This window comes from Dipodomys spectabilis, unplaced genomic scaffold (assembly GCF_019054845.1).
Source record: "Dipodomys spectabilis isolate Male_0828 unplaced genomic scaffold, ASM1905484v1 ptg000055l, whole genome shotgun sequence".
Lineage (NCBI taxonomy): Eukaryota > Metazoa > Chordata > Mammalia > Rodentia > Heteromyidae > Dipodomys > Dipodomys spectabilis.
The window spans coordinates 591,529-663,617 of record NW_024870732.1 but is presented as its reverse complement, the minus strand read 5'-3'; positions in this window follow the sequence as shown (position 1 = coordinate 663,617).

Below are 72,089 nucleotides of genomic sequence, written 5' to 3'. Positions count from 1 at the left end.
ATTCATACCAACCAAGCTGTGTAACCAACCTAGATGCACCAGAAAGAGGGAATAAAGAAAATGTGCTATTCATAGCTTAAATATGTTCTGGTATATTAGAGAAGTGAATCTTTCTACTGTATCATTGGTAAATATTTATGGATATATACCTAATCCTAATTTCACTGGCATTTTTTTGGCATTGTGTTTTTGCTTTAATGAGGGACCTCCCTATTTATTTTCAGAGCAGTTACAATAGGTTGAAGATACCGTATAATATGTGGATATTAGATCAAAAATAAATATATTAATTCACACATACAGGACCATGATATATAGTTTATAAATTGCAATTTTAAGAAGGCAACACATGGGGGAAAAGACAATGTTAGAAGCTTAATAACAAATACACAGAAAAGGAAAAATACAAAAGAAATGTGCAAATAATTAGTGCTAATATTAACAAAACATTTTCCTCAAGTTTTAAAAATGAAACTATTAAAATAATACTTAATATCATCAAATAAATATGCCATGGAAGAAAATTTACCATAGACAGATATTTGCAAATAATATGTTTTATTTGATAACAAATGGATTAGAAGAAATTGTAATTACATGTCTGAAGATGATAACACTTTCAAGTGTCATTGACTGAATCCAGCAAAGGAAAGTAACAGATGTAGAGAGTAAGAACAACCTGGGGTATGGATGAAGATACTCTGTAGAACTTTGTGAGGAAAGAATGTGCTCCGTTTTTCTCATCAAAATAGAATTAGGACAGCTACCTTTTGACTCAACAGTTGTAATGTAGAGTAGTCGAGTTACTAATTTAGGTAGTAATTTATTACTTTTTTTCCCCTAATCTTATGATGTAATTCCCAAATGATGTGAGTGACCCTAGATTTTCTGAGCCCTTCTTTCCCCCAACGTTTCTAATTCATCCCCCTACCGATAATTCTTCTGATACTCTCATTTCTCCTTGTTTCTGAACTCAACTCCTGTAACCTTTTGGTTCATGAGAAAGGCTGGAGAAATATGAGGATGGCCTGGAGTCTGAGCTAACATCCACTCCAGCTTCGAGGATCTGGTGAAAAACTTCCACCTGGACCTTAGAATCAGATATTAATTGACCTCTTTGGAATTGGAGAAACTCACTCCCTCAGGCAGAATCTGTCATTCCTTGACTTTCTCTCAAAAGATTTGGTACTAGGGCACAATTCAAAGAATGAGCTTTCCCAATGTCAGAAGGAACAGGTTCAAAACTAAAAGTGGCCTCAGTTCCCACAGGGCCAGTCAGAAGCCAAGAGATCACACTTTCACACTTTCCTCTTCATCAGGGAACTTCTGGTAGGAATAGACTATGAGCAAAGATTAATATGGAGATTAAGTGAGACTGGGCCAAGGAGGACACAAAAGTATTACCCTCTCTTTGACTACAATTAAGTTGTGTAGTGAAACATGACAACTTCCTTCATATATGAAAACTCACTAAGTGAGTTATTTCACTGCCACTTTGCAGGAGGTCAGTTTCTCCAAAGGACAGTTATTAAATGTTGTGACTGTCAGTTTGCTCTCTAGGCTGTTGTCTCTATCACCCCTTCCCTTGCCAGGAATGCATTGCTTCTTTCAGGCACTCAACTACATGTCCTGACTCTTAGGCAGGAATACTATAAGCTATTCTCTTGCTAACCTCTTGCATTTGAGATTGAATAGTCCCAGGCTCTGCTCATGCCAAGAGGTAGATGCAAGAGGTGAGTATAAGCTCAGATTTGTACTGAAGAACAATCAAATTGAAAAAAATTTAAATGAAATTTATAGTTGAGTGATTTAGGGTTTATAGCCACAAAATTTAGGTAATTATTAGTAACACATCTAGAAACATGGATTATGAAGAGAACAGTGAAGTTGGTTCAGGATACAATGGAAAAGACACACCACAGCTATAACAGGAGTTGCAGGTTTGAAAGAACTATTGGAGCTATATGCATAGGTGCATTTACTACCTTAAGAGCGACATTGGATAGGAGGCTTTTAGAATAATATCTAAAAGAGAGGGACTTGCTAGGCACTGGTGGCTCACACCTGTAATCCTAGCCACCCAGGAGACTGAGATCTGAGTATTATGCTTCAAAGCAAGCCAAGGCAGAAAAAAACAAAAGTAGTGCTGTGGCGCAAGTGGCAGAGTACTAGCCGTGAGCTCAGTGACACTGCTTAGGACCTGAGTTCAAGCTTCAGGATCAGCCAAACAACAACAACAAAACAATAATGATAAAAGAATAAAAGAAGGACTTAAAGATATGACATGGTATGATGATCATGTGTAACTGTTTATAGAACATAAAAGGAGACAAAATTTGGAGTAAAATGTTGCTTATTCATTACTAATCAAGGATGCAAAGCAAATTCCAAATTCCTCTTCTCAAAAACTTCCAAACTTGGGCTGGGAAGGTGGCTCAGTGGTACAGTGCTTGCCTTGCATGCTTGAGGCCCTGGGTTCGAATCTTCAGCACCACATAAGCAGAAAAGCCAGAAATCTTGTTATGGCTCATTTGGTAGAGCACTATCCTTGAGCAGAAGTGGTGAAGGACATTGCCCAGGCCCAGAGTTCAGGCCCTTTGACCGGCCAAAATAAAAACAAGCAAACAAACAAAAAAACTTCCAAACATCTTTTCTCATAATTGAGGAGAACCTCCTTTTACAGGAATTCTCCTTATGTAGCTCAAGGTCATCAGATCTTCAGTAGATTTTCCTGTTGAGATGTAATGCACCTAACTCTACTGAACCTAATCATGGCTAGGAAAGTATCGACATTGATACGTTTGTTGTATTTTTCCTTATGAATATATAATTCTGTCAGTTATTATATATAATATATATTATAATATACAATATAGTATACATTATATATTAAATATATTATAATATAGTATGTATTATGTATTACCAGACTTCCTAAATTTAGAGTTAGGAACAAGCAACATATTGAAAGAAAAATACTTGAATCTCTGAGTAATTTCTCTACCACAGGACAATACCAGGTTTGATTCTTATTACCCAAAGAGCAACATAGGAAAGCGATGCCCATGGATGTGGTTCTCTGCATTTTGGAAACTGTGATCAGTATATACATACATATATATATATATATATATATGTGTGTGTGTGTGTGTGTGTGTGTGTGTGTGTGTGTGTGTGTGTGTGTGTGTGTGTATACATATATGAAGTATTGTTTTATAATAGCGAATGTGTAAAACTATAGCAACAGATAAATAAGTGAACACCTATGTGCACACACACTCAATCACTTTCAAGTGAAAGAATTTCTATGTTCCCTATCCACCTACACAGAGAGTATATGAGGTGCCCTTGAATTGTCCTGGAAGTTCTTTATCTGGCTCGTGTCCCTTCACTTCCTTTGTTCTCTAAGTAGCCAGATGTTATGTATTCAACAATACTTGCTACAGACTATTGCATCCACCCTGACACACAGAGGAACTTAGATTTCAGAAATGCCACAAATAAGTGGGAGGTACAGCAGTACTTTTCAAAATTGAATAGATAACATATTTATTAGAAAGCTTGTAAGAAAAAACTTCACTGTAGAATAAAATACTTGAAGAAAACTACAGTTTAAATTACACATAGCCAGGTGCTGCAATAGAATATATATAAAAATAAAATAATAAATTACATATAATTTATTACCAAGTCTGTACAAGGAAAATAGGATATGACACATGGCCACATATGACTTCAAGTTACAGAATTCCAGGGCATTTCCCCACTCTTGAGAACTAGGAGTAATCCATATAAAAAAAAAAAAGACTAACATTTTATACCAAATTTCAACACATACAAAGGAAATGCAATAAGCATGCATTTCACAGTTTAGTAACATCATATGGTATAAAGAATGTGATTAACTGATTCATAAAAATCGATACAATGCAGTTAAAACATCCAATATCTCAAGTGTCAACTTAGCAGATTACTTTCAATCTATGATGTCTATTTTGTATATTATCCAGCCTTATCCATCCCAAATGGCAGAAGGATCTTCCTGAGAAATTCCAGAAACCTGTCTACTGTGAGTGCTCAATGTAGACCTGTTCCCATTCTCTATTATTTGGGCATGTAATAGACTGAATATCTGATAACTTGCCAAAGGCAAAATTTGGGACTGGCTTCCAGTAATGATATTTTGGTTCTCAGTAAAAAAGGAAAATTGAAGACAGATTAAATATCTACCAGATCCCTGAAAGATTTCTATCATTGTGCTAAAACTGTACCCTTCTACTGACACTTGAACAAACTGCAGTAATTATCACTCCAAACCACATGTCCAAAAATTGGCTTTCCAAATATTGGCCTGTTTTCACTTTGGTAAATCAAGACACACTATTCTCGCCCCATTTTACTTAAATTATCAGCTATGGTTGGCCCAAGGTATAGTTAACCTTACCAATTTCTTAAATTTTAGGTCTTCGCACAATCACTTCATAGGCCTTAAACATTAAAAATACCTATTCATATAAGTCTGCATTACTTACTTATTACTGTTTTTCTTCATTTGTCATGTTTTACATATTTGTATCCCAGGGTTTAGTTCCATAATATTCCTTCTCATGGTTGTTACCACTGAGTATATGTAATAATTTGTTTTTTTCTCCAGCTCTGTTCTTTCTTTAATTCAAGTCCTTAATAGCATCCTGTCTACTGAAAACTCCTAGCTACTGATTTAAACAAACTCAGAAAAATCCCAAAGTGAGCTTTGATCTTTATCTACAAACCAATCCTTCATTACTATTTGATTATCAAAATACCTCAGAGTCATTTCAGACTTACATACTTTTGCACACCTCATATTTAATCTATGACCAGGTTTCGATTACTTTAGGAACCATATATATATATATATATAAAGGCATGCACTACTAAAACCACCCCTATTATATTTGAATTAAAAATAAATTTAAAGAATGAATATTTGTAGTATTTTCAAATCAGTATGTTTTCATTTACCGTAAAAAAAATTTCCTTAAATGTTTTTCATTATTCCAGCTCACTTGCCAAGAAAGCAAAGCAAAATTTCACAGCCAAAGAACTTCTGAATGTACCAATGTTCAAGCCTGCTAGCCACAATTTCTTTGCTGCGAAATAACAAAGGATGATATCATCGACTGGCTAGGCAGGAGAAAATGTCCTGCACTGAAGTTGCTGAAAGGTTGATGAGGATGAGGACAAGCAACTTTATCCAGAAAGTATCACAAAGTATTTGCAGTGGTAAGCTGACTCTAGTGGATAAGTTTAGCCAATCTAAGAAGATGTTTATAGCGATGAAGATTGTACATGTGCTTTCTTGAAGATATATTTTTATAGCATGTTTTGTCTACCATTGAAAATGAAAAAGTTAAGATAAGGATATTGTCATTCCGTCTATCCTTCACAGGATAATATTAAAACCAGATTTATACATATATTATTTATAGTAATTATAGAATATCACTAATTATGCATATATTATGAATATATCATTTACATGTTATGTAATATATTACATATATTATGAACACTTAATTTAATTTTTCTACTTGTCTGTCCAGGAATTAAACTAGCAATATCTTTGAAAATTGATAGTAAAGTAGGGTCTTTACAATTTTTATTGCAACATATAGTTTTACCCAATAACTAGTTATTTATTCTGAATTGGTTTAGAAATGAAATATCATATCATAATATAATTGAACATTCAAAAATAATTACATAAGAACATGCCAAGGATGGAATTAAAAAAAATAATATGACTCATGTCTGGAATCCCAGCTACTTAGGGGCTGAAATCTGAAGATAGCTATATGAAGCCAGTCTGAGTGAAATGGCTCAGGGACAACATCCAGAACATAGTTCAAACCTCAGTACTGGCACACAAAAAATTATGTGACTAAAGCATACAAATATATTTATTTAAATAAAGTTGTCATTCTTTGTATCCTTCACAGTATAATACTAAAATCAGTTTTATACATATATTATTTATAGTAGTTATAGAATATCAGTAATTATACATATATTATAAATATATCATTTATATGTTATATAATATAATACATTACATATATTATTCATGCATAATTTATACTGATATCACTAATATCCATTAAATTTATATATATTTTAGAATAGGAAATAGATTTTCTTTGGTACAACAAGAAAGTAATTAGTCACAAAAATTATTCCTTTTGGATTATATATCCATAACAAACTATTCCCTGTGTATTCTAGGTACTTAATTATAAAAGCCTGTGCTCATTAGCACAGGTGTCTTTTACATGAATTTGTTCTCCTTAAGTAATCACTCCAGGAATGCTAAACAGTGGAAGCTGAATGATGTTCATTCAGGTATTTCTTTAGACGTTAAACTGATCGTTATTTGGTATAAAGATCAAATAAAATGTCATTACCCACACATTTAAATATATATATATATATATATTGTAGCAATGTTATTGCCGTTATAACCATAATTAGGAAGATAATGTGGGCTCATCTGCTTCATAGGTCTCGAAAGGTAATGAATGTGACACTTACAGAATATTCTCAGATATGCTTGGTGGAAACCGGGATTTGAATTATGGGTCTACAACTGATCAGTATTAGGTACTTGGGAAATTTGTTTGGTCTTGTTGCCTACTTCTGTTTTTAATAAATTACTTAATTTCCTAACTTGAAGAACTGTCAAGAGCACTAAAGTTACCCTAACGCAGGTGCAGTGTTTGGAATGGTGTCTGCACATTGTGAATGTAGGTCCCAGAGAAGTCTGCTTCCATCAACATGGTCACAACATCCTTCCTGAAGGCCTTAAGAAATATATATCCAATTGATATTAATATCTGTGAAAATTTGTCTTTACAAAAAAAAAAGTCAGTAATGTTGGAGCTATTCTGTGGCTTTTACTCTGGAGTAGTTTTATCTAAATTTCATTCTTACTCTATTAGTGGTAGCAGTAGCATTCTTTAGTGCTACTCTTCATGTTTCTAATTATGTGTTCCATTTGGAATACTATTGTAACTTTGTTTATAATCTTTGTTATCAGAATAAATAAACTACAAGTGCTGAAGTTTTCAATAAAGAGAAAATTTTAGGTATGCATTACATTTTATGTGCTTAATAATTTCCTGAAATTATTCATTTTAGGTTATATAACCTTAACAAATATTGTTTATGCTTTCTTATATGATTTATATAGATTTTTATATGATTTTTATGTGATTTCTTAGAGATCCATAAATAAAACAGTTCAGAAGAGGAAAAGAGTAGGTAAGAAGTCATAAAAATTACTATTATGGTGTTTTTAATGGCTAAGTATAAAGAACATGTAACAAAACAGTTGGAAGATTCATTTGCTCTTTTTGCTATTCTCTCCCCCTTCTTGGAGAAAGGTTCTCACTATGAAGTGTCAAGTGGTCTGGACCTTTCAAGCCTTGTCTCAGTGACAGATATGATGGGATTTGGGATATGTGCTCCCATGACAGGCTTTTAGGAAGTTCACAATAAAGCAATACCAGTACATATAAAGAAACTTTTGTGAGTGATGTGTATTCACTTCTTCAATTGCCAAAATTAAATTCATATGTCAAAATTACTTTCATTATATTAGATGCAGTTCAACTGGCATCACTAACACCTCCATAAATCAAAAGCAAACAAAAGTTCTACTTCAAAAACCAACATCTAAGGCAGTGTTGGAAATACAAGAATATACACAATAAATCTAAAGGAGTAAGATCTTTTACACTGGCAATGAGCAATGATTGCTGAATTTTTAACCAGGCTTGAAAAGGTTAGGTGTCCACTATGTGATTAGAGTTGCGGAGTTGACCTTGGTATCAAGATTGGAGGTAAAATTCAAGGGCAGCTAAGGTTGCTGCAGTATTGTAGCTAGACACAGTGTGACTGTCCCTGATAATGGTAAAACACAGAGTAGAAGCTAAGTCAGTTAAATGTATAGGAAAGATTCTCCACTGAGAATAATTGCAGTGGGTGATCATCACACTTGCATTGAAAATGTACAGCCCATCATTTTAGATTAAGCTCTAGCATATTTCTGATCTGAAGACAATTATAACACACCAATGTGCCATGAGTGCTGAGCAGTGTAGGTATATAGTACTCTAATATATGTGAAATCCTTAGAAGTATGGAATGGCCTGACCCTCACACTTCATTCTGTGCTGTTGAGTTTCATGAAGAAATGTTCATAATTAGGCAATTCACACTCATCTAAGTCTGAATCAAGCAACTGAGATAAGACAGGGTCATCACTCCTGTGACGAAGTTTGTGACCTATGAAATAAATAACATTATTTCACAATGTATATTAATTCCTGAAAATTTATGCAATACCAAATAACAAATGTACAAAAGGGACAATTGTCCATCTCTTATATTATTACAAGTAAAAACACTCCTGAATTATACTTTATTGCTAGAGGATCACAGGATGACTGCTGATGTATGGTATCTTTCCAGGTGCTCCTATAAGTTTGTGATTCTTCTCTGAGGAAGTGTTTTTCCATAGTTTGTTTTGAAGTGTTCAGAATATCTGTACTGTCACTAACCTCAACCATGGAACAGCAAAGATGGTGGGATACCTTTCCAAAGAACTGAGAAATCACAGGAAGTGATAAGAAAGAAGACACCAGAGGACCCAAAGCTTCATTGCTAGATTCTGGATCCCCAAATCCTGCTTAACATGCTTTATATTCATTCTACTAGAGTGGTGGAGGGTGAGAGGCTACAGGTATGTCCACAAACTAAGGCATCAATCTAGCTTGTGGTTACAACTATTAACATGTGTTATTGTTTGTATACATATTGATCATTGACTCCCTTATTGTTAGGGAGCAGAAGGGAGCAATAATCATTACAACCATAGCACAGACATCGATCTTGTCTCCAAATTCTTAAACATTTAGTGTCCAACAGTTCTAACATAAATACTCTTGAGGTAATAAATCATACCCCTGTCTTCCCTTGACTGTTTGACCTTTCCAGAGCACAGCTCTCAGCCTTTTGATTGCTGTTTGAGATGGCTTGTCAATCTATCCCTTTCCAAGCGCTAACAGCTTGACTCTAGAATCCCTCACAAGTTCTGTTACAGACGTAATATTTTGAAAAGGATATATTTTCTAGGGTAGACTCACGTGTAAAATTTTTATTTTATTTAAAGGTAATGTACAGAGTGGTTACAGTTACATGAGTAAGGTATATACTTGTTGAATAGTTATCCACTCTATTGTCCTCCTATCCCTTTGACCACACCACCTCCTCTGATCCCAAAGTTGTTAAGTTCATGGCCAATATAGTGTCTTGTGAATATCATTGTTGCAATGGGTCACTCTTGGTACTTCTTTGATTATTATGTTATTTTCCTTTCCTTCTCCAAATCAGATAATGTATATACAAGATGGAAGTTACCAGAATCAAGACAGAAATTACCAGGGATAAGCCAATGGCAAAAGACAAATGTAATAAAATAAGATCTAGATACACTACTTTACCGGCATCAAGGTTGACATCTGCAAAAAAAGACTTGTTGTTTCCATGTCTTGGAGTTCATTTCAATTAGTTCATTTCAAATGTACATAACTCTGGAGCCAGCAATCCCACTCCTGGGCATTTGTCTAAATGATCTCAAGCTAAAACACACTAAAACTACAAGCACAACTATGTTTTTTGCAGCATTACAACCATAGCTAAGATATGGAACCAATCCAGATGCCCCTCAATAGATGAATGTATCAAGTAAATGTGGGGCTGGGAAGGTGTCTCAGTGGTAGAGTGCTTGTCTTGCATGCATGACGCCCTGGGTTCGGTTCCTCAGCACCACATAAGCAAAAAGAAAAAAGCCGGAAGTGGTGCTGTGGCTCAAGTGATAGAGCGCTAGCCCTTTAGCTGAAGAGCTGAGGGACAGCACCCTGGCCCAAAGTTCACGCCCCACGACCGGACCCTCCACCCTCAAAAAACAAAAGAAAATGTGGTATATATCCACAATGGAATTTCATGCTTCTATCAGAAAGAATGACACAGCCCCTTTCTTAAGAAAATGGAAAGCCTTGGAAAAAATCATATTATGTGTAGGAAGCCAGACTCTAAGAAACATAGGCTCAATGGTTTCCCTCATTTTTATTAATTAAAATATGCTTAGGATAGTCCTGCAGATTGGTTCACTTTTTAAGCACTTAACATTCCTTTTCTTCTCACCCTCTTCCTCTCTCATTCCGTGTGTGTGTGTGTGTGTGTGTGTGTGTGTGTGTGTGTTTGTGTGTATGACTGACTGCGTCTGTAATATTTGAACCAAGCTTTCACTCTGTGTTTGCTTGAACATTTGAACATAAATGTCTCGTGGATTGCTACCCCAGTCATCTGTGAATCATGATCTTCCAATATCAGCCTCATTAGATGAGATACTGGCATCCACCTCTACTGCCAAGTGTGATTTTTTTGCTGTTGTTGTTTTTGTGCATCCAAAATCTGTAAGGAAAACAAATATTTTATAATCAGGACTATTCACCTAAAATGTGTGTTGTTTACAGAGTACCTTAATAATGTTTCCCTTTTGCATCCACATTATATGATTTGATTTTTTTGAACTCTATTGTTGCAGTCAAGTCATTTATATATAATTTGAATCGTCTTCGTTTTGTAGTGTGTTAGGTGTTTCAAAATAGAATTTATCAAGGTTTAACTCTGCACTACTGAAGCAAGACCTTTATGATTATTCAATGTCCTGTAAATCATAAGTTTATCACTTCTCATGGCACCATTTGAGCACAAGTAGTTTCTCATAATATCTCCACATATTTTAGACCACAATGACATGCACTCTACTGCCAAATATGCAAGGGCATCCTTTGTAATTATCCTTGGATTTTCACTGTTCTTCTCTCTTCTCTCCAGTGCTAAGTCCAGTGATGGTCATGTTGATTTTCTCAGCTGTTTCATTCATCATTGCATCTTGGGAACTACTGGAATGCACTACTGTACTTCTGTCTATTCTCCTTGTGCTTTGACTTGTACCCCTCTCAACTCGAAGGGCCAGAAACTGGGGATATTTTCTTCAATCTTTATCTCAGACATCTATCTTTACTTTCTAGCAATACATTCATTGAATTCTTCCTGTAAACTCTAATGTCTTGAAAATGATTACTGCATTTTCATGTCTTTGTTATTTGGCATTAGGGAAAAAACATACATCAGTAACTGTAACAGGTAAAAGAAGCTTGTGATCATGCCCCAATAGATGTTGTTCATTGGATAATGTTTACCTCAAGGTTTGCCTGCCTGATTCCTTTTCATTGTTTTGTTTATTTTTCAATGTAGACTTTTCTTCTGGACAATATTTATGGGCCTAGTGAAGATCAATTCCTACTGTAATTAGTCATTAATTTTATTCCAACATCATTTCATAGATCCTGAGTTTCTTCAGGGTCTGTATAGTAGTGCTTCACATTCTTAGATATGTTTTAACATCGATGTATCCAATGATAAAGACACATTGCTTAAGTCACCATTTTGATGACGGAAAGAAAACTATGCTGCAATCTCACTATATGGTAATTTTCTAGTTTTAAATTCTTTTACATTAAAATTGATTACGGAGAACAAACATTCTGCATACAAATTTATATTTTCCCATTATTTTTAGTATACTTGCCAATATTATATAAAGTTAAAACATTACTACTTACTTAGTTTTAGGATTTCTAAAATGATCAGAGTAAAAGTTCTATTCATTCACAGTTTTAAGACAATAGAGTGTCCATTATGACCAAGTGAGTCATTTTAAAATTTTTGTTTGTGGTCCTTAAAGTTTGTGCTTGGGAACCAAGTCCAGTGCTTCCAGTGTCTTAGTCTACTTTGTGCCTCTGAACCTGATGTGATTTTATTTTCACTGAACTGGAATAAAGAAAAATTTCACTAGGAAGGAATTATTGCCTGGTTACTTTCTCCAATATCTCTTGCACACATAAAAGGAATATAATTCTACACTGACAGAAAATGGTGATCCTATTAAGAGTAAATGTTTATTTTTTGTAGCCCCACTCTTCACTCTCTTGCCCCTTTCCTATTCCCCCTTCCCTTAAAAATTGACTGGATCCACTGGAAACCCACTTCTAGTCAGCCTCTTCCTTAAAATCCCATCCTTAACTAACCTATCCCCTAGTAGTCCTGCTATAAACTTTCAAAGGCCTGATTGCAGCCAAACTCCTTCCTGAAAGCCCTACTCTGCTATAGGGAAAGCTTTTTTCTACACCCCTTCCTGGAATCCCTGCTCTGCACCACCAGAAACCAGGCCACATCCATATCTCCTCCTATGTCCCGAATTGCTGCACCAAGCACCCTACCTACATCAGGCTCATCCCTCAAATCCTCACTTCATCCACCAGATACCCCACTCCTAACTACTCTAGTCACTCACAGTCCCATTGCTCCCATATCCTAGTACCTCCATGCTCTTCCCTTCCCTACCCCACCCCAACCAGTGTTCTCCCTCGAGCCTCTCCTGGTTTCATCAGAAACTCTGCCCATAACTAGTCTACTTCTAAGTGGCCTAACCTCTCAAACTCGGCCTTGAAACTACCTCTTCCCACAAAGCCCATCATGCTACACCAAAAACCCTCCACCTCCCTATAACTGTTCTTGAAGCTGCCCCCCTTGCTTGGCTAGAAGCTTCTCACACAGCCCATCTCCTACCTGGAAAGCTAGCCCTGCTTCACCACAAACCTCTCCACCTTCCATATCTACTCTCTCAATGCCCTGTATTGCTCCCCAGATAATCCCGCCCCCTATTGCATCCTCCCGCAGATCCACAGCCTACTCCACCAGATACCTTGCCCATAATTATCCTTCATCTTTGTAGACCTTCCACTCCTTCTCAAAGCCCTCCTCCAATTAGCCCCATGGCTCCAAGCCCTGACCTTCTCTAGAAAACCCTCACTAGAAAATGCCCATCACACTATCTCATCTCTCAACACCCACATTGCTCCACTGTAAACCAATGCAACAGTTGGCCTCCATCTGGAAGCCTCACCAAGCTCAACTGTTAATCCCTGTCCCACTGAAGTCCCTTTATGAAGGTTGCCTTGCCCTACTGGAAATCCTGTCCAAAGTCCTTTTCTTGCCTTGCAACAGTGAAATCCCCACCCAAACTTACTCGTCTTTTCAAAGTGGTGACTGGCTACACCAGAAAGTCCATCCTAACTAGTCTAGTCCACTGGATACTATCCCTGCTCTCACAAAGCCTTGGTCCTGAAAAACTCCTCCATACATTATGACTACTTCCTGTTCTGCCAGAAACCCTACCTCCACCCTCACACACTTTCCAAAGGACTGCCATTCTCCACCAGAATCCCCTTCCCTTACTAGCCTACTTCTTCCTAGCACTGCTCTGCCCCCTCAAACCAGACGCTGAAAATCTTCTCCCTCATAGCTCCACATTCTGGCACCAGAAACCCCACCTTCTGTCAGCCTCTTGTCTCCATGCCCTTCCCTGCCTTATGGGAAACCCCACCCTACATATCCCAAAAGGGCTCACAGTACTCCACCAGAAACTCTCCTCTAAGTAACCTCCTCCCTTGTAGCCTTGTTCTTCCTTCTCAAAGCTTTGCCCCAAAGAACTTCCTCCCTAGTGACCCCACTTTCCTCCACAGAAAACCCATCCATCTGCCAGCCTCCATCCTAAAGGCCCACCTACTCCACAAGTGACCCTGCCCCTAACAATCTAGTCCTTCCTGTCCCCTTCCTGCTGCCTCAAATCCCTACATAGACGCTTTCACCCTCAAAGCCTTGCCCTACTCCACCACAGATGCTCTGCCAGTACCAACTCCTTTTATGAACCAGACAGGGCTCTATCAGAAACACCACACCACCTCATCCATGAATGTCCCACCTAGTAACTTCTATAACAAATGTGATTTTATACTGGTCATAGAATTTATACTAATCAATATGATAAGAAAGCAGTATTGCAAAAAGACAACAAAAATTAGATAGCTATTAGCTGCCTTAGTCTCGCTTGGGGTTCTGTTACAAGGGAGATTCACATTGTGTGAAAAGCGTGAAGATTAATCCTCTAATTGGAAAGCATTTTTGACGTACCAGTAAGGTTTCATAAGTGATCATTTTATTTCTAGAAAATTCGTGCACATTTGTGCCCATTAACATAAAAATATTAGTTATTTTAAATCCTCTGGTTTTGTTGAGGAAAGAGTATTAGTGTGTAAAATGATTAATTTCAACTCATTTCTTCAATGAATAATTTGGGAGTTGCTTGCCTTACTAGTCCATTGGCTCTGAGGTCTGTTCCTGTACCAGTACCAAGCTGTTTTGATTATTATGGCTTTATAGTAGAGTTTGAAATTTGGTATTACTATTCTGCCAGCACTGTTCTTTCTGTTTAGGATCGTTTTTGCAATTCAGGGTCTTTATTATGGATTTTTGGATTGACTCTTCTATTTCCTTGAAGAATAATGTTGGAATATTGATAGGTATCGCATAGAATTTGTAGATAGCCTTTGGCACTTTTGTCATTTTCACGATGCTAATCCTTTCAATCCAGGAGCATGAGAGTTTTTGCCACTTTCTAAGTTCTGTTTTGATTTCCTTTCTCAGGTTTTTAAACTTTTCATCATAGAGTTCCTTCACTTCTATGGTTAAGTTACTTCTTAGGTATTTTATTTTTTGTGGGGCTATTCTGAATGGAGTTGCTTTCCTAATTTCAGCTACACTTATCTCATTTTTGGCATGTAGAGAAGCCATTGGTTTTTGCGCGTTAATTTTATACCCTACTACTTTGACGAAGTTTTGAATCAGCTTGAGTAATTGGGAGTGGAGTCTATGGGATTCTTTAAATACAAGATCCTGTCATCTGCAAAGTGAAAGAGTTTTACTTCTTCTTTCCCTACTCGGATCCCATTTATGTTTGCATCTCTTCTTATTGCTGTAGATAGGCATTCCAATACTAGATTGAAGAGAAGTGGAGAGAGTGGATATCCTTGTCTCCTTCCTGAGTTAAGAGGCAATGGCTTTAGTTTTTCACCATTAAGTATAATGCTCGCTGTAGGTTTGTCATATATAGCCTTTAGTGTATTGAGGAATGTCACATGGATTACTAATTTTTCCAGAACCTTCATCATAAAGGAGTGTTGGATCTTGTCAAGTGCTTTTTCTGCAGTATTGAGATAACCATGGGGTTCTTATCCTTGCTCCTGTTGATGTGATGAATTATATTGATTCCTTTGTGTATATTGAACCAGCTTTGCATCGCTGAAATGAATCCAGTTTGATCTTGGTGTATGATTTTTTGGATGAATTGTTGAAGTCGATTGGACAAAATTTTGTTGAGAAGTTTTGCATCAATGTTCATAAAAAAAATGGGTCTAAAGTTCTCTTTCTTTGATGAGTCCCTGCCTGGTTTTGGGATGAGGGTTATGATGTCTTCATAGAATGAGTTCGGTAGTGAACTTTCTCTTTTAATTTCATTGAAAAGTTGGAGGAGTATGGGTGTGACCTCTGCTTTGAAGGCCTTGTAGAATTCCACTGTAAAACCATCTGGTCCTGGGCTTTTCTTAGGTGGGAGGTCTCTTATTGCTGTTTCTATTTCAATTCTTGATATGGGCCTGTTAAAATGGTTTAACTCATCTTGGTTTAATTTTGGCATTTCGATATTTGCTAGGAAAAGGCCCATTTCTGTCAAGTTCTCAAAATGATTAAGATAAAGTTTTGAGAAGTATTCCCTTATAATGTTCTGCATCTTGGTTGTTTCTCTGGTGATGTTTCCATTCTCATCTCTGAGTTTATTTATTTGGGTGTGTTCTCTTCTTTTTCTGATAAGGATTTGCTAAGTGTCTGTCAATTTTGTTAATTTATTCGAAGTCAATTTATTCGAACTGTTAATTTATTCTTGTGGTTTTCATTGTCACCGCTGAGACATCTGAGGTGATTCTATTTGGTTTTGCTTAAAGGCTATGGATCTTTTCTTCTTGACAGCTTTAAGGATGTTTTCCTTGGTCTGAATTGATCCTGTGAGGATTATAATGTGATGGTGGGATGTGCTATTCTTGTCTGGTCTATTTGGAGTTCTAAAAGCTTCTTGTATATGAATAGGCTTATCTTTTTGCATGTTTGGGAAGTTCTCTGCTAGGATCTTGTGAAACAAATTTGCTAGACCATTATCTTCTGCCTTTAGGTGCTCCTCTATATCCATTATTCTCAGATTAGGACTTCTGATGGTGTCTTCCAAGTGTTGAATAGATCTATAATATTTCTTGGATTGTTGTATGTTCTTTCTCTACAATATCTAGGCTGTGTTCAATCCCCGAAATTTGATCTTCTGCATAGTCTAACCCTATGATCAAGACTTTCTACTTTGTTTTTTCTTTTCCTTCGAGTTGTTCAGCTTTGATGGCTTCAAATTTTTTGTTGGAGCTTTGTTTTAGATCTTGTATGAACTTCTTTACCTCTTTAACTTGGTGTTCAGTGTTTTTTCACAAATCACTTAGTTGATTGGTTATGGTTTCTTTGAACTCCCATTCCTTCTGTTTGGTTCCATTCAGCGTTCCCTTTGTGGTCTCCCTGACTTCTTTCAGCTCTCTGTTTATGGATTCTATGAATGCCTTTAGTGATTTTTGTGTATTCTCTTCCTGCTCTCTCAATTTCTGCATTATTCTTTGATTAGCCTCTTCATGTTCACGCAATTCCTGTAGTTCTCTTTGAGTATTCTCAGCCTACTCATGCCATTCCTGACTTTCTCTTTGAATGTTCTCAGCCTGCTCATGCCATTACCTTATCAATCTTTGAGTAGCTTCCTCATGCTCATGATATTCCTGTATTGACCTTTGTTTGACCTCCTCTCTCCCTATCATGCTCATACAGAGTCCTTTGCAGGTTTTCAATCTTTTCATTTATCACGTTTACCAGTAGTGTTTGTTGAGCTTTTTGGGAACTCTCCAATGGATTATTCACTATCTCTTCTGTCCCCTGATTATTATGAGTGGGAGTTGAGATAACCGGACTTGCCATTTTTCTTGTGTTTTTCCGGCTTACTCTGCCCATTTAGGATGAAAGTAAAACCAGTTTTGTGCTAGCACACTATTTTAAGGCAAGCATCAACCAAAGCCTGTAGTTGCACAGTCAAAAGTCTACAGATACAATCTATCTAAAGAGCTATAGCTGTTCAACATCAATCAACTATGTATTAATGGGCTACGAAGAGCAAAGAAGAATTTGGCAAACAGAAATTATTAGGTTTAGGGAGAAATGTGGTTAAAAATAAGAATAGAGGGATGTGGAAAATCTGAGGGAGAGTTAACTTAACTAAGTCCTAGACTCAAAGCGGGAAATAGGTTCAATAGAATGATAATAGAGAGAGAGAGAGGAAAAGAAGAAAGAGAAAGAAAAAAGACAAGAAAAAATAGAAAAATAAAAATTAAAAAGTGCAACATTTACAAATCATGCAAAATGAAAATGTAATATTCAGAGAAGACTTTGGATAGAATAAGAGAAGGGGAGGGATAGAAAGGAGACCTGTAAAACTCAAAAATAAAAATGCTTGAAATATTATATAGGTATAAAGAGTTAGTACTGCTATTAAGGAATTTAAGTCTAAGAGGTTTTAAATTGAGTAATAAATTTCTGGATTAAATGTATACACAAAAGGGAGTTTATTTGAAGATGAGCAGAACAGCAATTAAGTCATGGAAAGAAGAATGAAAGAGAAGAAAAAGTGAAAAGAATGAGAAGGAAAGAAAACAAGGGTCAAAAGGTCAGTAGACCTAAACAAAAACAAATTTTTATAAAGAAAAACAAGTACACACACACATATACCCCTAAAATAAATGTTATAAGAGGAAGAAAAAAAAGTTAATAGAAAACAAAAATTTTTAATATTAAAAATTAAAAAAAATAGAATTTTTTTAATTAAAGGTACAAAAAATGCTCTTTGATTTTTTTGGGGGGGGATGGGAATATCCTGTATCTCCCTTGTGTACGTAACTAGTCTCTTGTTGGAGTCTCTGGTATGCTTGTGGTGTTTGATTTTCCTGTGGCTTAGATGGTTTCTTAAGTCAGTTTGTTTGAGCAAGCAGAAAATTCTCTGCTTTACCCAGGATTTTATGATCCCCTCCCAAGTTAGTTCAATGGGAGGGAGATCTGTTTTGAGTATGTCAAAAGAGGGAGATGGCTGTTTCCTCTAGTTTGGAGATGCTGTGATGAGGCTAGGTTCTGGGTAGAGTTGAGGCCTTTCAGCAAACAGCAACTTTTCCCTGAGGAGTTAGCTCCTTTCAACCATGTATGGCATGGGCAGCAGTTCAGTAAATAAACTACTTTACCAGACTGAATTCCGTGTGGTGTTCTATTCATTGACTATCTTATGAAACTCACCTAATTAATATACTTAACACTTCAGAATTTCTAATTATAAATCCATGGATATTTTTGTGACACATGTAAGTTTAGTATCGACAAAACATATGTACTAACTCATTGTTTAACAGTATAATTCTGCCTGGAATCTTTAATAGCAGCTTAATTAACCATAAAGTCTGTTTTGTTTGCATTCCTTTGTTTTGTTTTTTGCTTAAAGTTATAGAAGAGTGGGTGGGATAATCTGAAAGGATCTCTAGCTTCATATTTTCTCATTATCCTGGCCTTCAACCCTTGTGCTACCAGCTCAGATGATGGGACTTTGAAATTCTGGGAAGTAGATACACATCATAAGTACCCATGGCTTCAGGATTTGTCAGATTTTTTAAATGTAATTGTTACTAAGGAGTGTACAGTGAGGTTACAATTTCACAATTCATGTAATGTGTACATTTGTCTTGTAGACAATGCCATCCTTTCCTGAGCTTTCTCCTAGTTTCTGTTTTTTGTTGTTGTTGATTTTTTGTGTGTTTGTGCCTGACCTTCAGCTCAGCACTAGGTGCTGCCCCCGACTGTTTGTAATCAAGGCTACTCTATCTCTGAAGCCCCAGCTTCCTTTATGGCTGTTTAGTAGTTAATTGGAGAGAAGAGTCACAAATTTTCTCACTCCAGCTGGTTTTGAACTCTGATCATCAGCCTCCTGAGTAGATAGGGTTATAGGCCTGAGTCTCCAGTGTCCAGCTACAAACGTGTTGGTTTCTTTCTTCCCTGGTTGTGTTACAATTTTCCTCAACTATTGGCAATAATACTACATATCGCCTGGCTCAAATCTGAATTGGTGGAACATGCTTGTATTTTGAGGATTGCAGGAGTAGGCCATAGAGACATATAAGCTAAACAAATCATTTGGAACATGGCATAAAGAAAAGAAAATTTATTGCCAGTTGACTGTGTCCTGTCTTCTCTGTTAATTTTGCATGGCCTGTGAATGATGTTAGACATATCCGAATGACCATGGGCGGAAATAAGGTTTCTCATCCTGTTATAAAAACAGAACAAAAAGCAACCAAAAAATACTATGTATGAGTCCAGCAATTTCCTTTAATTAAACACCAATCAGCCCTAGTTTATGAAAAAAAATTCTTTATTCAAGTGTTGCTACTTTTTCTAACCACAAATATAATGATATCTGTGGTAGACTGTTTAATGTTATACCACCGCTGTCATTTTAATTCACAAGCAATTCAGACATTTAAATGTTTATTTATGTCAGTTGTGGTGCTTGAATTCAGGGCCTGGACACTGTCCCTGAGACTCTGTACTCAAGTTAGTCAGCACTCTAAGAATTGAGCCAGGGAGCCACTTCTTGAACTACGATCCTTACATCTAAGCCTCATGAGTAACTGGGATTACAAACATGAGCCACTGGTACCTGGCTTCAAATCATCTTTTATTATTATTATTGTTGTTGTTGTTGTTGTTGTTATTGTGAAAATACCGTACAGAGGGGTGACAATTACATGGGTAAGGTAATAGATCTTATCAAGCATTGTTGCCCCTTCTTTGTTTCCCATTCCCATCACTTCTTATCTCCCACCCCACACATCCCCACTTCCCACTCCCCACTCCCCACCACCCCTGGTTAAAGTTGTAAAATTCGTTTTTTGACAAAATGTCTTGTACATCAATCTCATTGTTGTAATGGGTCCACCTGTACCTTATTTAACAATTATTTTTCCCTTCCCCCCAGAAATTATACAAACATCAAATAAAGTGAAAGCAAAGGTTATACCGTGCAGGAAGGACATAAAAAGCAACAAAGAAATAATCTTAGAAATATGTTACAAACTATCGCAAGGGAAAAAAAGCATATGAATCCTTATCTTGGGGTACATTTCACCTAATATCAACTTATCTAATCATTTCTGCTTGTCTCAGACATATACCAGTTATAGCAAATAAGGGAAATCATGGAACTTATGTTTCTTTGGGCCTGGCTTACTTCACTTAATATAATTTTTTTCCAAGGCTTTCCATTTCCTAACAAATGGGGCAATATCATCCCTTCTGGTGGAGGCATAGAATTCCATTGTGTATATATACCACAATTTCTTGATCCATTCAAATACTGAGGGGCATCTGGGTTGGTTCCATACCTTAGCTATGGTAAATAAGACTGCAATACACATAGTCGTGATGGTAGCTATAATGTGGTCTTGTTTGTTATCATTTGGGTAAATGTCCAAAAGTGGGAATGCTTGGTCATAGGGGAGCTCTATGTGGAGTCTTTTGAGGAACCTCCATACTGCTTTCCATAGTAGTTTAACAAATTTACCCTCCCACCAACAATGCAGTAAGATTCCCTTCTGTCCACATCCCTTCCAGCATCTGTTGTTAGTAGAGTTCTTGATTATAGCCATTTTCACTGGGGTGAGGTATTATCTCAATGTTGTTTTGATTTGCATTTCTTTTATGGCTAGGGAGGTTGAGCATTGCTTCATGTGTCTATTGGCCATCCTTCTTTCCTTTCAGAGAAATTTCTCTTTAAGTCTTTAGCCCACTTATTTATTGGACAGTTGTTTCTTTGAGAACTTGTTGTTGGGGGATTTAATTTTTTGAGTTCCAGGTATATTTTAGATATGAGACCCTTGTCCATTGTATGGCTAGTGAAGATCTTCTCCCAATCCATGGGCTTTCTGTTAATCTTGCTAGCTATGCTCTTTGCCATGCAGAATCTCTGCAATTTTATGCAACCCATTTGTCCAACCTTTCTTTGATTTGTTGTGTTTCTGGGTCTCTATTAAGAAAATTTCAGCGTGTGCCAAGGAGACCTATAGTTTCTCCTATTCACGGACTCCAATCCAAAATTACTCAGCTGATTCAAAACTTTGACAAAGTGGCAGGGTATAAAACTAACCCTCAAATTCAATGGCTTTTCTGTATGCCAACAATGAGAAAAGCATGACTGAAATCAGGAAAGCAACTCCATTCATAACATCCCACCGAAAACAATATTCCTAGGAATTAACCAACAAAGTGAAGGACCTCGATGATGAAAACTTTAAAAACCTGAAAAAGGAAATCAAAACAGAACTTAGAAAGTGGCAAAACTTCCCATGCTCCTGGAGTAGAAGGTTCAACATCGTGAAAATGTCAATACTTCCCAAGACTATCTAAAAATTCAATGCGATAACTATCAATATTCCAAACTTACTCTTCAAGGGAATAGAAGAAGCAGTCCAAAAATTCATATGGAACAATAAGACACCGAATAGCAAAAATGATCCTTAATAGAATGAATGGTGCTAGAGGAATATCAATACCAAATTTCAAACTCTACTACAAAGCCATAGTAATCAAAACAGCTTTGTTCTGGCACAAGAACAGACCTCAGTTCTAATGGAATAGAATTGATATCCCAGAAATGAACCTACAGACCTATAGCTATCTAATTTTCTATAATAGGGCTACAAAAATAGAATGGAAGAAAGACATCCTTTTCAGTAAATGGTGCTGGCAAAATTGGTTATCTACTTGTAGAAGACTAAAGCTAGATCCCTGCACCAGAATCAACTCCAAATGGATCAAAGACCTCGGAGTCAAAGCAGACACTCAAATAGTAATTTTTAAAATAATGAACTGCCTAGTGCCTCTGGCTCACATATATAATCCTAGCTATAGTTAAGATTACAGGTATGAGAAACAAACACTAGGTGCGTGTTGTTCATGATGGTTTGTATTGGCATGTTTTAATATTGTTTGTTTCTTATACTACAATGCTCTTATTTTTATTTTCACTTAGGTGGGTGAGTGTTGAACCTTCTTTGGTTGAGATGGAGCCATGTGGAAGTTCTTGCCCAGTATGGCAAAGAATTGAAATCCTCCTGCTCTAAGCTCCCCATGGACTTGGGATGATAGACTTATTCCATCACACAGAGCCAGGGGTTGTGGAGCATTGCAGGTAAAACTACACTGGTCTTGAAGTGATGCCCCAAATAGCTAGCTTTACAGGCATATGCCTTCAAAACCTTGTTGTATTTCGTTTCACTTTGAAATAGTGTTTGTACATACTTAGAGATATAATGATAACAGACTACATGTTTAATATATAAAATAGTCAATATAATTATCAAGTTTATCTCCTAACACTTTGAAGCTAATATATTTTGGTCTCTCCTGCCTCTGATAGTTATTTTTTGGAATATACCATAAACATGAATGCATTGATAATGTGCACTTGGAGACTGGAAGTTGATAGAGATAGACAAGTTAAACTATGAGCAGTAAATATATATTTATCTATTGCTGTTCTGAAGAACATTACCATATATTCACCATAACAGTACCACCATATATTAACCATGACAATAATTTTCCTGCAGTGTAGAAGTTCCTATTTCATAATCTGCCATCTTTTATCATTTTTACATTCTCCTTATGAGTATGAATGTTTTCTTGTTCCCTCTTATTAAGATGGAATTAAAAAATTTGTAGAATCTACTGAAATTATCTAATTTATTTGGTTTTGTGTTGTTAAATCATTACAACCAAGGTTTCATGAAAGTTATGCTAGCAGACTATATCACTAAATTTTATTCTAATTACATCTTATTATTGTATTTTGATATTGGGTTTTGCTGTTGTTGTTTTATGATATTGAGTGTTGTGAAGCTGGACTGAAACATGCAACCCCACTACCTCCAGTAACAATGTTTTATCACCAGGTTTTGGAGGCTGTCTCCTCTCCAGCTCACTACAAAAAACTTGCAGTGGAACTTTGGCACAATTGGTAGAGCACTACATTGAAGGGAAAGATCCTAGGGATTGTCATATAGTCCTTGTTCAAATCTTAAAATACCTTTATGCACAGACACACGTTCACCCACATACACACACACACACACACACACACACACACACACACACACACACACACACGTACACGCACAAAATGGCAGGCAATGTTGTCTCTTAAATTCTTATCCAGATATTGGACAACATCCCACTCATTTGTGAAGGGTTTTACTTGATTATTTTGAAGGAGGAGGATAGTTCATGGGACACAATGACAAGACTTTAGTGAGGAATGCTTTATAAACGACTAGCTTATAAAAAGAACAGGAGTACAGTTCTTTAAATATTACATTCCTTCAAATATAGTATTTTAAAATAATAACCATTGAATTATGAGAAGACAACGCAGCACCTCTTCCCTTCTCCCCTTCCCCTCGTTCATAAAATATAATAAAAGTTTCAAAAATGCTCTTCTGTCATACAAAATGTTTGACTAAATGTATAATGTTTGTTTTTCAATACTTTTTTATTTTCCCACCTCTAGGTACTTATCTTTTTTCCAGGTGACAGCACACAGAGCCTTCAAGAGCAAACAGAAGATTAGGAAATAAAAAACCTAACAATGTCCTAGGAAGTGGTTGTCAAAAATACATGCAAGAAGCACATGGCAGGCTGAGAGGGCCCTGAGAGGCAAAATGATTGTGCAGGATGAGAAGAATAGTGACAAATAAGGCTGAGCAAGGAAGGGCTCTTTGAGGCTGAGACCATGCCTTTATCTAGGCCTAGCTGAGGATGTTGGGATTTGACAATATCCACATGTGTATAGAGTGATGTGGGAGGGAGATTTCAGCCTACAGTTTGTCTTTGGGATGGTCTTATGTGAGCAAGTAGCTTAGATGATTAGGCTCTGAGAGATGACACTACCTCCCTCATAATTGAATAGAATATGGAACTCTGAGAGCCAAGCAACTGTAACTAAAAGTCAACTCAAGCCAGCTCACTTGGCCTGTGGCTCAGGAACAAGAAAGATGCTCCTGTGTTGTTTTCAAAGTTCAAGAGATTCAGGTCTCAGGCATGAGTGGTGTGAGTGCCTCACTCGATGCTGCAGACATTGGATCAGTGCTAAACCACGAAACCAATGTCTCAGGCCTTGTTATAAGAAGAAACCAAGGGAAACACAAGGCAACTCAGGCAAGGTGAACCTTCTTCTTGTGTGCTTTTATATGAGTAGACTGAGAAAATATTTACTGTGTAGTTTTCAATCCACTCTATTACAATTACTCAATTTAAGTGTACTCCCATTTCCATGTTTCAAAGATCCATTCTTTTTTACCACCTCAGTGTGACAATGAGTCAGCCCAAACCCTGAATATGCCTTATAATATATGGTTCCTGGACTCAGGTTTGCTGGAAATTCTGGTAATGGACCTCGTCCCTGCCTACCAGAAAGGTGATCTCTTCTATGTTGGAAACTTCCTCCACCACTATAGAAAGTGGGGACAATAGAGCAGTTGCTGGATATTCTGTTTAAAAGGTGAGTGTTCCTAAGCTGGGTGCCAGTTGCCCACACCTGTAATCCTAGCTACTCAGGATGCTGAGATCTGAGGATCAAGGTTCAAAGCCAGCCTGGACAGGAAAGTCCATGAGACTCTTATCTCCAATAAACCACTAGAAAACCGGAAGTGGTGCTGTGGCTCAACTGGTAGAGTCCTCACATTGAGTTGAAGGCTGAGGGACAGCATCCAAACCCAGAGTTCAAGCCCCACGACTGACAAAAAAAAGTGAGATTTCCTCCTTCAAACCCAAGACTGATGAGATCCCCTCCAGAATATTGGAATAATTGGTACCTCTCTGAGACTGTTTCACTGGGGTCTTATCAAAGGAGCTTGGCTTGAGACAAAGAAGAGCATTCTTCGACTAATTCCGTAGGAGTGGGCTGCCAGAACACTTCGTTTTCCTCATAAGCTAGTGGAGCCTTAACGATTTTCTTGCTGAAAGAATAGGATTAAAGGAATGAGCCAGTCTCATCCAACATCCACCCTCACCTAGGAAATCACTATCTTGGAGGCCTTTGAAGGAATATACAGAAGAAAGGATGCAACTTGAACTTGAATTTGGGGCCTGAGTGCTGTAACCTTCGTAGCACTCTACCAATTGAGCCCCAAGTCCAGTTCTGGCCTTTGGCTGGTTAAATGAAGATAAGTGTCTTTAGATTTTATAAACTAGACTGGGTTCAAACTGAGTTCAATCTGATCCTCAGATCTCACCCTCCTGATTACTAGGGTTAGAGTCATGAGCCATTCTGCAGTTATTTGGAAAGATGTATATAAGCATACTCACAGTATTTCCATGAAATTGTATAGACATACCTTCACTTTTAGTCTGTCATGTTTACCATTTGTGACTTAGACAGTCCCATGTGTGTCCTGTTCAGAAAAGGAGAAGCAAAGAGTTAACTTCCTTCTCCCATTGGTACAGATCCTTCTACCGTAACTGGGAGGAAGATGAGCAAGTGAAAAAGTAAGTGGACATTGGCACAAAGAGAAATTTTGTCCTTTGAAACTTGGTACCTTTGACGTTTCTGAATCAAAGTCAATTTTCTTCTTTGCACACCAGTCGTTATTTTCATCAGAGGGTTGAGGTTTGGCACATCAGCGGATAGCAGATTACACAGTTCTGGATGTGGTTGTGGTTTTGGACTCTCATGGATGCCAGGGAGAGGTGTATATAACAAGTCAGATCCATTGGGGAAACAACTTTCTCTTCCTATCACAGGGAGAAATTTTTAAGATTATATTTGAGAAATTTCTAGAAGTGGGTTGTGAGGAGCATCCTGCTTGCAGGAGTCTCTTCGCACTTCCCAACATGCAAGTCCTGCCAGAAAGAGGCTATAGTACAAGGTTCAGGATGGAGAGGGTGGGCTTTCATTTTCCTTGTCACCAATCTTCCCACCGCATTGTTTGTTCTATCCTCCCTATGTGGATGGACTTCTACCCTGATGATTTCTATGTGCCTAAGAACCATGACACCCTAAAAGAACTTACACAGAATGTCAAGATCAACATGGTCTCTTCAGACCTGCTCTTCTGTTTACATATTCTTCTGGACCAGCTGGAGGAACCCATGACCCATGAGACCAAGCAAAAGAGGAAGAACTTGTTTAGATGCCTCAAGGCTCATGAGGAGGGATGGAACCTGGGTCTCTAGGGATGGGCCCAACTGGTCATGAGACCTTAGTACTCCTTAGTTTGGCAAAATGTCCTTTTATGGATATTCTATGCCAGGTATAATCTGTTCTCCTTTTGAAAGAACTTGGAAGTAGCCACTCATTAGAAACACCCTGCATTCTAATCAGTGTTCAGTCCAAATTCAAATTCTACAGCTTCTCCCATTAGATCCTCAGAAGTTTAGTCACACCTTAACTTCTAGGGTCTACTCTAAGATTTCTGTACCTATTTCCATTCTCAGGTTTGCATCACTGTAAAGCAGCTCCTGCAGAACTCCAGATAAAGAACCCATCAGTGATGTCGTCTATGGTGACTGATGGAGATTGGAAGATCTTTAGAAAGCATGTGAACATAGAGGTTTTTTTTTCAATTTGAAGAAAGGCCCAAGTAGGTTTTGAGTCCTGTGGACATCCCACTGGTTCTGAACCCCACATGTGATGCAGGCGTACCTGCACATAACACCAAGGATGAGGACGATCCAGAATGTCTTCAATTGATGTACACAATCCAACTAGATCGCCACCAAGCCAGTGAAAAAACACGTCTTATTGTGCAAGGTAAAAGTGTGCTAATGGAAAATGACCCCAGTCTATGTTCAGGAAAACCAATGAGTGAGGTCCAAAATCTAGATTCAGTTGAGGAAAGGGAATCTTTCCTCACAATACCCAGACCAATCTGACCTCTTGCAGGGGATTCAATTTCCAATTGAGAAATTAGAATCTGTCCCTACCTGGATTCAGGAAGAAATTCCTGTCTTTAATGAGGAAGAAGATCTCTTTGTGGACTCTGAGGGAGAATTTCTGATTCCTTCTCCTTTTCCTGAGACAATCCTTATTTTTCTTTATGTCCTGATTGTTATAAAAGGTTCATCCTATTTATTTTTTAACTTTATTAAAATAATATTTTTGACATATTCTAAAATTCATGAATCCTAAATATATTTCTTTTTAATCCTACAATCTGAAACATTGTGTATATGTGTTCTGGGAGGGGAACACAGAGGGACAGGGGGCTGTATTAGAGAGCCTACTGGATATAATGGGAAATGTTAAATGCACAGGGAGTGGCAAGGAAGCCAGGCCATGCCTGCATGGGGTCGTAAGGTGGCTATAAAAGGTCTAGTACATAGCATATCAGATGTCCTATAAAGCTATCCTGTCAAATGGGACAAATGCCACAATACATATAGTGGTATGTGGGCTCTCTTCCAACAGTGAGTTCGAATTTGAATACAACTTCATTGTGCTTTGGACAAATATGGAAGAAAAATTTGGCTCCAATATTATAAAAAAGTCTACTTAGGGCTGAAAATATTTGACAAAATATATAGAAAATATGTATGCTGGAAAGCAAAAGTCATAATCAATAGGAAAAAGAAGGTTTATATAGATGAACAAATACAAAATCAGCAAGAAAAAATACTCCACATTTAAATCATTTATATGTAAATACATGTTATATTCTTGATGTTATATATAGTATATTACATAATATATAAGACTGAATATTATTTTTCCAACTACAATGGCATTTAAATTTTAGAAGAGTTTTTTGCACAAAATATTAGTGTAAATATTATTGGGGAAAGTAGTAATATAATTTGATTATAATTGTAAGAATATATTTGTGTTTCTAGATATAACACTGATTATAACTAGATGAATAAAAATATACATATATTTGTATATATCTGTCTATGATGTGAATAAAATGAAAGTAAATGTAATGAAACTGACTATAGCATGTATAAAAAAGTTGAGTCCGTGAGACTCAGTCCTGTAATCCTAGTGATGTGGGAAGCTGGGTTCTGAGATTTAGTATCTCTTACAACCAAGTCGTAGATTTTCAGAGAAGGTCTGGTCCCTCCAGTGTAGCAAATAAACACATAGGCAGTGGGATCACACCCCTTGACCCCAGAGGAAAGTCAGTAGAAATCAGGAAAAGCCTCTTATCTTATGACAGTCTACTCAGTACCTGTATCAACATGGCAATTTGTAGAACATCAGATGGAAAGTTGGCATTCCCTCCAAAAGGTTCCAAACTGTAGTCTCTGACCATACTGAATTAAACCTTATTTCCCTTCCCAAGATGCAAACACATAGAAATATGGCAAGGGCTCAAGAGAGATGGTCAAAGACTTACAAATACATAAAATTATATACTCTGTTTCAGTAATTCATTGACAAATTATCAAAGGCATGTCTTGAATTTTTTTAAAGGAAATGGAAACATACTCTGAGTTTATCAGGAACTGGGTGATAGTTTGGTTGTTGAATTGTTGAATGCACTCCTGGGCAAAGGAGACACATATCTTGGGGAAATTGTGTGGGGGCTGGTGTCCTCACACAGCTTCACAATACAATGGCCATAACTTCTACGATGTCATAGTCATCTTTGCCATCACAGCAAATAGGTCTCAGGCACTGATTTTGCTCTAAAGTGGGCTTAACAACAGCACAAGGCACAAAGAATTAGACGGAATTAATACTAGCCACTAAACTTCAGCTTGAACAGCTGTCCTGACCAGAAGCTAGGATAAATTGAGCTGGGGAAGGCTGATCTCCATGTAAGGCCCCTGAGCACTAAGGACTAGGCACTATTACAGGTGTTGGAGAAACAGAAGTGAATGTGGCTCTCTCCTCAGCAATTTCATGAGGTAAAGAAAACCAGAAATCATAATGATAATTTCCATAAATCAGAGACATGAAATTGGTGATTTTGTGGCAACCACTTCATATTGGGGATGTTGATATGAGAGCCAATTTCCAGGCAACTATCTAGGAGCAGGTACTCCAGACAGTAAGGACAGCAAATACATCGCCCATTGATGGGAATGGAGCTGATTTGGTTCAGAAAAGGAAAACAGCACTGACATGCTTGCTTGTGAAGTAAGAATGGAAAGGTACAAAGAAGAAAAAGATCCAAAATGAAGATAGGTATAAATTAGATAGATATTGCATGCTGCCGGTTACAAGAAGAAAAGTTCTGGTTTTAGTTTAAATCTAACAACCCACTGGAACCAAAGTGCTACAATAGTAGTAAGACACATCTGATTCAGTAAAGAATACTTTTAAAATGTGATTCTAGCTGGGCTCTGGTGGCTCACAACTGGAATCCTAGTTACTCAGTTGGCTGATATCTGAGGATCAGGTTTGAAGCAAGTCCAAGGAAGAAGTTTGGTAAGACTGATTTCCAATTAACTACCAGAAATATGGACATGAAGCTGTGGTTCAACTGGTAGAGCACTAGCCTTCAGGAAAAAACTAAAAGGACAGCACCCAGGCCCTAGGTCCAAATCACAGGACTTCCAAAACAAAGAAGCCAACAAATAAAATTTGGTGCTGTCATTCATCACTTAGCATTCTAATTCAATATATTTTGTATGAGCCTTGGAAATTTTATCCTTAGCAAATGCTCGCCCCTGATATTTTGCTGCATTACCAGCTTTCAAAGCCTTGGCATCACTACTGTCTCCTCCTAGTTAGCATAGCATTCTACCACTGGAAATTTGAAGATATATTTTATTAATCAGAATTCTGATCATCTTTCCACATACATCAAGTGAGTAATAGCCACATTCTACTATTCTGAATGTTTTTAATCCTCCTTTGAGTTAACAAGCATTAAGGCTTAAAAATTCTACAGTGGTTATCAAGTTAATTCAATAGTCATTCTTCCACCCAATCTTGTAACATATGTTTATAAAAGGTGAGACTATATGAAAGTGTGCACATTATACCTTCTAACTATAATACTCTCAAGAAGTAGGGTTTTACAGAAACGACCTGATTGCTTTACCAAATGAAAGTATAAGAGATTTAAATAAGCTACCTAACACCTAAGAAGGAAATTGCTATTGGCTTTACAACAAATTCATTTGACTGAGGAAATGGGTTTCAGAAATGCCAGAGGCAAAGGGTATTATTCAAACCACCTTATCATGAGGTACAAGCAGCCTCTCTAGATCAACCTTCCAGGAAAAAAGCAATGAATGAAACACAATTAATGCTTCTAAAACAAGCCAGTTGGTGGTGGTTCATGCTTGTTATCCTAGCTACTTAGAAGTTTAAGATGAAAGGATCTCAATTCAAAGCCTGGCCAGGAAGAAAACCTTCCTCTCTGCAACCAGCAGACAGGAAGCGTCAGCTCTGTGCCTGAAGCCCAGCTGGATGGCCTCTGTCCACAGACATCCAGACACACAAGACCACCCCCATCTGAAATATTATCAAAAACATTCAAATAATATCTCCTGTTTGGGAGATAACATTTAAAAGGTATATCAAAAACATTTCATGAGTTCCAGTTAAAATGTCAGAGTGAAAGTGGAAATATGTACTTACTCACTTAAAGGAAATTTACTGACAAGAATGATGTTAATGGGGCTAAAAGCCCATTTGGTAACTTATCCACTCCACCATGTTTCCTCACAACTTGTGAGTCAGCCTGAACAGTGAAATTTTTGAATGCAAGGAATGTGTTTGAGCATGTAGCTTGTGAAAGTAATAATGAAAAGCTAAACACTGGAAGCTCAGGCCTATAAAACTAGCTACTCAAGACCCTGAGATATGAGAAACTCAGTTCAAAGACAACTGAGCAAAAAAGACTTCTATCTCCAATTAAAGAGTAAATGAAGAAAGCTGAGCTGTGCTTCAAAAAGTAGAGTATTAGAATCACAAGAAATGCTAAGGGACAGTATCTAGGTCCTGAATTCAAGCCTCAGTACTGGCTCTCATACACAAAATACTCATGACAACACCACAGTATATGCATATGTTAGCAAGGGATGTAGATGAATGGAATGATGACATCATTTACCTCACTTTTAGTCTCAAGCATTCTGTAGAGTGTAGCTCAGTCTGTTAAAAGCTCTAGGTTAAATCTTTCCTCAAAATCAGCAGATACATCCTCATTTCCCTCAGGACATTCACACATACACATAAAGGTCTATATTTTTCTAACTAATTTTGAAATACATAACCATAAACACATGCTTCAGAATTGTGTGCCATTGTTTAGGTTTCATAGGGAGCACAATATATCCAGGTTCTGGCTCATTCTTGTAATCTTAGATGCTCAGGTGGGTAGGATCTGAGGATCACAGTTTAATGCCAACCCAAGCTAATAAATCCTCAAGATTCTTATATTCAATTAAGTAGCATAAAACCAGAAGTGCAGATGTGGTTTGAGTGGCACAGTGACAGCATTGAGTAAAATAACCTAAGCAAGAGCTCCAGACCCTCAGTTCAAGCCTGAGTACTGGCCCACTAGCCCTCCAAAAGTAAAAAAAAAAAACCAAAACACCAAATCAAATATATGTCAAAATATTTTGAAACTTTTGTAGCAAAATCCAATGAGGCAACATAGATTCTGGTTTGTTGAAGATTTGGTGGGGAAACCCCAAATTCAACATGTGTTTAAGTGATGTAACAAACAAGCAACCAAATAAAATTTCCCAGTAAAGAATCTTCCTTAGTATTCACTGGGACCCCTGACAAAGGGATTTTTTCCTATGTTTTTTGAAAATCAGTGTTGTTTTTTTTTTTCAGTAAGGGAAATAGTATAAACCTTTACTATAAGTTTAAGAGTCATTGGAAGCGCCAAGTGAAGTGAATATACAACCAAAAGCACACAATATTATAATTTTCTATGCCTCTGTTGAGACACTACAAACCTGTAGTAGTGTGGCCTCTCAGAAAGAGAAGGGGGATGCTCAGCATCACTGGTCATAAAAGAAATGCAAATCAAAACCAAAACCACATTTTGATGCCCCTTACCCCAGTTAGAATGGCCATTATCAAGAGAGCAAATAATAACAGATGTGGGGATGGATGTGGCTAAATGGAAACACACTAAACTGATGGTAGGAATGTAAGCTGGTTCAACCACTCTGGAAGGCAGAATGGAGGTTCCTCAAAAGACTAAACATAGTACTCCCCTAAGATGTGAAGTAGGTCCTGAGAGGAGAATTGAGCTGGTACAGTTTCTTTCATGGCTTCGCCTTTGTTTTAGGGATTTTAGAAGAAGAAAAACCTTTAATCAAGGTTTACTAGAACTTGGTTCCAACCAGCCCAGTTCCTGGAATGGACAGAATTGCCCTATGTCCCCTCCCCTTAACAACCTAAGTCACCTTGATTGTTCTGTTACAGACTGACCAATAAAAACAGATAGATTGTAAACTGGCTCCTACTGGCAACATCTCGAGCTTACCGAGCTTACCGTAAACTGCACTTTTTTCACATGCTTATGGTAAACTCCACTAAACTCCTCCTTTGTGTATTCTTACCGTAAACTCCGCCTTTTGCGGCATACTTCACCTTACCCACTGAATTAGTGAGTCATTTAAACTAAAAGTTATAGGCGGGTTTAAATAGCCATTATGTGACAAACTGTAACCTCATTGGCCACCTCCATGTGATCTAGTATGACTGTGCAATCTTTTGTATGTGTGTCAATCTCATTGGTTACCTGCATGACCAGGTTTGGCCTCCTGAATTTTGCCTTTAAAAAACAAAGTACATGGGCCCCTAGGGGTCACAGTACCAGCTCCCAAGCCTGTGCTGCGGCCCTGACCAGTCAGTGTAGGAGCCTTCTTAATAAAGTCGCTTCTTCGTTAACAACTTTGTTGCAGTGGGCTCTGTCACTCTGGACGAATAGGTGATCTGGCCTGCCTGAGTAGGGGTCTTCCTACTACAGATCCAACAATACCTACTCCTCAGCATTTATCCAAATGATCTCAAACTAAGGCACAATAAGCTACCAGCCAACTATGTTCATTTCATCATTGTTTACCTTAGCTAAGATACAGATCCAACACATTTGACTCAATAGATGAATCAATAGATGAATGAATCAAGAAAATGTGGTATATTTACACAATGGAATTTTATGCTTCTATCAGAAAGAATGAGAGAGTCCCTTTTGTAAGAAAATGGAAAGACTTGGGAAAAAATCATATTAAGTGAAGCAAGCCAGGCCAAAAGCAACATGAGCTCTATGATTTCCCTCATTTGCAATGATTAGCATTAGCCTGTTACTCCTGAAAGTGTATCATAATAGCTCAGGAGTTATCAACATATATATGACCATACAAAATGATGCTAATTGAAATGAACGCCAAGACATAGAAACAGGAGGTCTTCTTTTGTTTAATTGTCAAGTTTGATGTAGCCAATGAACCACAGCTAGTTCTTTCTTCTTACTTTATGTCATTTTTCTTTTCCTATTTGTTTTATCCATGGCAATTCCTGTCTTTGATTCTGGTACCCTGCATCCAGTATATGCATTTATTTGATTGGGGAAAGGGAAGGGAAATAACAAAATGCTGAAAGAAGTACCAAAGGTGAATCATTGCAACAATGATACTCATAGGACACTATGGCGAAAATTAACTTTACAATGTAATGGTGGGAGAGGGGCAGTGGGGGGAAGGGACAAAGGGAGAAAAAAACTGGAGTGGGTAACAATGTTCAATGAGAAATGTAACTAACTCATGTAAATGTAACCCCTCTGTACAGCATCTCTATTATAAAATAGACTTTTAGAAATAAAAAAATTAAAAAAAGTGTTTTTCCCATAAAATCTCAATCTGATACCAATGGAACTATTGAGTTCACGTCAATGAGTGTTTGGGGACTTTCAAGAAGCTAGTACTAAGTACATATAACCACAATTAAGTGATAATAAGAAAAGTAGCTCTTTTATTGTATTATATGAGTAAGGAAAATTTCATTTCTGTTTCCTTATAATTTATGTTTGTGATCTGTGTTGTTCCCAAGTCAGACTAATGTCTTGTTCTTTGCTTTCTTTGGTATGTATAGCTTGGACATGTAATCTGAGGTATAAGAAGTATTCGTTGTTCAATTTGGAGGCCTAGCATAGAAGCACTCCTCCCTGGCGAAGAAGTTAGACTGGAGGACCCCTAACACTCACTGTGGTTTCTCTCCCACAGCTCACTGAGGAATTTAGGAGTTTGAGACTGTGACTGCTAATTAAGTGCCACTTATGATTTAGAATTATTGGTAGAATTTGAAAACATATTTTGGTAATAAATAGACTAGAAAAAATGTTATTTCCTATTTTTTATCACTGTATTTCTTTTTGTCTAAGTATAAAAGCCAGCCTTACACTAAGGGCCTAGAATAAGCAAAATGGCTTATAGAGCTCAGATCATTTCTTTCCACAGAAGATGACAGCAGCAGAAGAAATACAGGTCCACACCTGTCACAAGGAAGAGAGAGTGATGTCTCCTTAACTCTTAGGATCGAATGCTCAATGAGGAGCATTCAGGACTGATGACAGCTTAAGGACCTAACATTTCCTGTGTTGTTCCATCATAGGAAGCAGTCACCAGTCTTCCATCACACTGTAGCTGCCACACCTGACTGGTGACCTTGGCTGTGTACTGAGAACTCCCAGCAGGGCTTTGTCATGGTCATTGGAGAGTCAGGATTGCACTCAAGAGGACATAGAGGAAGGTGGTAACATGTCCTGAGTCAGGGTTTTGTCAGATATATAGGATTTGTAACAGGCACTATTGTCTTCTGGCTAAGAATGTGGGGTCCTGCACATGAATTTATCAGAACAAGTGTTAGCTTCCACCATTTCCTTATGAAAGCCAAAAGAAGGTCATTAATGCCCTCTGGGCATATTTTCATCAATATTTAGTAGGTAAAAAGCTATATAAAATTAAGTTCATCATGAGGAAAAAACCCAGATGAAAACCAAATTGTAGGAGCATTTACAAAAAAAAAGTTTTTCTGTACAAATCAAATGTGACAAAATATTAAAAGTTATTGAAGCTTGGAATGTTAAATTGATTTCATTTTTACTATGATTGCAATTGTCTTTTATATTTCAACTACTTAATGAAAAGAAGGTAGGCCAAGCACCACCAGTGGCTCACACCTGTAAGTCTAGCTATTTAGAAATCTGAGATCTGAGGAAAGTGAATTGAAGCTAGACTAGGTAGGAACAACCTGTGATACTTGATCTCCAATTAACTATTCAAAACCAAGAAGTGGAAGTTTGGATCAAGTCGTATTCTTTTACCCTTCAGTAAGAAAGCTAAAGGTCAGCTCTCAGAGTTTAAGCCCCAGTATTCACACACACACACACACACACACACACACACACACACACACACACACACACACACAGACCCTATCTCAAAAATAACCAGTGACCAGGAAACAGACACAAGATGGTGTTTTTCTTACACTTTTCATTTTTGTCATTTTTTAAAAATTTATCTCTGAGAAGATAAAGGGGTCATAGAAGAGGAGGGACAAAGGATAAACATGTGAAATAGCGGTATTCAATTGGTACTATTTTGAAAATGACCTATGGAACTTGTTTGTGTGGAAGGACGGGAAAACTGGAAGAGATGAAGGAAAAGGATGATATTGTCCAAAAAGAAATGTCCTCAGGGAAGTAGAGCTGTGGCTCAATATGAGTGCCATTCTTTAGCAAAAGAGCTCAAAGACAGTGTCCAGGCCCTGGGTTCAAGCCTCATTACCGACTAAAACAAAAACAAAGACAAAAAGAAATGTAATCACTACCACATGAATGTAACTAAAACCTCCACAGCACAACAACAAAACAATAATAATAGTAACAGAAGAAGAAGGTGAAGAAGAAGAAGAAGAAGGTGAAGAAGAAGAAGAAGAAGAAGAAGAAGAAGAAGAAGAAGAAGAAGAAGAAGAAAGACGAAGAAGAAGAAGAAGAAGAAGAAGAAGAAGAAGAAGAAGAAGAAGAGAAGAAGAAGAAGAAGAAGAAGAAGAAGAAGAAGAAGAAGAAGAAGAAGAAGAGGAAGAAGAAGAAGAAGAAGAAGAAGAAGAAGAAGAAGAAGAAAAAGAAAAGTTAATAAAACCAAACCAATGAGAGAGAAAAATTGAGAGAGCAAAGGAAGGGGTGATCTGTCATAAAAAGAAATATATCCATACCTGATTTATATGACTGTATCATCTGTGTAATTCAGTTTTAGAATAATAATACAAACAAAAAAAAAGAAATATAGTGCGGGAGTCATAACTCAAATGGGAGATCAGACCTAATATGAATGTGATACCAACGTCAAACCCCATTACCAATTTCCCCTTCCAAAATGGATCTTCTCATCACTTATGCTTTCCCTAGCTTATGAAAGGGAGTGCAAACAGTTAAAGAGAGAGAAAGATAATCATATAATGCTCTAAGCTGGGGCCACATACTCTTATGCACCAGCTGTAAATAGTCAAGCTTACACAGAAATTCAGTATCATCCAAATCAGCAAGCAATTCAGTTTGAAGGATAGGGATAATGGGTGGAGGGTGTCCCTACATTATTTCAAAAAGAGTAAATCCAAGCTGATAGGGTGAATTCCTTACTCTAAACAGGGCAAAAAGAAGGGGAGATACCCAGTCTGTGCCAGTCTCCACGGCCAAATTAGTTAAGGTATCTTTTAGAGACCGATTCATTCTTTCTACTTGCCCTAAACTCTGATTTCTATAAGCACAGTGCAATTTCCAATTCGTCCCCCAGTGCTGCGGTTATTCCCTGACTTACTTTTGAGACGAAGGCCAGTCTGACCTGATGGTGGATGGGAAGCCATATACCTGGGTAGGATTTCTTCCAGGACCTTCTTAGCCACGGCATTCGCGGTCTCATCCTTTTTTGGATAGGCTTCAACCCATACTGAAAAGGCATCTACGAAAACTAGCAAATATTTATATCCAAATTTTCCAGTTTTAATTTCTGTGAAGTCTACTTCCCAATACACACTTAGCCTATCTCCATGGAGTAGAGCTCCTTTTGCAGCTGGTTGATTGGGGGCAATGGTAAGCTGACAGGCTTTACAATTTTTAACAATGTCTTCAATGAGTTGATTTCCTTGCTTAATTTTTACTTCTGAGTGTCGGAGCAAGTCCTGCATTCTTCGGGTTCCCATGTGAGAGACCCAATGGATTCTCTTAAGAATCCCCTTGCCCAATCTTTGTGGCAAGGTAAGTTTCCCCTCATGAGTTTTCCACAAGTCTTTGTTTCCTTCTCTGTCCAGGGGTTTATAGGCCATGGGAATTTTCTTTATGCACTCCAACTCTTCTTGGGAGTACTGAGGCTCAGAAGGCAAAGCTCATGGCCCTGGGTCTACTAGAATCAGTACTTCTGCTCTGGGCTGGAGGGCCACCTCACTAGCTGCCTGATAGGCCATGTTATTTCCTTTGGTTATAGAATCAGTTCCCTTTTGATGGCCAGGGCAGTGCATAATGGCAATATTTGCTGGTTCCCACATGGCCCGGATGAGGCTTAAAATTTCTTGTTTGGTTTTAATAGTCTTCCCTTAGCTATTACTAGCCCCTTCTCTTGGTAAATGGCTCCATGGACATGCACGGTGGCAAAAGCATACTGACTGTCCATGTAAATGTTTAGTCTCTTCCCTTTTCCCACTTGTAGGGCTTTTGTTAGTTCCACTAGTTCTGCTCTTTGTGCAGATGTTCCCTGGGGAGTGTTTCTGCCCACACTACCTCAGTGGTGACTGCTATACCCGTGTACCCTTCTACATCTCAAATGAAACTGCTGCTATCTGTGAACCAAGTAAGCTCGACATGCAATGGTGGCAAGTCCAACAAGTCTGGCCTCTTTTCTTGGCCCGGTCTCTCTTTTCACACTCAATTTCATGTTCTCTGTCCTTTTCCTGTCTTTGCTCCTCTGTCTTTCTTATTGTAAGCCTTTTCCAACACGGCTACTAGATCCCTAATACACTTTTTACCAAGTCTGTCTAGAGCCTGCAACTTTCACTGTATATCTGGTGCAGCCTGATTTATATAGGCAAACATAACCATCTGAGGCGACTCCTGGGTCTCAAGATCATATGGGGTATATTGACTAAAAGCTTCAATAAGCCACTCAAGATATGCTGCTGGATTTTCCCTTCCTCCCTGTCTAACATCATAAACTTTGGCCATATTTGTAGGTCTGCGAGCTGCGGCCTTGAGACCTGCCAACAGAGCCTGGCGGTAGATGAGGAGTCGCTCCCTACCTTCAACCTTATTATAGACCCATGTTGGTTGGATCTCAGGAAAAATGGCAGCGATCAGGGCAGGATCCACGATGGGCACTCCTGTGGGGCCAGTGATATGTTTCTGGGCTGCCTCTCAGATACACTCTCTCTCTTCCATTGTAAAAAGGACCTGTAAAAGTTGACTACAATTATCCCAAGTGGGCTAATAAGTAAAGAGAATAGTTTCAAGCAAACAAATTAAATCCTGGGGTTTCTCAGAAATGGGGGCATTTTGGGTGCACGAATTGTATAGATCACTGGTAGAAAATGGCCAATATTGGCCTTGCTGTTGACCATCCACATCCATAGGACCTACAGCGCCTAAGGGAAAAACAACTGCACTAGAAGGTGGGCTGATCCCATGGCATCATCGAGTGACTGGCCCCTCAGAAACTTTAAGGGCAGATGCCAAGGGTTCGGCTGCTCATTCTATAGCTCCCTCCTCCTCTTGATCATTCTCAGGCTCTGCAGAAGGAACCTGGGAAGTGGAGTATGGGGGAAGGAAACATTTCTTCTTCCAAGTTATCTCCCTGAAAAACCGGGGGATACAATTTCTTTTCCTCTTTCTTAGTTTCTTTTTGTAACTCTAGGGGGCTAGATGGAGTGTTGCCCATGGTTTCCAGTCCTATCAGTGGTACAGTCCAAAAAATAATAAACAGTACAAACAAAAAACATGCAGGCCTGACGGTTACGAAATAAAAAAGCTTACAAAGTGGAGATCTCCTGAATTGGTCCACTGACTCCTGTCACGTCGGGGTTCCACACCCACGCCCCACAGCAGAAGGAACAGACCCACAGTGGGTGAGTTGGGCCTCAGTTAGGAGGCCATCTTGGTCAATTCCGGCCCAACACAGAACCCACCCCTGCTCCACAATTCACACGGCGGGTTTCCTAGGACCCCCGCCCCACACGGTGGGCTTCCAAGGAACCCCACTCCACAAGGCAGGGTTACCCCCATGCCACAAGAGGATCTGGGATATCTCCCAGTTCCTCTAAGGTTGTCGTGCAAGTGAGTCCACTTCGACAACCCTTTATGAATCTGAGGGTCTTCCTCACAAGGGAAAACAAAAGTAAAACAAACAAATGACAGGTCAAGACAAATTAACAAAGACAGTGCTGTTTTACCTTTGGAGTCTGAGGTCTTGGGGACCTTTGGGGGATCCCAGACGAGCCCCCACTAATATGTTGTTCCAAGGTCGCAGGACACCCACCAAGAAGACCATTGAGAGGCACACTTTACAGCTGTTTTAAGGTTTTATTTAAACGGGCTGCAGTTCGGGCCTCGTCCTACACTCTGAAACAGCAGAGCCTAGGAGGAGAGTCCCCAGCTAAAGATTTGCAGGGGTTATAAAGCACACAACCAACCAGGTGTTTGGATTACCACCTCGTGTTGCTCTGCTAGAAACAAGCAACAAGTGGTCACTGCCTCAAAACTTTAACCCTTAATAAGTTTTGGGCCAGAGCCACAAGATTTTTTCTCAGGACCATAAATCAAGGGGGGTAATGAAGGGTTAAAGTACTTGAGGCAGTGAACATTTGTTGCTTGTTTCAGAGCAAATCAACACGTGGTGCTAAACCACCTGATTGTGTGCCTTTATAAGACCTGCAAATCCTTAGCTTGGGGATCTATTCTTGGGCTCCACTGTGTCTGAATGTAGGACGAGGCCGAGCTGCAGCCCATTTAAATAAAACAGCTGTAGAGTCTGACTCTCGGTGGTCTTCTTGGTGGGGGTCCTGCGACCTTGGCATAACAATTCTACTGAACAAAATTTAAATAATATAGCTAGACATGGTACTATCCTACTATATGGTAATGCCAGCCAATACTCAAGAACCTGACACAGGAGAATAAGGAGTTGAGGAATTCTTAAATAGTAATCTACTATGAAACATACAATATCTTAAATTTATATAATGGAACAAATAGATCATTGTTAATGGAAGTAAAATCTTGGCAGAAATTTTAAATACATACATATGCATATATATTTAAACTTGGAGAAATAAAATTTCAAGTGGTATTATCTGCATCTTTCAGTCTACATGTCACATACATATTTACTGACACATTGATTTCTGTTTAGTCTTTACAAAACACTGTTCTGTCACATAAGTTCACAAAATTGCAAAACAAAATGTACAAAAATGTACATTATCATAAATACAAATATAGTTTAATCCCTACCATAATAATTTGGAGAAAACATGCATTAAGTTAATGGGATTGAATACTGTGGAAGAAGGGGAGTCCAGGAGAATGTAAATTGTGTGTGTGTGTGTGTGTGTGTGTGTGTGTGTGTGTGTGTGTTTTCTATGAGTAAATAACGGAGTTAGAATTAGACCTATTATTCTTGCTTTGTCTTTTTGCTCAAAGCTAACACTCTACCACTTGAACCACATCTCCACTTCTGGATTTTGCTTTCTTAATTGGACAAATATCTCAGATTTTTTGCATGGACTGATTTAAACCTGAATCCTCAGTTTCTGACCTCTTAAATAGCTAGGTTTTAAAACATGAGCCACTGGTGGACAGCAACTACGTTAACATTATTGCACGTTTGAATGAATTTTAAAGTAAGACATATATGTTACTTTTGAGAATGGCAGGAAATAGTAATTAATGTTTAACAGAATTTAAAACATACAAAGCTGAGAATGGCAAGTAGTTGAGAATAGAGTGGAATAAATCAAAATTACCTATGACAGTATTCAGTCTGTGCACAGAAATGATTCCATTGTTGGAGCCCAATGCCATCAGATAGCTGAACTCCATCTGGCTGCTATGCTCTTGAGGCCAGCTAGTGCTATTCACAAGAATCTGATTTTGTTGGATGCCAAGGATCAGCTTCAAGTTCAGAACCTGAAATATTTCTATTGATCCAGAAGTGGAAACATACCAGGACAAGAAATGTGATTAACAGTGCTGAACGCGAAAATCATCCAGTCCAAGGAAGACAGAATAGCTCCTTTCATTTTTTTTTTAATTCAAGTCTTGGTTTTTTTTTTTTTTTAGCTGTGATAAATTCCATACAGAGGGGTTACAATTACATGGGCAAGATAGTGAGTACATTTCTTATCAAGCATTGTTGCCTTCTCCTTTGTTTCCCCTTTCCATCCCTTCCCCTCTTCACCCCCCTACCCCCACACCACCACCACCATCACCACCCCCCAACCTCCGCCAAAGTTGTAAACTTCTTTTTTGACATCTTGTACATCTCATTGTTGTAATGGGTTCACCTGTAACCCTATTCAAATGGTTTGTTTTTTCCCTTCCACTCCACAAATTATATCAACATCAAATAGAGTGAAAGCAGGGCTTATATCATGGGGGAGGTACATACAAAGCAACAAAGAAATCATCTTATAAATATGTTGTAAACAATTGCAAGAAAGGAAAAAAAAACATTTGAAACCTGATCTTGGGGTTCATTTCACCTAACATCAACTTGACTGACAATTTCTGTTTGTCTCAGACATATACTAGTTATTTTATTAAGTGAAGTAAGCCAGGCTCAAAGAAATATAGGTCCCATGGTTTCCCTTATATGCAGAATAACTTTTTCTATATGTGAAAAGAGTATTCTCTCACAAAGAATCCTGAGCTGAATATGATAGCCATTGTTTGTAATCTCTGAACTTGGGAGGCTAATTTAGAAGTTAGCTTGAGATCAGCCTAAGTTTTAGGCCAACTGTAGGACGCATAGTAAAATGCAATCTTAAAACAACAACAAAAGGCCCAATGACTGGGAATGTGGTTAGTGGTAGAGTGCTGGCCTCGCATGCATGAAGCACTTGATTTGATTCATCAGTATTATGTAAGCAGAAAAACTGGAAGTGGTGCTGTGGCTCAATTGGTAGTGTGCTAGGCTTGAGTAAAAGAAGTTAAGAGAGAGTGCCCAGGTCCTGATTTCAAGCTCCACCTCTGGCAAAATTAAAAAAAAAAACCAACCAAGTGCAAAATGCAGTTTGTTGAAATAAATATGTTGAAGAAAATTGTGCTGTTGAGCATTCATAATGAACTTTGTTAGGAAAAATTAAAATTAAAATTAATTGATGAAATATTATCTGTCATTGGACAGGACATAGTGAGATATAAAAATGATTGCTGCCTGTGGTTACTTTGATACAACAACGTTAGAGATAAAATTGCCAGATTGTGATTTTTTTAAGTATACAATCGTGGGTTTTTTTCTTTTTCAAAATAATTTTACTGCCAGGCCCCAGTGGTTCAACACCTGTAATCCTAGCTACTAAGGAGGCTGAGAAGTGAGGGTCTCTGTTCTAAGCCAGCCAGGGCAGGAAAGTCTGTGAGAACCAGATCTCCAACTAAAGGTTCAGAAAATGTGAAGTGGCACTGTGGCTCAAGTGGTAGAGTGCTAGCCTTGAGCTGAAGAGCTGAGGGACCATACCCAGACCCAGAGTTCAAGCCCCACAAGAGACAAAAAACATAGCAATAATATTAATTTTATTGTTACTCTTAAGGTGTTATATATAAAGGCTACCATTTCATAACTTTGTTACTTTCCTAAAAGAAACACATATCCATCTTCATTGCCAAGAGCTAAGATTTGCTTTCCAGCTGATTTCTGAGTGTAGAGGCAATGGATAATACAAAGCAATACAAACCAGTTCTGACTATAATTTTTCTTTGCACATCTTAAAAATCAATGCTGACAACATGAAATAAAAATTACCTAAGTTTAAAACATTCTTCTAGACACATTGAACAGTGGGAACAAGTATTTTAAGAATAATGTCAGAGAGCTTGAACTCAGGGCCTGGGTTCTGTGTCTGAGATTTATTACTCAAGACTATTGCTGCTACTTTGAGCCATAGATTTCCACTTCCAGTTTTCTCGTGGTTAATTGAACAGAAAATCTCCCCAAATTTCCTCTCCAACCTGGCTTTGAACTAGGATCTAGAGATCTCAGCCCTCTTAGTAGCTAGGATTATAGGCATAAGGGCCTGGCACCTCGGTAGAATAAATGTTTACCTGAGACAGAAGCCAGTTAGTATTAAATGTTAATCATGTTTAACTTTGTTAAATAAAGTTAACTGGAATGCCTTCCACTAGAAATAAGGAATCAAATGTGTAGGTGGGTTAAAAAGACTTACCAAAAGATACATATTTTCCTTATTGTTTTTTTCTTCCAAATTTGTTTGCTTTCCAGAATCATACCTTCTCTTTCCTTGCTGGTTCCTTTAGTTTATTTCATACATGCTAACAGCTTTTTCAACTATCATTGATTTATGTGAAGAGCTTGCAAATATGTATTTTCAGTCCAAACACCATGTATGCACCTCTCATCCATATATTCAACTGCCATAAAAACTTGTGAAACAGTAATAATCTCTTATCATTACTGGATATTAATGTGTAAATAAAATTTAAGAAAATAAAGAATAACATCAGGAAATATAACATGATTTTAATAGTAATGCTAACCATAAATACAACGTTGATTATTATCTGAGCAATTTAATAAAAACCTCAAGAAAATATCAACTTTTTTGAGTGCTTATGTTATGGTTTAAACTAAGGATCTTACCTTCTCAATTAAGCTTTTTCTCTCAAGGGTTGTGCTCTGTATTTGATCCACAGCTCTCCTGCCAATTTGGGGGATTATATAGAGATAAGAATCTCATGGAATAAAAACTCATTTGTGTCCCTATCTTGGGGTTCATTTCATATAACATCCTCTTATATGGTTATATGGTACCATGTACTAATTACTGTAAGTAAGGTTAACCATGGGACCTGTGGTTGTTTGAGCCTGGCTTATTTCACTTAATATAATTGTTTCTGCATCTTTCTATTTCCTAGCAAATGAGGCGATGTCATTCTCTGTGATGGAGGCATAGAATTCCATTGTGTGTGTGTGTGTGTGTGTATATATATATCATATTTTCTTGATCCATTCATCTACTGAGGGCAGCTCTGTTGGTTCCATATCTTAGCTATGGTAAATAATGCTGCAATAAACGTAATTGTGCTGGTAGCTTAGTATGGTCTTGTGTATGATCATTTGGTAAATGCCCAAAAGTGGGATTGCTGGGTCATAGGGGAGCTCTACGTGGAGTCTTGGAAAAAATTACATTAAATTCCAGACCCAAAGAAACATAGGTCCTATGGTTTCCCTTATTTGCAACAACTAGTATATGTCTGGACAAGCATAAAAGTTCAAAAGCTATGTACATACAACCAGATAAGATGATGTTAAGTGAAATGAACCCCAAGATAGGGTTTATAATCTATCATGTGATTTGTTTGTTTCTTTGTATGATAGTCCCCCATGATATAACGCCTGTTTTCACTGTATTTAAGGTTGGTGCCCTGCATCTTGTAAACACCCTTCTCTAGCTTGGGGAGAGGAAGGGAAAAAATGTTTAAATAGGGATACAGGCTGACCCATTGTAACAATGAGATGCACAAGACACTATGTTGAGAAAGGAATTTACAATATAGGCGGGGAAGCAGGGATGGGAGGAGAGGGCGAGTGTAGTTGTGGAGGTGGGAGGGAAGGGAGGTGGGGAAAAACAAAGGAGGAGGTATATATAACCCCTCTATAAAGTATTTTTACAATTAAAACCTCTTTTTTAAAAAAGAAGAAGGTGTCATGTACACCGAGTATTGTAGCCCACATCTGTAATCCCAGCTGATTGGGAAACAGAAATGAAAATGATCGTGGTCTGAGGCCAGGCCAGATAAAAAACTGCCATGACAGCCATCTCAACAAATGAGCTTGCCATGGTAGTTCACATCTGTAATCCTAGCTAATTTTGTGGGAGACATAGTTATCAAGTCTCAGTCAATCTAAGATCAGACCCTGGCAAAAAGTTCAGGACCTCAAGTAAATAAAACGGATTAGAAGTATAGCAAAAATACTTGAGCTGCTTGGTGCTATACAAGCAAATCCTATCTAGCAAGCAGAGAACCCCTGAATAGAACCCTAGCAATACTTCTCTCTTCTACCAAAAAGCCTAAACAACTTTTTCCTATTTGAACATCAAATTTCAAGGCCACTGACAGATCAGAGATGATGACATTCTCTTCTTTAAAATTAGGTATTCAAAAGAGACAGTTATTTAGGTTTTGAAAAAATGAAAAGGAAGAAAAATGCATGTGATTTTTGTTAGCTCCATAATTTTGAAAACATAAAATGTACTCAAGTATTTAATATATATCCATATGTGTGCATATATCCATGTATGCATGCATATATATATATATATATATATATATATACATACATACAAGTGGTTCATCTCTTTCTGTGTAGCAAATGGTACAAATGAATCTGTACAATCACTACTCAAAGGCATGAATAGACAAAGAGAATGAGCAGAAAACTCATATTCAGGAATGTATGGCTAGCCGATAACCTTGAAAATCTTTTCCATCAGTTTGCCTATGTCTGTTACTGCAGTACAGGGACAGTATGATGACAATGGGATACCAGGTAGATGAAATGAGAAATGAGAAATACAAATGGTACAATATTCTTTCTGATCAGTAAGTAGAATTTCATTTGTGTGTGTGTGTGTGTGTGTTACATATTCTTGATTCATTTCTTTCTTGAGGGCTATCTGGGCTGATTCAGTAAGCATGGTTGTACTGAAACCTTTACTATATCCTGGTTTGTAATCTTTCTGGTAAATGCCCAGGAGTAGAGTTGCTGGATCATATGGAAGTGGTTAGTAAAAGAGGGGTGAAGTTAGAAATGGTAGAAGAATGAACAGGTAAAAGGTGCAGAAATGCAGAGGAATCCCGTAAATATCCTACAAAATTAAGCAGAGTGAAGGAAGAGGTGCATAGGGGAGGGATGGATGAGAATGTTGAAGTGTTGGCATTGACCAAGGTATATTGTACGCATAAACTGCATTGATTAATGAGAACTCCTTTGCTACTTAAACTAATAATTAAAAAATCATGTCCCTAAAATGTTATGCAATTAGAAGCAAAACATGAGAATCTCCTCAGATCATCTCTAGGGTCTATAAATCTTTTTTTAGTTAGGTTAAGTTTTAGAACAACACTAATGATACATATCATCTGAAGAAAATTTAATGATTTCCAGCTATTTAAAATAATCATTTTTGGAGATATGATTCCAGTGGCAGTGCTACCTAGTGAGCAAAGCGGTCAGATATTGAATTTATATCTGGATCTCGACCAAAAGTAAAAACAATCAGTAAGTCAGGCATTTTCCTGAGCTCTGGTAGCTCATGCCTTTAATCCTACCTTTAATCAGAAGGCAGAGATCTGGGTATCTCAGTTCAATGTCAGCTCGGATAGGAATGTCTGTGAGACTCTCATCTCCAATTCACTGCCAAAGAAAGCTTGAAGTGGACTTGTGGCTCAAGTGTAGAATGTTAGCCTACAGCAAAAAGCTCAGGGACAGAACCCAAGCCTTGGATTCAAGCCTTAGAATAGTGCATATACATACACAAAGGAAGTAAGTCATTCAAGTTCTCAACCTTCCATGGCCCTAATCCTAACTCTGATCCTGGTCAGAACCTTAAGAGTAACCTTAATGTTAATAGTAATCCAATCATAAAATTAATGGAAAATACTCAAGTTTAGACACATCCTAACAGATGCTCATTGTCTTTGAAATGATTTGCAGTTTGCTCCAAATCTTATAGATTCCCTGACTTGGACTCTGAAATAGTTCCCTATTATGAATCATTAGTCTCAAATCTTCATATCATGAAAACTACCATAGTTTCCACTGATCTTAACTTTTACTGAACTCCTAGATCTCCAAAAAGAAGTTGCAGATTTACTTAAAATCTACTCTAGTTCCTAACCCTAACTATATATCTAAACTTTACTAGAAACCTAACTCTAAATTTAACCCTATTGAACCCTGTATAGGAAACAGGAAAACTCTGTAGTTTTTGTTGAATTTCAAACTTATTTTACTTGAAAGTGTTAGCAGAAAACTGTTTTCCCTTAAAGCTTACCCTGTCCTAAGCCTAAGTTTAACCTGAACTAGAAATGTAACCATAACCACAGACCTAAAAAGCCTTTGGATTCTAAAAGCCATACAAAGACATTAGTTTTTACTCATTCCAACTTTGATTCAACTCATCTCCAAAAAAATTGTTCATAGTTTTACTCAATATCTTGCCATTTTTCTAACCCTAAACCTAACTGGAATATTGAGACTAACCCTCACACTAATCATACTAATAATAATCACACTAATCATACTAATCATTATATTGAGACTAACCCTCATACTAATCCGAATATTGTCAGCATTTTCCTATTTCACATTCATCCTAATTCTAACTCGATTTGTTATTCAAATATTTAGTATCAGTTTGACCCTAAATTTTCCCTTTCCCTAACTCTAAAACTAACTCCAGCTGGAACTGAAACCTAACTTTCATCCTAATGATAGTCCAATTCTAATGTTTAAGAAAAATACTCTCGTTCTTGTTCATTCTAATGAACACTCCAGTTTGCACTCTGGAAATGGGTTTCAGTTTTACCTAATTCCCACAATTTTCTGACTCTACCTCTGAAGTTATCTTGTTCCCTAACATGAACCATTATATTATTTGTCCTCCAGTTCTCTTATCAGGAAAAATACTGTAGTTTCCATCCATTGATACTACCTTTTCCTGGACCTCTGTACCCTAAATCAATTTCAGATTACTTACCATCTAGTCCATTACTTAACATTAACTCTCAACCTAAACCTGGCTGGAAAACTCTCATTAATCATTGCAAGAATGATCACTGGGAAATAAATATAATGATAATGCTCTAGTTACTATTCATTATCACATTTTTCCCTTTACTTGTTAGTGAAAACTGAATTTTATACTAAAAGTTTTCCTATTTATAAAACTAATAATAATCAGAACAAAATACTGACCCTAATCTTAATCCAAATTATATGTCAATACTAACACAAACACAAGTACACTAGTTTTCACTCATCCTAACTTGATTCAAATAAGCCTTCAAAAATAGGTTTCAATTTTTTTGGCGGGGAGGGTCCAGTTGTGGGGCCTGGACTCTGGGCCTGGGCCCTGTCCCTCAGCTCTTTAGCTCAAAGATAGCGCTCTACCACTTGAGCCACAGCGCCACTTCTGGCTTTTTTCTTTTTGCTTATGTGGTGCTGAGGAATCAAACACAGGGCCTTATTACATGCAAGCAAGCGCTCTACCACTGAGCCACCTTCCCATCCCAGGTTTCAATTTTTTTTCCAATATCTTAGTCATTTTCTAACCCTAAACTTAATCTAAACTGGAACATTGAGAATAACCACAAGGCTAATTGTAAGTACATTCTAATATTAATAGCAATACTCTAGTTCATATTTACTCTAATTCCTACCAGACTTATTCTAAAATTTACCTTCAATTTGACTCTCATTTTTTTTCTCCCTCACTCTAACCCTAACTATGGCTAGAATCCTAACCATATCCTTGACACTAATAGTATCCCAGTTCTAAAATTTATGAGAAATGCTCATTTTGTGTCATCCTAACTGAAATTCCACTTGTAATTCTTGAAAACAATTGCAGGTTTTCCTAAACCCTACAGATTTTCTCACTCTTAACTCTGAATCTAACTTGTTCCATAACAGGCATCATTATATCCATTGATTTCAAATCCTGATATTATGAAATACATTGTACTTCCATTATCCCAGCTTTTCCTGCATTCCTAGAAAGTAAAATAAGTTCAGCTTTACTTTAACATTTAACACATTTTTTTTTCTTTTTGTTGGGCGTGGGGCTTGAACCCTGGGCCAGGGCACTATCCCTGATCTCTACAAATGGATATGATCCCTGAGTTCTTAGCTCAAAGTGTTTGCTTTACCGCTTGAGGCACAGCACCACTTTTTTGTTTTCTGGTGGTTAATTGGACATAAAAGTCTCATGGACTTTACTGCCTCAGATGGCTTTGAACTGGGATCCTCAGAAATCAGCTTCCTGAGTAGCTAAGCTAATAGGCGCGAGCCACTAGTTTAACCAATTTTTTTTTTTTTTTTTTTTTTTTAGGTCCGGTCTTGGGGCATGAACTCTGGGACAGGGCGCTGTCCCTCTACTCTTCAGCTCAAGCCTAGCTCTCTACCACTTGAGCCACAATGCCACTTCCAGCTTTTTTCTTTTTGTTTATGTGGTGCTGAGGAATAGAACCCAGGGCCTCAGGCATGCAAGGCAAGCGCTATACAACTGACCCACCTTCCCAGCCCATTTAACCAATTTTCTTTATCCTATTCTCAACCTCCTTTAGCCAGAAACCTAATCCTAATCATAAATTGATGTAACACCAAATGGTTAATGTAAGGAAATTGTCTAGATTCTATTCAATCACACTTTATTTTTGCTTCTACTTCTGATTGGAAAACTAAATTTTACCGTAAATCTTATTCTTCCCTAACCCTAACCAGAACAAAAAAGTAACTCACACTTTAAGCCAAATTATATCTGAATGTTTAAAGTTACAGGAACTAGTTTTCATTCATTCTAACCTTGATGCCATTCATTATCCTTAAAATATGTTGCAGTTTTACACCTTTTTATATCTTAAATCTTATATACACCTTACTTATATACACCTTTTTATATCTTACATCTTTTTCTTATTCTAACCCCAGCTCTAACTAGAACACCTTTCCTAATCCTAAGCCTACATATAACTGAATCATATTGTTAATAGCACACCTCTATTGCACATTTATTCTCTTGCTCAGCATATAGGTCTAAATTTTACTTGCATTTTGAGCATAAATTTTTAAGTGTTTTTCTATTTCCTGTCAGGTTTTCTTTCTTTCTTTTTCTTTTTTTTTTGTTTTTGTTTTTGGTCAGCCGTGGGGCCTGAACTCTGGCCTTGGGCCCTGCCCCTGTGCTCTTCAGCTCAAGTTGAGCACTCAACTGCTTGAGCCACAGCGCCATTTCTGGTTTTCTAGTGGTTTATTGGAGATGAGTCTCAGGGACTTTACTGCTGGGCTGGCTTTGAACCATGATCCTCAGATATCAGCCTCCTTATTAGCTAGGATTACAGGCATGAGCCACCGGCTCTCGTCTTCATTTTTTTAAAATTTTATTTTATTGTAAAGATGCTTTAAAGAGGGATTAGTTACATGTGTAAGGTAATGAGTACGTTTCTTGTTGAGCATTGTTAGCCCTTTCTTTGTTGTTCTCCTACTCCCCTACTTCTCTGACTCCTCCCTCCCCATGGTGTAAAGTTCATTTTTAACATATTGTCTTGTGAATATCATTGTTGCAATGTGTCATCCTGTGTTGAAATTAAATTTTCTATTTATCTAACCCTAATTCTAATTCTGTCTGTGATCCTAACCCTAACTATAATAATAATGATAGCTCAATTCAGAAGTTAACAAAATATATTCAAGTTTTTATTCATCCTGTTAATCCACTGTCCATCTTGAATCAAGTTGCAGTTTAGCTTAAATCTTTTTTTTTCCAAATTAGTTTATATGTGCTTATATAAAGATGTAATTTTATGTAAAACACAGAAGATTTTTGGGAGAAGGAGTAATGAAAAGGAAATAGAGGGAGTAAAATAAAATGCTTTAAATATATTATGGAATTGCCACTTCTGACAATTAATAACCATTAACAAAATAACTAAAAATTAATAAAAAAAAAACACACTGCCTTCTAGCGTTCTTTAAGAGAGCCATGATTTGTATGGTGAATAAACTTTGTTAGATAAACTTTGTTAGATAAACTTGTTAGATAAACATTGTTCTTGCATATTTTATATTGTTATTGGCCAATTATTGAACTTAATCAATACAAATATATCAAATAAGATTCCATGACAAAAAACATTAAACAGTTAATTAGTAATTGTTTGAGAAAAAGTTATAATCATGAGTCTTAGGAAACTAAATTTCTATTTCCTTACAAAGCAATGATTTAGGTTTATTAATCTAGTACTCCTAGTAATAGAGAACATAACTGACATGAAAAACAACTAACTGTACATCTTGTTTCTTGAATGAGTGATATTCTAAACATTGTCTTTTATTAGGTTTAGTTATCAAAATAAATGCAATTTTATCTCCTTTCAGAACAAGTACTTTCCCTGCAATGAAATGTATTAGTATATTCAGGTATTTAAAATCTAAATTTTCTATGTTTGATACGAAGCTATACATATTCAGAATGACACGATTTTTGTATTTGTAAATGTCTAACCTCTGGGATTTTTGCTTCATCAATATAAATTATCTCATGAGGTTGTTGTGAAGACTCCAGTAACCATTGTGGTCAAAAACATTTCCTGAATTCTAAATTTTAAATTTAATCATTTTAGCCTTTGATTATATCACTTATTGTCTCTTCAGTGCAATTAAGCTAAAATAAATACTATTTTTTAAACATTTCACTCACATAGTAAATAATATCAACACAGGTCACAAAGTATTTCAGACTCATCAGAGTTGGTAAACTTAGTGTGAAGAATGTAGAGTAGAAGGTTCTTATACTCAATATATACTTTTGGTTAAAGTAAATTAAATTATATATCTGTGTTTCTAATTTGAAGGTTAATCACATGGAAACAGGAAAATAATTTAAAAAGTAAATACTTTGGGACCATTTTTCTTCTTAAAATTATGAAGCAAAAATATCTCTAAGAAATATATCTTTCAATAAAATGGTTCAACCCTTACTTAGTAAAGGGCTTTATAAAGTTTATCTCAAATATATATATATATATATATATAAAATTTATATATAAACTTCAATATAAAGTTTATCTCAAAATAGAAATTCTGCAACTAATCTAATGTATGTTTTCATGCACAAAATGCTGTGATTTCTAGTCTTGTTATGTGATTTTAATTACATTTTTTAGTTGTGACATGATCCCTACTTATATTTATTACAAAATTTTGTAATTATGCAAATCATGCCTGTACACACTAATTTACATAAGATAATATTCAAACAAAATTATCTTTTTTCCTGTCTCCAACAGGGAAAGATGATGTGCTGAAGTATATTAAATGAAAGCACTCTAACAAAGAGTCTTTATAAAATCGAAATTTGCAACATGAGGATGGGAACAGGAGCACTTTCTACTTGGCTGAACAGGAATTCTTGTTTCTACAGTACTTTCTTACCTTTTAATCACACAGGGAAAGCCATAAAATTTGAAGTTCATATGAAGGAATTGCATTCCTAAAAGATGTGGCAACCCTGCTCAAAAGCTCGATCTTATCACTAGTTCTTTTTGCTTGCTGGCTGATCTATTTCTATATCATATGTTTCATATTATCAAGCATAGTAGTAATTCAGCTGTAAGTACATTACAGAAGACTCCTGAAAATCACAGCTATTGCGGTGTAATAATCAGAAGGGAGATTATATTACTCTGCAATTCCTCCCTTTGGACTTCAATATGCCAATTAATTTTCAAAATAATCATGTACGATATTTGTTTATTTTTCTCTTTTAAGGGATTAAGCAAGTGTTTTTTGAAGTAAAAAGTGATGACTGTGGTATCACAGCTCTGGTATGAGCACCTTCTCCCTAACAAGTAATGCTCTGACTGTAAATATGGAAGCCACACTAAAATTCTCTACTCTCTCTCTCTCTCTCTCTCTCTCTCTCTCTCTCTCTCACTCTCTCTCTCTCTATCTATCTATCTATCTCTCTCTCTCTCTCTCTCACACACACACACATACAAACACACACACAGCTGTCACCCAGACACACCAGAGATCAGTTCCATTCCTTTATTATGATATTGATTGATGTTTGCTCCATTTCTTTATCACGACAACAAGATCTTGCCTGGACATTTATCTTTCCCTGAGATCAAGTCTCTAGTTCTTAGTATACTGTGTATCTGTGTATTTATAATATGTTCCTCGCTGCTTCAGGCCAATTAACAATACCCTGAATACAGTATCCTCAAACTTGACATTCAAGTCAAACGCCATGAATTTATACTACTGTTTCAAAATACTAAAATTTATTCGATCTAGAAACCAAGAAAACACCCACCTTGTTTCTTTAGTAGCAATTGACATCATGAAATTAGAGGAATGTAGATCAAGAACTGAGGTAAGGGAATGGGAGTATGTCTAAAATGTAGAATACTGAATGTGTGTTACAGATACAAAATTATCATTTATAGGCTCATTTATTGAAAACTTGTCATCCTATATTGAAAGCACAATTTACAAACAGTTTTCCAGTTATTTTGCTTAACTATCACTTCTGATCACAAATCCTCTCATGAATTTTTATAGTATCTTTGAATAAATCACACAATTTGCATGTACTTATCATCTTAAGGAAAGACAGTCTGCATTTACATCTTTCATTCTATATGACAAACTCATTTTTTTGTTTCCCTGTTTGCTGAATAAATGTATTCCTGGAAACAGGATATTCACATCCAATCTGGGTGTAATTTTAATTTTTAAAATTTGAAATATAATATAAACTTTGCTGTGACTTATCATTTTCTAAAAATGAGTGATATTCATGAACACTTATATTTTGGTGACTTTAAGTAAATTGAGACTTGATGTGGTATGGTAGTTCTTGTGTCTAATTGACTTAACCATTAGATTATTCATGAATAAACATGTGCATTGCACTTTTTTATTTTTATATATAAAATAGTCCCCAAGGATTTACTTTAAAGTGATAAGGGTGGTTTTCTTCATGTTCCATACTTTATATTTATTTCAGTAAAATTACTAGAAATACATGATGTTTACTAGAGCAATATAAAAGTTGAGAATATATTTCTAAAGAGAATAGATTTATTGATTAAAATATAGAAAAGAGTACAATAGTCAGGTTTCTTGCTTGAGACTGTATAAATTTCATATGAATGTAGCTCAAGATGAGACTCAGAGATAAATTCATATTAATATTATTGAGATTTCAATCACATATAAGCAATATAGTTATTTTAAGGAATTAGTCATTCAAAGCCCTAGATACCTAATGGATGAAGAATGGTATTGAAAACAACAGAGGAAAACAATTCAATATGCAGATATTATGATTTTATAATACTAATATGAAAGAAATGGTGCTTTTGCCTTTCTGAAGAAGAAAATTTAGCCAGTAATTTCAATGTAAGGCACCAATTGTAATGAGTCTAAAGTCTTTTCCTCCAAGATATCCAAGAATACTATACTCATTCTCTGGAGCAAATAAGTAATTATTTTAATTAGCTTTGCTTAATATTAATTTACTTGTAGCAAATACGTTAAAATGTCTGCTCGCTTTCTTTCAATGTAATAACCTACATTTTTGTACCTGTACTTGAGTCATTCCCCCCCCCCCTCGAAGACCACCAGAGACCACCACCAATACAAATAACAAAGGAGTCATTTATTTGCAAATTCGAGGTTGGTCCTCCACGCACTCAGTAACTAGTGAAGCTAAGAGGCCCCCAGCATAGAATCAGCACATGTTTTGTAGTATTGAACAAACAACTTTAAAGAAGTTTTACATGAGAAATTACATGATTGGCTAAAATTTTAAGCAAACTAAGCTATGCATATGTGATTGGTAATATTATTATTGATGTCATTGATGGGAATTGTCTGGCCACTGGGTCACTGTGTCCTGCATGGCCACCCAGTGTTTGGTCAACGCATCCGGAGAAACTTCCTGTGGCTTTCCCAAGGATAGTTTATGTCTCAATTGTCTGGGAATTGTTTTTCTTTTTGTGTCATTTGTGTGTCAAACCCATGGTTATTTTTATAATTCATACCTCATAAGATGGTTGCTAGTGTGTAATGGAGTTACTTAGGCCTTCATTGTGCCTCTTTAAGCTTTAGGCTTTCATTTCTCCCCTTTCTAATATGCACCTTAAGGGCCAATCATGGTCCTTACGAGCCTGCACTATGTCTTTTGTCAGGAATCAGTAGATATTGTGTTCTCAATACCATCAGCTGCATGCTACTAACACATTCCTTAACAAACATCACTAGTAGATTGACAACGCAAAGCCTTACTGTGAACACAAGTACCAGAATGATAATGGGGCCATCAGATTGGATATGAAGATGGTTATCCAAGGGGAATAATTAAACCATGACTCAAACCATCCTTCTTGTTTTTCTCTTTCTCTTTTTCATTTTGCTAGTCCCTCTCTTACTTTAGCTAAAGATTCTTTTACAACTCTGGAATGATTGGCGTAGAAGCATCATTCTTCCCCGAGGGCAGCACATAGACCTCCTTGTTGTAAGAAAATTAAGTCCAGCTCCCGTCTGTTCTGTAACACTACCACAGCTAAGGAGTCATGTGATTTTTGAAGGTAGGCTATAGTGCTTTCCAGGTTTTTGATATCCTCATCTATAGCATAAAATGTTCTCTGAGTAATTAGGGATGCCACCCAAGTTCCTAGTCCAACTAAGCCCACTAGAACCTCAACTGTTACTGCTGTTGCTATTTCTTTTTTAGCTTTTCGTGGCCAATAGCTTGCTGCAGACATCTTTTTCATCATGTCTTCCTGAGAATGGTAGAGTAGTTGTGTGATAAGTTTTACTATGACACAAAAACTGTTAGTCCTATTTCAAACTTCTAAATGGACGCAGGGGGTTAGGCTAGTTGAACATGCCCACCAAGCATCTTGAGGAGGTAATAGTTATACTTCCTCTGGAATCCATTCTTCAGTCTGATTACTTAAGTGTGCAAAGTTAGTTGGTACTCATTCCACACATAACCCTTGTCCTATAACTGTCTGTAGAATAAGTTTTGCTTCCTTTTCTTCCCACCTGCAGGATTTAGTTTTAACATTTGTCACATTCTGCATCAATGCAATATTCTCATAAAATGGAGGTCTCATATCAGAACACATCCAACAAGAGCTTGTAATATCAGCACGGGTCTAATTGATCACATTGTAAGTTTGAACCAACATCTGCCATAGCGAATCCTCTGCCAAGGGGATGCTCTCCCTAAGTCTAGTCTCTCTTTTTCGAAGGAGATGGAATCATTACAGCCCAGAGCTCTTTCTTGTTGTCTACTTTGGGTTTATGGCAGAGACTGGTTTTAAAACTGTGTTTGGTCTCATTGCTGAAGGGGAATAACTGGCTGTGGCAATTGCTTGTAGGGTTATGAGAATGCCATCATGTGTCTCTCCCCATCTGTACAATCTTAGTCCCCAAGTCTTTTCTAATTCCCATCCTAGGGCTTGTTTGCCCTTGTCTGTGAACTGAACTTGCACTCTGGCATCATACTCCTGGGAGACCCTAATTTGTTTACGTACAGACATCCCATTAAAATGGATGCCCATTGGTCCTGGTTTGTTATACATAATAAGGTCTCCTCCCTTTCCTTTCCATTTTCTTGAGGTAATTGTTTTGCAGCCCCAGCTCTTACAGTAAAATTCCTCTGGTCCTCCCACAATTACTAGTCCTTCCTTCCCCTGGGCATACATACCATTGCCTCCATCTACATTTCATAAGCCTATATCCTTCCCATACACCATCAGCAAGCTGACACAAGTTAAATGTAAGCTTGTCGGGGAACCATAGGGACAGTCCCTCTTCCATGGCCAAAGGTAAACGTTTACCCATTACCTGATTACTAACAGTCAAGTACAATTATATGGGCAGTGGGGATTGCCGGCACTTACTACTATGCTAATACAATTTCCACTTAAGGTATACACAAATAACCAATTCATGACTAAGTCCTTTTACGGTTCAATTTGACCTTTAAAGGATTTTCTTTGGAGCACAAGACTTGGCACACTGGGTCCTCAACGAGATCTGCTATGGTATCTGCAGGCTTTGCATGAGAATGGTGGATCCAGGTAGTGATGCCATCGACTTTGAGGGCCGTCGGAGTCATCAAGATGATCACATAAGTTCCTTTCCACCTCGGCTCCAGGTTTTCCTGTCGGTGTCTTTTCACCAGGACCCATCTCCAGGGTGGAAGTTAACTTGTACAGCGCCTTCAGTCCCTCTGTTAGGAGAACAAAATTTCTGAGTAATCATCTTCTCTAGGCAACTGTTCTGACAAATTAAGAATTGTGGGAAGGGGCACTCCGAATACAATTTCATAAGGGGAAAGACCAATTTTAAAAGAGGAATTGCATACACTGTATAAGGCAAAGGGAAGGAGAGTTACCCAGTCACCGCCAGTCTCCATGGCCAATTTGTTCAGGGTGTCTGTTAGAGTTCTATGCATCCTTTCTATCTGTACTGAACTTTGGGGTCTACAAGTACAATGCAATTTCCAATCTGCCCCAAGAGTACTTGCAAGTCCTCGACTTACCTTGGACAAGAAAACTGGTCCACTATCTGATCCTATCAATAGGGAAGCCAAACCTGGGTAAGATTTCTTCTAGTAACTTCTTAGCCACCACCTGTAATGTTTCTTGCTTAGTAGGAAAGTCTTCTACCCATCCTGAAAAGGTATCTATGAAAACTAACATGTTTATATCCATACTTGCCAAGTTTAATTTCCGTGAAGCCCACTTTCCAGTAAGTTCCTGGTCTATCTCCTCTTATTTGACTGCCTGTTACTGTCTGGTTGTTCCTTTCATTTGTCAGTTGACATGCCTTACGGTCCCTGACAATCTGTTCTATTTTAGCATGACTATTTTTGATCCTAAGTCCAGCATTTCTCACCAGATCTTGCATCTTCCTAGCACCCACATGGGTGCTTTGATGGAACTAAAGCAGTACTTTCCTCCCTAACTGCTCGGTAAGATAATGATGCTCCTAGAATCTCTCCACCAACCATTTAGGCATTGTGCCATCAGCAGTTGATCAATTCATTTCATGTCCTCAGTGGTGTATATTGGAGTGTCCAGAATAGTTCTTGTACCAGAGTCTGGGAGGTTAATCATCATTATAGATTACCTTTGTATTGCCAACTTCCAGGCTGTTCTGTCGGCCAGGTTATTGCCTTTACGCACAGCATCTTTAGGTTTTTTATGTCCAGGGCAATGAATAATGGCTAACTTAGGCAGCCAAACAGCAGTAATTAAAGTCAAGATTTCATCTTTATTTTTGATGATTTTTTCTTCAGCTGTCAGTAATCCTCTTTCTTTGTAAAAAACTCTGTGTACATGAGCCATTGCAAATGCATACCGACTGTCAGTGTACACAGTCTTTTGTCCTTTCCCAGTGTTAGAGGTTGGGTCAGGGCTATTAACGTGGCTCTCAAGGTTGATGTGCCTACTGGTAGAGGTTCAGCACAGACCACATCAGTCTCAGTCACTACTGCCGCTCCCGCATATCTGTCTCTGATGAACAAAGCTGCTTTCGTCTGTAAACCACATGAGTTCAGCGTCTGGCAACAGCTGGTTCCTTAAGTCCTCTTGGATGTTATGGCCTTGGGCCAGGATTTCTGAGCAGTTATGTAGCAGCATGTTTACGTCCGGATCTGGTAGCAGAGTCGCCGGGTTGAGAGCCGAGGGAGCCTGTAAATTGATTCTGAAAGGGTTGATTAGCAGTCCTCGGTAATGGGTTAATCAGGCATTGCTGAGCCACAGATCTGGTGGTTGCTTTAACACACCCTCAATAGTGTGTGTGGGGGGGTGGTCACATATAGTTCCTGTCCCATGGTTAGCTTATCTGCGTCTTTTAACCATCAGAGCAGTAGCCACTATCATTCTCAGACATTATGGCCATCCTGCTGCTAGTGAGTCTAATTTGTTTGACAAGTAAGCTACTGGACTCCTCCATAGCCCAAATATTGGGTTAGGACTCCTTTTGTTATCCCATTATGTTCATTCACATATAAGTAAAAGGGTTTAGTGGCATCAGGGATTCCCAACACTGGAGCTGATAATAAGGCAATTTTTATCTGTTCAAAGGCTTGTTCAGGTTCTTCTGTCCATTGAGACAGTTGCTTCTCTTTGGTAGCCTGGTAAAGAGGTTTAGCCAGCTCCATAAACCCGAGAATCCACAGACAGCAAAAGCTGACTGATCCCAAAAACACCCTTACTTTGTGCTGTGACCAGGGTGTTGGAAATTTAAGGACATTTTCTTTTCTGGCTTTCATGAGCCATGACTGCCCCCTTTCAATAAATAATCCCAGTAAGTTACCTCTGATTTGCAGGTTTGAGCTTTCTTGGCCGATGCTCGTTAACCAAGGTTTCCCAAAGTCTGGAGTAAATTTCTGTTCCTTGCATGCATTCTTTATCGGTTTCAGTGGCAATTAATAAGTCATCCACATATTGCAACAAAGTCAGACCATGGTTGCTTCCCCTAAACTCACCCAAGACCTTATGCAGAGCTTCATTAAAGAGTGTTGGTGAGTTTTTGAACCCTTGAATGAGTCTGTCCAGGTCAGTGGTCTGTTGATACCTCTTTGACATCTGTCCACTCAAAGGCAAAGAGATCTTGAATTCTGGGTGTCAAGGGTAGGATGAAAAAGGCATCTTTAAAATCTAATACAGTATACTACTGCTTATTTGGAGGCAGGGTGCTCAGGAGAGTGTAGGGTTTGGGTAGGGTAAGGTGAATTTCCTTTACCCTTTTGTTGACTTCCCTTAAGTCCTGTACTGGCCTATATTCATTACAGTTGGGCTTGCAGATCGGTAGCAGGGGAGTGTTCCACGCTGACTGGCAGGGTCACAATATACCCAGTTCTAGCAGAAACCTAATGTGGGGTGTTATTCCATCCATGCTAAATGGACATAGGTTACTGAACTCTAACTGGGTCCGCCCCTGGTTTTACCTCGATGAAGAAAGCTGGTCTATGTTTTGCTAGTCCCACTCCGCCAGTCTCTGCCCAACCTTCCAGATACCTTTCCAGCCAATAGGTGATTTCTTGTTCAGGAGGCTGGGGTGTTTGGAGCAACCGGTACTCATCTTCTAGGTCCAGAGTCAATACTTGTATTGGTCTTCCTTGAGCATCCTCCACCTGGGGGCCTTCTGGATAGAAGTGAATCTGTGCCTACACCTTGATTAACAAGTCTCTTCCCAAAAAGGGATAAGGGCTTTCTGGAATAACCAAGAATGAGTGGGACACTGGTCCCATCCCCAGGTCCATTCTTCTTTTGGTGGTCCATGAGTATTTTTTAATCCCCATGACTGCTTGCACCCAAGAGGTTTTATTTGAGATTTTTCCTTGAGGCTTTATTAAAGCAGAGTATTAAGCCCGGCTATCCATTAGAAATTTTACTGGAATCCCCTCCACTTTTAGCATTACCCTGGGTTCAAGGAGGGGAAATGAACCCTGAGGTCCCTATTCATTATTAGCAAGATTGTTAACCATTAGTGTCCAGGTTCTATGCAACTGGCACTGCTTTGTTCAAAGTTCCCTTTTCTTAGCACATTCTTTGGCCTAATGCCTATTTCTTGGCAGTAAGTGCACTGATCTCTGCATAGACCTCCACTATTTGGGCGTTGTAGGGTTTCCGTCCTTGTAAGACCATGTATAATTTAGCCAAAATGGTATGATTGCAGGTTGCTGCCCTGAGACCCGCCATTAGAATCTTGCGGTAGACCCATAATCTCCCCTAACTTCTGCAGTGTTGTAGTCCCAACCGTTGCTTGGAGCCTGGTTAATGGAAAAGATGCATTGATTAAATTAGGATTAGCAGTAGGCTGCCCGTCATCACCGGGAACTAGTTTCTTGGCCTCAGTTTGAATCATTTCTCTTTCTTTCGAGGTGAACAAGACCCAAAATAACTACTGGCAATCATCCCTGGTCGGCAGGTGCATGAACATTACACTATCTATGAGAGAAATCAAATCTTTGGGATTATTTGAAAATTTTGCATTTTGTGTTTTCAAATTATATAAGTCACTCATTGAGAAGGGCCAATAGTGAAGTCGGGGGTCTCCAGTTTCATCCAGTCGTCCAATTTCTCTGAGCGGCAGAATCACTGTGGTGTCAGGGAGTCTCAGGCTGGCAGCTATCTGAATGTGACCACGAGTTCTTCCTGCTGGCCCTTCCAAGTTGCTGCTGGCTCCTTGATCCTTGCCTCCTGCTGCCTCGCCTTGCTCCATGGGGGGTGGAGGAGGCAGCAGTGAAGGGTATGGGGGGAGATCGGAGTCTAATGAGAGAAGAAGATCCTCACTCCCTTCTTGTAAAATGGGATATAAGGGGACCGAGGGGGTAGTTGACGTATCTTTTATTGATGCTAAAATCTTGTTTTTATCCACAGAAAGGGGTAGAAAGGGAGACAGACACTTTGGGGGTTCCTACACCAAATTCTGCATACTAAAGTATAGGGAATCTGATCGGGGTGCCCTGTGCTATCTGTTAAAAAAACCCTTCGTTTAACCTTCCAAATAGTATTTAGCCCAAATGTTCCTTTGTGGGGGGCATCCAACCTCAAACGTAGGCCACTCTGACTTATACAAAGTAAGTAAATTTTCTTTTTTAACTTCAACATCTAAATTGTTAGCTCTTTCCTTATCATCTTTAAAATTAACTGTCAGAAAGGTAAAAGGTATACTTTGGTTCTGACCCATTTCAACATATATCAATCCAAACACAAGACAAGAAAAAAGGAGGAAGGCAATTACAATGTCACAAAATGAAACAACTTGTGCTTTCGAGGATTTAGGGTGTAACCACAACTCAGAGTGTCCCAAGGAGAAAAGTGTGGATTGGCTGGCCTGTCTCCAATCCCAAAGGGGTAGAGGGAGACACTTGATATTTCAGCAGTGTCATCTGGCAAAAGACTACCCTACTCCCTCTTTGCTTCAAGTGGGCCAAATTTCTAAGCCAAATTTCGCCCTTCGAGGAGGAAGACAAGAGCGTCTGAGAAAGTAATTATTGTCGGACAAGGAACAGAAGCAAGACTAACAATTTTAAATGGAGGCAAATAGGGTTTCCAGGCATCCTCGTCAGAATGAATGTGAAAGAGGAAATGTTCCATGAAAGCCACAATACAGACAGACACACAGACATTAAGACAACACATATTAACAGCATGTGCATGGTAGTCTGTCAGACAGAAAGTGGTGGACTACAGAGAGGAAAACTCCCAAATGTCTGCACTAGTGGACAGTCTACCTTGTAAACTATCAAACAGAAAGTGACAGACTACAGGTGGGCCCAAATGTCGCACTAGTGGATAGTTTACCTCCCTAGGGCATCCGGAGGATGTCTCCTACTGGTCCTGTTGGCTGCTTTATAGTGCATTCACCAAGACTTCTTGCCAACTCCAATACCCAAACTGCAAGCTACAAAAAATACCATACATGGGGCTGGGAGGGTGGCTCAGTTAGTAGAGCACTTGCCTTGCATGCAAGAAGCCCCACGACTGGACCCACCCCCCCAAAAAAATACCGGATAGTTACAAAGGGGCAATGCCTTAACTTACCAGCCGTTCTTTGCTATTCCCTGATCAGGTGTCAGGGTGGGCTTATGAGGGAGATCCCGAAGGCGCACCTATCTGTTGTACCTGGATTCAAGACCCACCGAAGACTACCAGAGACAACAACCAATGCAAATGACAAAGGAGTCGTTTATTTGCAAGCTCGAGCTTGGTCCTCCACACACTCAGTAACTGGTGAGGCTAAGAGACCCCAAGCATAGAATCAGCACAGTTTTTATAGTATTGAACAAACAACTTTAAAGCAGTTTTACATGAGAAATTACATGATTGGCTAAAATTTTAAGCAAACTAAGCTATGCATATGTGATTGGCTAATATTATTATTGACGTGTTATTGACGGGATTTCTCTGGCCACTGGGTCACTGTGTCCAGTATGGCCACCCAGTGTTTGGTCAATGCATTTGGAGAAAATTCCTGTGGCTTTCCCAAGTATAGCTTATGTCTCAGTTGTCTGGGAATTGTTATTCTTTTTGTGTCATTTCTCGGTCAAAACCATGGTTATTTTTATGATTCATACCTCACAAGATGGTTGCTAGTATGTAATGGAGTTACTTAGGCCTTCCTTGTGCCTTTTTAAGCATTAGGCTCTTCAGATTTCATATTATTACTGTCTCTTCATACATGCCTGAAATCACTATTTCAAAGTAACACAAACAGAAAAACAAAAATTCCCTGATACAACCATCACAAATCCTAAATTATGTGAAAAAATGCACAATATAAAAAAATAAACTTGAGGAAGAGGAAAAACTATGGCAGAATAACAACAGAAAATTATGCTAGCTCTCTCTAATGAAACAGAGATTTAGAGTCCTATCAGGTACTCCACTTCTAGAGGGTCACGCCAAGTCAGCTACAATTATTTGTAGATATACAATCCAAAAGAAGATATTATACTGTCTTCAAAAGCACACAAAAATCTAGGAAAAGTTACTCAGCCAGGAAGGTGACTGCTGTGACTGTGTTGGCCAACATACTCAAAAGCACAACTGCAGTGTGGAAATAAAAGGTCCACATGGGAAAACATCACGAAGAGAGTCAGTCACATTTAAACACAGACACAATTCACCTTACCACTGGACAGTCCGAACTGTCATTGGAACCACAAGTATTAACATCACAACATCTCACCACAACTGATCTCTTCTCCTGCACTTAATGGTCTAGACAAAAACCTAATTCCAGAAAAAAAATCACAACAGAAGACCAAAGCAACACCCGGCAAATCAACCAAGAACATAGATAGTCAACTATTAAGATCATAGATCCCCCAAATGAAAGCCAAGAAATCTTCCAAATGGACAGAACAAATCAGAAAAATATGAGGAAAGTGATGCCAAGGTAATATAATTCACAAAGTAAATAAAAAGGCATTAGAACAGACAATCAAGGACCTAGAAGATAGTTTTCAAAATACATTACAAATACTGCTGAAAAATGTGGTTAATGAAAAGATGCAAAACCTCTACAAGGAAACTTGTGAACAAGATGAGCCCAACCAAAGATTAGCAAAATCATTCATGGAGACTCCAAACAGAAAGAAAAATAAATTCTGAGAAAGCAAGAGTGTCCAAGGAAAAAAATAGATACCTAGTTAAACGATATTAGAGAAGACACAGCTAAAAGCCATATCCCCCAATTCCCCACCCAAAGAATAGTTTAAAGAAAGTCCATACAAGATCTAAAAAAAGCTTTAATAAAGAGATAGAAGCCCTAAAAATAACCAATTATAAGGCAAGGAAATAAAAACAAAATAGAATGTATCCACAGAAATAGATGATATAGAAGATAATCTCAGGGATCATAGACAGAATAGGTCTAATAGGAAAGAGGAAATAATCATTTAGAACAAATCCAAGAAATAAGAAATGATCTTGCTGGAAGTTCAAGACTCAGAAGATCAAATTGGGGGAGTTAGGTATCAAGAAGGAGAAGAGCAGGAAACTAAATGGATGGGAAACATATTACAGAATACTAGCAAAGATCATTCCAAATATCCAAAGAGATAGGCTCATTCAGAGAAGAGAAGCCTTTAGAACACCAAACAGAGAATACCAGAACAGAACAAACCACCACCACGTCATAATCTATTAGAGGATCATTAGAGACCAAAGAAAGGATTCTTAAATCTATCAGGAGAAAAGACGGATTATTTATAAAGGATATACAGTCAGAATAAATACAGGTTTCGTAGCTGATATGGTCAAAAGGAGAGCCTGGCATGATATATGACAAACATTAAAAGCAAGCAACTACCAACCATGATTATGGTCCCAAGCCAAACTCTCCTTTACATTAAAAGGATATGTAAAAATATTTCATGACAAAGAAAACTTGAAACAATGTATCTCTACCAATCATCAGGATAGAAGTTATTCAAATATATCCTACATAGAAAAGATCAAGAAGAACAGGAACTGGTTATATAAAATGTTCCCTACCCGAGAACAAGGTAAATATATTAAGAGTAGATGAGGCACAGCCCCTAACAGCAGGTGCATAACATAGCAGGACTTATCAGATATTTCACAGTCTTAACCTTTAATATAAATGGACATAATTTTCCAATTAGAAAACATAGATTAAATATTAGTATCAAAAAAGATGCATTCTATCTAGTATCTACAAGAGACACATTTTATTGACAAAAACAAACACATACTTAAACTGAAAGGCTGTAAGGAAAATTTTCAAGCAAATGGACACCATAAAAAGGTCACAGAATTACTAACATAAGATAAAATAGAATTCAAATTAAAATTAGTAGGAAGAGACATTATATATTGATAAAAGCAACTCTCCATTAGGAGGATATAACAAGTCTAAATATCAATGTCCTGAATCCTGGAGCACCCCCACTTCATCAACCAAATACTACTTAACCTAAAAACACATCTCAACACATCATTGTTATCAATGGATAGGTCATCTAAGCAAAACTCAACCAAGAAACTGAAGACCTAAATAACTACATTGACCACCTAGCCCTAACAGATATCTACAGAATATACATTCAGTGTCAGAATATAAATTCTTCGCAGCAGCTCATGGAAGAGTCTCCAAAATAGAACATATCCAGTGGTAGAGTGCTTGCTTTGCATTCATGAGGCCCTGGGTTCGATTCCTCAGCACCACATAAACAAAAGAAAAAAGCCGGAAGTGGTGCTGTGGCTCAAGTGGTAGAGCACTAGCCTTGAGCTGAAGAGCTGAGGGGCAGCGACCAGGCCCACAGATCAGGCCCCACGACCGGGCACCCCCCCAAAAAAAAAGAAACAACAACCCTCTGAATAAGTGGACTAAAGATTTAAAGAGAGACCTCTCTGAAGCAGAAATATGAATGGCCAATAGACACATGAAGAAATATGCAACATTTCTGGCCATAGAAATGCAAATCAAAGCAACATTGTGATTCCACCACACCCCAGTTAGAATGACCATTATGAAGAAAATTAAAAACAACAGATGCTGGGCTGGTGGGGATGTAGCCAAAAAGGAACATTACTACACTATTGGTGGAAATGTAAACTTGTTCAAAAACTCCAGAAAGAATTATAGATTCCTCCAAAGAGTTTCCCTATAACTCAGCAAACCCACTCCTGGGCATTTACCCAAATGACCACAAACAAGGACACACTAAAGCTACAATCCAACTATGTCCATTGTAGCATTATTTACCATAGCTAAGAAATGGAACCAACACAGATGCCCCTGTGTAGATGAATCGATCAAGAAAATGTCATATATATTCACAATAAAAATTCCATGCTTCCGTCAGAAAGAATGACATTGCCCCATTAGTAAGGAAATGGAATCACTTGGAAAACATAATAAGTCAAACAAGCCAGACGTAAAGAATCATAGGCTACATGTTTTCATTCATTTGGAAAAACTAGAATATGCCTAGGATATTCTTAGAAAAGATCAGAATAGCTTAATAGCTATATGTATATCACCTGAAAATTATGCTTAATGAAATGAGCTCCAAGAAATGAATACAAGATAATTTTCTGTTCTAATTTCTTTTTATTTTAATTTGTGAACATACTGTACAGAGGGGTTACAATTACATTGGCAGGATAATGCATACATTTCTTACCAAGCATTGCAGCCTCCTCCTTTGTTTACCATTCACATCCCTTCCCAGCCTCCCCCCACTCACCTAATCCTCCCCCCCTCCCCCCCCCCCCGCACCAACATTGTAAAGCTCGTTTTTGACAGGATAACTTGTGCTTCTCATTGTTGAAACAGGTCCACCTATCCTTAAACGACTTATTTTTCCCCATCTCCTCCACAAGTTATAATGACATCAAGTATAGTGAAAGCAGGGGTTATACTGTGGGGGAGGGACATGCAAAGCAACAAAGAGATAATCTTATAAATGCCTTAGAAACAAATGCATGAAAGAAAAAAACATTAAAATACATATCTTAGGGTTCATTTTCCTAACATCACATTATCTGACCTTTTCCGCTTGACTCATACATATACGAGATATTGCAAATAAGGGAAACCATGGGACCTATGTTTCTTTGGGCATGGATTACTTCACTTAATATAATTTTTTCCAAGTTTTTCCATTTCCTAACAAATGGGACCATGTCATTGTTTCTGATAGAGGCATAGAATTCCATTGGGTATATATACCACATTTTCTTGATCCATTCATCTACTGAGGGGCATCTGGGTTGGTTCCAGATCTTAGCTCTGGTAAATAATGCTGCAATAAACATAGTTGTGCTGGTAGCTTTAGTTTGGTCTTGTTTGTAAACATTTGGGTAAATGCCCAAAAGGGGGATTTGTGGGTCATAGGGGAGCTCTATGTGAAGTCTTTTGAAGAACCTCCATACTGCTTTCCAAAGTGGTTGAACAAGTTTACACTCCCACCCCAACAGTGAAGTAAGGTTCCCTTCTGTCCACATCCCCTCCAGCATCTGTTGTTAGAGTTCTTGATTTTTGCCATTCTAACTCGAGTGAGGTGTTATCTCAATGTTGTTTTAATTTGCATTTCTTTTGTGGCTAGGGATGTTGAGCATTTCTTCATGTGTCTGTTGGCCATCCTTCTTTCTTCTTCAGAGAAGTTTCTCTTTAAGTCTTTAGCCCACTTATTTATTGGGCAGTTGTTTCATTGAGGATTTGTTGTTGGGGGATTTAAATTTTTGAGTTCCAAGTGTATTTTAGATATGAGACCAATATAGTGAACTGTTTTTCAGTAATTTCTATTTACTTTTTCCCCTTTGGTTTATTCCCTTAAGTCACTGTTTTTGATTTCTTTACCCTTTGTCTTATATATAAGTTAATCTGATTTGGGGAAAGGAAGGGAAATCACCGAAATGGTGGGACAAAGATTAAACAAAGCAACAGTGATATACACTAGACACTATGTTAGAAATGAAGTTTACAACTTTGGGGGAATGGCATGTCAGGGTTGGTGGAAGCAGGAAAAAAATGAGGAAGCAGTAACAAAAAATGTACTCATTACTTATGTAACTGTAACGCATCTCTCTGAATATCACCTTCATAACAAAAAACACCGAAAAACCAATAAGAGAACTCACCCAAATAGACAAAACTAGAGAAAAAAGTGAGGCATCACAACATCAATAAGGAAAATTGAGAATATTATAAGAAAGTACTTTGAAAACTGTATGCCAATCACCTGGAGAATCCTGGAGAAATTGATGCTTTCCTATACTCGAGCTGAGCCAAGAAGTGATACATAAGAAGTAATGAAAATTAAATATCACTAATCACTAAAAATTTTCCCATACCAGAAAAATCTAGTACTCAATGGATTTACCATGAAATTAAGGGCTGAAAAAAAACCTTACAATACTCAGATTTAACTCTTCAATGGAATAGAAAGGGAAATGGAATTATTAAACACATTCTATGAAGCTAGAATTAGACTCTTTCCCAAATCGATAGGGACTCATCAAAGAAAGAGAACTATGAACCCAACTCTTTGATAAGCATTGATGCAAACTTCTCAATAAATTTCTCACCAACAATTTCAACAACTAACAAAAAAATCATATGCTATGATCAAACAGTATTCATCCTAGGATACAATTGGATTCAATATACTTGTCAATAAACATAACACACACCATCAGTAGAAGTAGGGGAAAGAACCACATGATCGTCAATATGGGTGTAGAAATAGCTTTTAACAAGCTCCAATACCCCTTTATGATTAAATGTCTGAGAAGCTAGGAATGCATGGAACTTTCTTAAATATAATACAGAGTATGTATATGATGAGAGATAATAAGCGTGTACTTAATGGTGGAAGCATGAAGACATTAAAACCAGGAATGAGAAAAGGATGTCCACTCTATCTACTATTCTTCAATATAGTAGTGGACTTTCTAGCAAGAGCAATAGGCAAGAGAAAAACATAAAGGGCATCCAAATAGGGAAAAAGTAAAACTATCCCTTTTTACAGATGAAAAGATCCTGTATATAAAGGACACTATAGCTTCCTCCCCCATGTTAGTAAAGGTGATGCTAACCTTCAGCAATGTAACAGGGTATAAAACCCAAAACAATCAGTAGTTTTTCTGTGTTACCCACAATGTGAGCATCCACGCTGAACTCCAAAACACAACCTCATATGTATTAAACTCAAAATCAAATCAATTCTATTCAAAACAAAACGACAACAACAAAACTAGGAATTAATAAATTTAACTAAAAATCTGAAAAACCTCTGCTCTGAAAACTTTACAACACTAAAATAGGAAATTTAAGGAGATTCAAGGAAATGGAAAGTCTTTCAATGCTCCTGGTTGGAAGAATTAACATTGTGAAACTGCAATACTGCCCCCAAACAATTGACAATGCAATACCCATCAAAATCCCAACAATATTCTTCAATGCAGTAGAGAAAGCAATCTGAATGTAATAAGAAATTACAAAATTACAGATGAACCAAAGGCTTAGAAATGAAATCATGGGCAATTTTACACACACACACACACACACACACACACACACACACACACACACACACACACAATGGAATTCTATTCACCCATCAGAATGGATGACTTTTCACCAGTCTTAAGGAAAATGAAAGGCTTGGGAAAATTATACTAAAAGAAAGGAATGTACACTCAGAGCAATATAGTTTTCATAGATTCATTCATTTATGGTAGCTAGAAGGTGCCTACAAATCTACAAGTACAAGACAGATTCTACATCGTCCCAGATAGAATGGCCATTTTCAAGAAAACTGACAATAGCGAATGCTGACAGGGATGTAGCCAAGTGGGAAATTAAACTTGTTCAATCACTCAGGAATGCAGTACGGACGTTCCTTAAAAGACTAAACATAGATCTCCCTTAACACCCAGTAATTCCTGTCTTGGGCAGTAATCCAATAAGTAACAAGCAAGCTCACATGAAAGCTACCAGCATAACTATGTTCAGGGCCCCGACCCAGAGTTCAAGGACTGGAAAACAAGTTAGCACTGATGGTATTTTTTCCCCAAACAGGAACCTTTTTTTTTGGGGGGGGGGTATCTGGTCATGGGTCCTGAACTCTGGGCCTGAGCACTGTCCCTCAACTCTTCAGCTCAAGGCTAGCGCTCTACTACTTGAGCCACAGCGCCACTTCCAGCTATTTTCTTTTTGCTTATGTGGTGCTGAGTAAGCCAATCCAGGACCTCATGCATATAAGGCAAGCCCTCTACCACTGAACCACCTTCCCAGCCCCAAATATGAATCTTTTGACATAAGATACCAAATCATTCTATTTGTAGCAGCTAGGATAGGACTTAAATGTAGTGGGTGATAAAATGGCTTCTTTATTGAATGTTAGGAATAGATGTATGCAGTCCAAGAAAAGGGAGATTTGTTGTTGTTGTTGTTATAGGGGCTTGAAATCTGGGCTTGGGCACTGTCCCTGAGCTCTTCAACTCAAGGTAAGGGCTCTACCTCTTGAGCCACAGTGCCATTTCTGTTTTTCTGGTGGTTAAATGGAGATGAGTCTCTGAGACGGCTTTGAACTACAGTCCTCAGATCTCAGCTTCCTTAGTAGCTAGGATTAGAGCTGTGAGCCACTGGCACCAAGCTAAAAATGGGAGACTTTTATAAAATAAAATCTACCTCTTCACCTGTGTCTAAACCTCAGATATCACTATTAGAACACTTCATCGTTGACTCATTTCATCAGACATTTGTAAATTTTCTTTTTTCCTTCATGTGGGAATATTGCAGTCAATATCAACTCAGCTGTGGGACTGGTTCAATTGTATGGTAATTGCTAGCACCTAAATCAAGAACATTTAAATCAAAACAAATGAAACCCTCATTTGGAATAATTGTTTTCTTTTTTTATTACAAATCTGTGCTTTATTACTTCCTAATGTGATAATGGAACTCCTAACAGAGTGATGATATTTTCTTTTTCTTCAGCAATTGGCCTTTTCCCACATGTGGTCAAATATTTAAGAATTCAAAGATTTCCAATGACAATTCATTAAGCTGATGTCTAAGAAAATGTGCATTTCTGGAACGTGGTCTGCTGTCTTGTTCTTACATGCACAGGACTTCTATGATTTATTTGTTCTACAAGGAATACTATTTTCCAATCTTTGTGTGACCAATTTTAATCTCTCTGATCAATCTTTCTGACCCTCTCTCTGGAGTCTCATTTCAGTCTGCCTCATCAAAAATATCTTATTTATCAACTAAATTACTCTCAGCTTCTGTTTTTTGCCTGACTTCATATAGGCTATGATAGCAGCCTTGACTGGCAGTGCTTACTGGAGTTATTTGTTTGTTTGTTTTATTTTCAGAGGTCTAGGATTACTCTTTGATGTATTGGCTTCTCTGGGCCCCAGTGATCCGCTGGCCTAGAGTCAATGGGTTTTTCTCCTAAACATACAAATACAGCTGACTAAATTCCTGTTTTAATTGTCTCAAAATGTGGCAATCCGGCTTCCTTGGAAATCCAGGAATAATCCACTGTAACCACTTACAGAAATGGTCTATCAAGATGGCTTTTCTATGTTGACTGTAAAAAATGTTCATTTCCAACTCACCACCATAAAACAGATCACATCCCTGGGAACAAAATTTTAGAAAGAAGGATCCCCTTCCTTCCTTCTCTTATGATAGATCAAACCTTAATATTCTGCAGTTGTGGCCAGCCTGGAGCACATTTTCCCAAGAATATTCTGTAATGTAAAAGAGGATCAACTATCAAAATAAAGGTGAAAATACTTGTCTACTACAGACGGATTTATCTGGTTTATATCTGTTGTTATTTTCATTACTAAAAACACATGGATAATTTATATTGGGATTAGACAAGTGGCCAAGGATGAATGGAA